This window comes from Rhea americana, unplaced genomic scaffold, assembly GCF_003343005.1.
Source record: "Rhea americana isolate MKP2758 unplaced genomic scaffold, rheAme1 scaffold_79, whole genome shotgun sequence".
NCBI lineage: Eukaryota > Metazoa > Chordata > Aves > Rheiformes > Rheidae > Rhea > Rhea americana.
The window spans coordinates 1,163,819-1,235,339 of record NW_028186967.1 but is presented as its reverse complement, the minus strand read 5'-3'; the positions used below and the strand labels follow the sequence as shown (position 1 = coordinate 1,235,339).

Sequence of the window (71,521 nt, the reverse complement as noted above, 5' to 3'; positions counted from 1 at the left end):
GAATCACAGGAGTATTCTGATAATTGTAATGACCGCTGTGACATGGGGAGGTTTTGGCCYGCTCACTATGGTCTGTATGACTAGTTTCAGTCACATATAATCAGCGTGTAAATCAGAGTGAAACCAGGCAATCTGTTAGTRTTAATCAGTAAAAATCTGCCAAGAATTCCATCATTTTAAATAAGTTAAGAATTAAAACATTGTTTTCATTGACACTACTGTATCATCCATGTGAAAGTGTGTTGTGCGTGTTCCACRCTATGTTGAACATAGTTTCACTCTGGTCCAATTTGCTGTATGTTATATATTCATGTTTCAGAAATTTTTCTCTTACAGAGTGGAACACTCAGTTCCCTTCATGAGATATTTTCTTATCTTCAAAATGTAGGAATTAATTATTAATGCAACTATTTTTAATCAGTTTTTACTAAACCTAATCTAGCACTGGAACCCCCTGAACAGCTTTCATCYTGAAAAATAGATAATTTTAAGAATTTCACTGTTAGCTGTATATGCAGTCAAGTGGCTATAATGTGGATTTCTGTGGTTTCCCCTCTGCATTCAAACAAGAGCGTGATGATTTTAATGTCATACTGTAGCAGAATGAATTATCATCTGAAGCTATTTAATTAAGACTTGTCGCACAGCAAGCTCAGCCCCTTTGGCATCTGTGGAGAGACAGTACTCAGAATTCTAAGTTCCTGATGAAGCAGAGGCTTCTGCATCTTGACAACCGATTTTGCAGTCTGCATGCAGTGGCAAGAATGAGCTTTGATAATTGCTCTGCTGCTGCAAAGCCGGTTTAATTTCCTGTTGCTGATGAATAGTAAGCCCATGTGGCTAGAACCCAGGTAGTAATTGTGATGCATGCCTCAGGTGCTGCTGCTATGAAGTACTTAGTGAATCCCATTCAGGTGATGCACCCCGGTTCAAGTTCCATGCAGCTAAGTACTTAGCTGTTTAACAGCTCCCTTTGTGTGGTTTTCTGGAAAGCAGTAATTGCTTAATATTATTGTGGTCAGTTATAACCTAATGACTGAATTCATTTCTTGATATTGCAAAGACTGCAGAGAATTCAGAGATGTACACAGAGCAGATTGTCTTTTTCTGGGTGAAGTAAATGCTCACTGCATGACTTCATGTACATTTGCAAACTATGCTATTTCTGTTATAGCTGTGTAACCACTGATAGCGCTGCTGTCTTATCTAGTATTACAGTGTTTCAGGTTACACTGAGGGAAGCATTGGAGCAGTTGGTGTTATGTATGTACATGCATAAGTGGGGAGGGTAAGGAGCAAGTTTTGTCCAGTGCTGGCACTTGTGCCACTTACCCTATTCTAGTTTGGCAAAGAGGGTGTTACTCCGAATTAAGGCCTGCTGCATCTTGGAGGTTGCCTAGTTAGATCTATCTGGCTGCCCTTYGCCTTCTTTCTACTTTTCCAGTCTGATCCAGACTTGCCTCCTGAACCTCAGACWTCATCTTCAGCTGACCTTGGGAAGTTTCCTGCCTTGCCTTCCCACCCAGTCTCCCAGTACATCCCACCACAGCCATCCATCGAAGAAGCACGGCAGACGATGCACTCTCTGCTGGATGATGCTTTTGCCTTGGTGGCTCCGAGTAGCCAAGCAGCCAATTCCACTGCTGTCACAGCACCTGGGGTCTCTGCAGGACAGCCGGTAAACAACACTCCTGCTCAAGCAGGGAGGGGAACCACATGCACCCAGTGGGGGTCAGCTTATRATGCAGCTCAGGCAGTAAACAATCCATTTAATGTGAGTGATGCATTTTGAAAGGCTTTTCTGGGCAGGAAGTCAGCACCAGTTGAGCCACGGTTAGTGTTATTGTACCTTTGCTGTCAGTACCTATCACAAGCACCAAGCAAATTCTGGAACCAGGAGCGTTTGTAAATTATCTGTCACAAAATGGTGAACTTGCTTTTAAGTCACTTGAATTCTTTTTCCCTTTTACCCTCCCTGCCAAGAAACAAAACAGGAGTTCTCCTCCTTTAGGATGACTTTTCTGCTCTTAGTTGTGACAGTTCAGATATCAGTCTTGGCGTGTCTAAGAGGGAAAGTTATTTTGTTAACATATGTGCTAATTAATAATTTATTTTGAAAAGCAAAAAGAATGTATTGTTTTTAGGTCATGTTTTTCACCAGGGTATCCAAATGCTTTGGAAGCTGTGAGATAAGAAAGCAATATTTCTGTGTATGCTGTTTGCATTTTATGGAGCACTGAGGCACATGGATAGTCAGATCAGCTCGACTTCCACAGCGATTAGCAGAAGTTGATGAGTTTGCAGCATGTAAGAGAAAGGAAAAGTTCAGTTCCCAGAAAATTTTAAGCTAAATAGACATTGGGGCAGTCTATCATCTTCAAGTGAAAGAGAAAGTTTTGAAAGGTCTCTAAGTTATATAAAGGCAWTGGAACATGTTCCCAGAGAGGTTGTGGTGTCTCCTTCTCTGGAGATATTCAAGGCCCACCTGGATGCAACCCTGTCTAATACGCTGTAGGTGACCCTACTGAGCAGGGAGGTTGGACTAGATGATCTCCAGAGGTTCCTTCCAACCTTACAGATTCTAGGCAGAGACTGCTGTCTTGGTTTGGTGATGCTTCCCAGACCTTTTTGTGCAACTCAGTTTGTAAAACTAAGCTGTGAAGTTGCAAATCAGTTGTGCATACAGGCCTAGTGATYTCTGCCATTCATTGCTTAACGGGCTGACAGTGAACTCCCAGTGCACAGATTTTGTTTTTAATTCATTTATTTCATTCTTTCAACAGAGATATGTGGAATTTGGAATGACGCCTCCAACAGCACCAGGCCTCCTACCAAGGTAGTTTTTCACTGACAGAATTATCATTTATTATTTTCTTTGCAGTTTTCCAGAGTTCTTACTGGCTTTGGTATCTTATTATGCAAAGAACTGCATAGAGTCCAGATCTAGCCTATGTCGTTTATTTATAGAGCATGAATGACATACTGAGACTGTGTGGGATCCAAGCCTCCATTTAAGAGAAATGTGTTTCTAGCCCCTTGGCTGTAGAGATAGCCTTCCAAATACTGGGGAAATCATTGAGTTTCAGTTTTCAGAGAGCCTGAAACAGTAACTCAGGTGCATGCACTTCTCCCAGTACTCTTGCTTTCATCTCATTTCTGTAGCCTCAGTGCAACACTCACTTGCAAAAGCTTCCARGTGACTAACTGGCTTGTTCTAGTCTACTTTTAGACAAATTAAGAACAAATACTGCATACAGCATACTGATCCTCACAGAGAAAGGCTGTGTTACAGGCCTATTGCTGTAAAATCAGTGGGGAACAACCTTTCCCTCTTCCCCTGACCTTACTGTGGGACAATCAGGTAAAGAGAGGAGATGGTTGCCCAAGTGATGGTTCATTTCTYGTTTGGTGTCTGTGTGCACATGAAACGAGCTGCTTCTCAGTCACAGTACCCCCTTGGGTCATGGGGTCTTGCTCACACACTCCAAACTGCTGCAGCTAAAGTAGTAAAAAGGTGTCCTGAAACTACTCATCCATTACCTTCTTCAGGTTTGAGGAGGAAACCCACTGGTATCTGTATTATTCATTTGATTTCATCTAAAGTGTTCACTACTTYGGAAGCTTGGTGGTTCTTTAGCTGCAAAGTGGATATGGATATGGAGAGCTTTCGTTTGTCCGTTGTTCTGCAACCCTATTTTGAAAGTACCAGCTAGAAAAAGAGAGGGGGGCATCTGAGTCTGCAAACATATTTGCTCACTTAGGTTGTGGCTGAAACAGACAATTTCAGCATGAAGCATGGAGCATATGTGAAATGGTACAAAGTAAGACATGCAGTCATCTTTGTCATGGATTCATTTTCTTGTAAGCTAGATACCTTATGGGTACCTTATGAACTAGTACCAACATTTCATGTACAATGCATAGTCAAATGTACTGACATTTGAGGTAACTGTTGGATTTTTTTCTTTCTTGTAAGCTAGATACCTTGTGAATTATGAGCTTTGAGACTGCCAACATTTTATGTACAGTGCATGATCAAATGTACTGACATCTGAGGTAACTGTTGGGGATTTTTTCTTTCTTGGTCTGGTGCAGATTCAGGGAAAAGCTCATAAACTAATTAGAAAAGTGATGTAACCCATGTTAAAACACCTGATCAAGATATGGTCTTTGCAACATATTCTTTGTTCAAAAGCTCATCAAAAGTTCAAAATACCTTGGCATAGGTATTTTGGATTTATGTAAGTTACAAATTGATTGTGTCATTATTAGTAGTTCAAACACTTAACTCTACCAGTACCAGCAGATTAAGTTAACAATGTGCAAAGTCTTTGACCTTACCAGGAAGAATTCCTTAAAAAATTCATTAAAATAGAATGTTTCCTAAAACTTGGTTGAAAGAAAACCAGCAAAGAGCTKTCATGGTTGTAGAATAGAAGTTATGCTCAAAATCAGAAGATGGTAATAAATAAATTGATAGAAACAGCACATAAACTGGAGAAAGGAAAATAACTTGAGGTCAGTTTGATTAGGTGGCATGTATCAATGTCATAGCTCATTTACTTAATTTAAATACCCAAATGCATGGAATAGTAGTTGAGTAACCAGGCTGTTCCCTTCTCTGTACAAATGTAGTCAGCATCTCTAATGGGCTGGAACAAACCTGACTAAAAAAATTTAAATGTTAAAGAGCTAGGTCATATAACAGCTGTGCAAATATAAAGGCACAATGAACAGCTTTTACCGGAGAATGAATATTGCATAATGCAACAGAGATACCTCACATTTAAGCCACAGTGACCYAGTGCTGCAAAATTGATTTCTGGGGCAGTCTCTGGAGGTGAAACCTCCAGATATATGTATTTTTTTGAGCCTGAGAAGATAAACTGAAGGCGAGGTGTCAGTCTGGCAATAGAAAGCAGCACTGCAAAGACTGTATAATATAGATTCTGAAATGTATCTAGCTTCCATCCTCTTTTGTTGATCTCTGAACTTTGAAGAATAGCAAAATCTATCTGTTATAAAGAAGGTTGGGTAGAGAAGGGGTTGGTTATTAAACTTGCTCCTTTCAACTACAAACCCATCATCAATAAAGTACAGACCTCCTCTCCTCTCAGAAAAATTAACACAAAAATAATACGTTCAGCAGTAATGTTAAGAAGATATTTCTTTAAAGGCCACAGCAAAAATCATAATAATTTATCCGTTTATTAGATTCCAGTTCTGTGCTATAGGCATAAAATGCYGGATGATCACATCTTTCTTTTACTAGTTACAGTGATTAAAATAACAAAAGGCATTGTTAAACATTACCTACCCTTTCAAACATTTATTTTAACTAGCCCATAAATCTAGTTCAAAATTGTTTCCTTGGGAGCTGCTCAGTGGACAATTGGGAATGTATGCAAAGAGCTAGGGAAATTCTGACAGTTCAACAATAGAATTGTTACAGCTTGAACTCCTTACACCTCTTGCATGTAATGTTGTATGCCAARTAGTTACTACTTTATTTTACAATTACTTGTTTTGGCTTTACTCAGATCTATATACATATGTGGGGTTTTCTATCAACCTTCTTGGTATCTGTTCACACATAGGTTGCTAGTTTTCCAGATAAAGCCCAGATCAAGAATAGGTTGAATTAGATGCAGTCACATGATTTCCCTGTAGAATAGAAAAGTGTAAAAACGTAAATGTTAAAAGGTGGCATAGGTTTCAATCCAAATCCTAGAACTGCTTAGATGCCGTTGTGGTCGAAGTGTATAAAACGAGGCTTCGGTTCTCACTTTGTGCAATTTCATGTGCCTTACTTAGGAGGTTTTTCTCCCTTGCTTCCTTTATAATCGTTTGTGAGATACAGGTTCTTTCAGAAAAAGATTTAGTGCACTAAGTCCTTTGCTATGAATGCCTCTCAAGGAGCCTGTCTCTCTTTTCTGATTTAATTCTTTAATCATACATGGAGTCTAAGAAAGACTAGCTTCATAACCCAGACACCTGAAGTTTAGGTGTTCACCCTCTGCCATGTTGACAGAGAAGCTTAGAAATCAATAAGCCATGAAAACTCAACTTCTATCATTCTCTTAAAATATAATCTGTCCATATCAGGGTTAAGGTATGTTAAGAGGAAGTGCAGGAAAAGCAGCATTTCCACCTTCTTYTCTGTTCCTGTGAATGACTCATAGGGTTTCTTCAAAAGTTGTGTTGCCTTGGCACAATTAATGAAGATAAATTTATGACGGTTGCTGTATTTAACTCTTCATATAACAATAATTATTACTGTGTGCAGAGACTAACAGTGCCAGCCTRAAATAGGAAATATTAATTTTAGTATACACAACATCTTTCACTTGTGCTATGACACCATTTTGTGTTGTTCGATGCATCTTGAAGAACWACATGATTTTGAAAATATCCAGAAAAATGAACAGAACACTTGATGAAATATTAATTGTTTGTGAAATACACATGAGGTTGTTTGTTCTGTTTGATTTAGACCAAAACCATGGCCCAGAAACTCTTCTCTTCTTTTCKTTCACTGAAGACACTATTTCTGCCATGCAAAAGCAATATCTGTGGGTTTTTTTTCTCTGCATTGAAGAAGCTGCAACATGTGAAAAACACTTATTCGAAATTTTTGTTAGACTTTCTAACTTCTATTGCTGTGCAGTGCACGTTATAAAGGAGGAATGTATTCTTTGGATGTAATCATTTTGTAGCATTTTAAGGTTAAAATGTACATCAGAGGGATCATAAAGAGCTGAGGTATGAGGTATATGTACATACAGAACACATATATATGTCTTAATTGGGCAATTCACTTACTGTAATCTTGAGTTCTTACTTTTCCGCAGACAGAACTTTGGGCCAGGTTTTCTTCAACCTGCAGAGTTAATGCACCCAGACCAGCAGCTGCCTGAGGCTCAGTATTCCTCCAGAGGGATGTACTCAGAAGAGGTGCCATCAGTGGCACGACCACGACCAGTTGGAAGCACTGCAGGTACATTTCACTTAAACTGAGCAAGCACTGAAATAACTGGTCCTTTTCCAGGTCTACTCTTAAACTGAGATCACCTTTAACACGCCATTCCTCTTCAGCTCCCACACTTGAAATGTGACCTTTTCCTTCAACTGCCAAAAAAAGTGATCACAAAGTGACAGTGAGGCCAAAGCTAGGCCCTGGCCCAGGTTAGTTTTACATACATAGAGCCTTGTGGAAAAAGGCAGTGCTTTGCCAGTTTTTGTTAGTGTCTTGAAAGCAATGGTTATCCCACAGTGTATTTCAAAAAAAAATATTCTGTGAGAATGGAAAATAACTTAATTGTTTTAGACTACACAGTGTATACTGATTTTCCACTGCAAATCTTCCTTTCTTTTATGCTAAATGAACTAATTGATCCATCCTAAATCAACCTGAGAGAGAAACAATTTTTTGTGCTACTCTACATCTTTATTTTTCATTTCCCCTCCTAGAAATGTATGCATAAAAGCAAGGTCTTTTACTGTCTGAAGATTCTGTCTGTTACTGCTGTCCCCTATGAAATCATCTTCCCTGATGTGGTTGTGATAGCACTGATCATTGCTGTGGAAATTGTCATGAGCAGGATTCTAATATCACATGGCAATTAAGCAGCACACACTGGGACATTTATACAAATGAAAGATTCTATTATGTAAATGGCACAGTTTCTTGCAGAGAATGTGTTCTTCCGAGAGAATTGAAAAGTGCTGAAAATATGATCAGACACTTGTGTCATAGTCCTGATTTTGATGGCTACTGACTTCTCCCTGTAACTGAGAATGACAGGGATGTAGTGAGTGTTATCATTTAATGCTGATTATTTTGTTCTCTGATTCACACTATTTTATATGCGTTCATGCATCTTCTGCTTTTAAATTTGGGGGAAATTCAGATTAGTTTCTGTCATTCAGCGTAAGTAAGTGCAGATACCAAACTTCTGAAATATCAGTTGGGTTTTTTTGCATGGAAAACATGGAAGTGAACTGACATCAAGTAAATCACACTGTGTTGATTTTGTCTTTTCCTCYTTTTTTGTGCGCGTGCACACACACGCGCACACACACATTTTTCTGTTATGTATCTGTGGGTTTATTAAATGTTTCATTTCTGGTGTATTTATAAAATAAATTTTGTATCCCAGTGGGAGGAAATTTGGACAGTAAAAAGGAAAGCTGACATGTTGCTACATGTCTCTTGCAATTAATAATGGTGGCTATTCTTATATGTGTTTGAAAGCAGTGGGGAGGAAAGGGAGGGAGAAAGGAGGGGATTATCCTTCAGGCTGAATTAATAAAGGAGATACAGTGTGTTCTGACCTTCTCTTAGTCAGCGGCAGCGTCATTTAATATTTAACCACAAAGCAAAGCTGAAAGAACTGTATTCTTACATAGTCAGGTGTTTTATTCTTCTGAGAGATGAAACAGGGAGCAGCCTAGAGAGTTAGGGTCTTGCCAGTGTGATGCAAATAAGGTCTACCACAGTAGCAAATGTCTTCTCTTTGCTAAGTCGTTTACATGAAAGCATTACCAGGGCTTTCAGTAAACACTGTTGTGGAAAGAGCTGACATATTTGTGGAATGAAGTGCAGTCCATGTCTGAGATACAAGTGTCTCAACCTCTTCCTTCAGTGCAGTGGCAATGAAAGCATCACACTCAAATGAATTGCACGAAATGCACATAACTTTTCCCTCTTTATTCTACACTGGTAGCCTTCTTTCTGTTGTGTTTTTTATTTATTTTTATTTATTTATTTACACAGAAACAGAGCTCCACTTTCTTCTTGTCTTCTGCTTCCAACAAAGTTTTATGTTGTCATTTGTCTGCCCTTCAAACTTAACTGTATATAAAGATGAAAAAACAATATTTGCTTTTAAGGTTCTCAGATACAGCACCTCACTCAGGTGGGAATTGCTAGCAGGATCGGAGCTCAACAAGTGGAGATCCCCTCAGGCAGAGCAGGGCATGGCCAGCCGGGGGGGCCAGGGTGGCCCCAGTACCGTGGAGAGGATGAATATGCTAGGCGAGATGCAGTGAGTACTGTGTTACACATTTGCATAGTTTCCGAAGTAGTGATATGTTCGGGTATTTTTTTTTCTTGCATTACTGTTTGGAACTTTTTTCCCTTGGAATACTTTCAGTTGCTTCTTTGACATTCTTTGCTTTGCTCTTCAAACCTTCGTTAGCTCTTCTAACTTTTGCTTGCTGCTCTTTCACCTTTGCTTCTTTCTAACTGCTTTCTGTCACTCTACTCTAACCTTTTTTTTAATCAGTTGAGGCCTTCACTCATTAATTGCAGTTCACCACGTTCTGCTTCTGAACTCCAGCAGAGGTGGAGACTGCTTTCCATTTTCTTCTTTGAAACATGCCTCTTTATTTTAAGATCATTATAGGTAGAAAGAAACTGAATTAAATTATCCCTGACTAACCTCCGATTTTGGATTAGTATAGTTCTTTTTTCTTCCATATCAGTGCACAACAACCATAGAATAAGGTGTATGTTTATACATAGCAATGAAGGTGATTCCAAACGAGTTGTTTTCCTAGCTTCAAACAGCAGGATGTGGTAAATTGATACATACCAGTTTACAATGTTGCCTAGGCAGCCATCATGTTTTCACATTCTTGGCAGTGCTGCTTATGGAGAATGACATTTCTGATTCAATCAGCTGTGTGATGGAGACTGAAAATAGTATATGGTCTTTCTAGGAAAGATATGGGTGTCTGTGACTGGTCACTGTTTGATATCCTTGCATCTTGAAGCAGACTGACCTGTGACTGCTTCATTACAGTAGTTTTGAGAGTGACACCTCTGTGCCCTTTCTTTTGATGGGCATTACTAAAATTATCATTTTTCTGGTTCCTCGCTTAAGGAAGGAATAAGGATCCGCTTCTTCTGCGTATTTACAGCAGTGTGTCTTCCCATGAAGAGCAGTATTTTACAGTTTCTTACAGTTTCATATTGTGTGATGCTGAAATGGCTCTACAGAAGAAAAATGCRGTGGGCCTCATCTTTAGTTTTTTGTTGACCTGAGCTTCCACAACTCCAACTGAAGTTGAGAGGAGCAATGTAAAGAGAACTGGGCACAACAGAGATAAACTTACTGATTCTATTCAAAAGCGTTGACTGTCAAAGCCAAAAGATGCATTTGCCTAATTGAACTCACTATTTATGCTTAGAAATGTGGTATTTGYGTGCATGAACACTACAATTTTAGTTTACATCTAGAAGAACACTCACATGAGAGATCTTAGTGTCTCTCCTGATCTATTTTCAGAGGCTTCTCTAGGTTGCTGTTCCTTGGCAGCTCTTGTCATTTGTCTTTCACTCCTGAAAGTGGCTCTACTTTTATGGACCTGTGAGCCTCTCSCCCAGCCCTCCCCCAAGTGCATGTTGAATCATTACATTGTTAATATTAATTACTTGCATTGTTAAAGTACTACTAAAAGTTCAGTCAGAATCAGGGCCCCGTTAGCTGAGGCACTATGTAAACAGTTGTTTTTGACAAGAGTTAGCCATACAACTTCACACCTTTGGTTACCAACACATATGAATATTTGTCACTTCACTCTGAGTTCACTTTCTTTTAATTAATGGGAGTTTAAACACTTTGGCTTTGACAGAGCTTTTTGKTTGCTGCAGATTATTTGTTACTGCATTGTGATTTTTTTCAGTTTGCTCAAAAAAATAAAAAAGGTGGAGATTGTRACAGGATTAAAACTATATGGAGAATAGTGTTAGTTACTTGTAACAGGTSTCACCTAGTGCCTGCACTCTGCCTTTCCCGTAAGGAATTCTTTCTTTCTTGCAAAAGATAATTTCTTTAATATGATAATTTCCTTACAAAGAGTAGTAGGAAAAAAAAAAAAAGGTTGTTAGATGAGTCCTAACCTCATAGTTTCCTGTAATAAACTGAAGTACTGTCAGAGTTTGATATTCTTCACTACAGCAGAACTCTAACTCCTTTTGGAAAGGAGGATTGCTTAATGAAAGTCAGGTTCCTTGTGGTACTGTATTCARCTGATCTTTTACCAGCAGTCTTCCTGTATTGTTTYGCTGATTCTGTTGAAGTTTCTAGTRTTAACCTCTTACAGGTAGGAAAATCAGAGCTAGAGTGCTCTTTTCACTCACAAACTCAAATAGGATCTGCATTTGTGTTCCYGCAGTGGCCTTTCTCCTCACAGTAATCTCACCTGTAATTCCTACAGTTGGCACCCTCTGATTTTCCACTGGAATTTGATCTCTCACTTGTGCTTCCTGACCCAAAGTCAGCCTGCAGATTACTGTCAGTTCGCCATAAATCTCTATCTAGAAGGCCTCAGCAGCCAGGGTAAATTGCAGCATTTCCTTACCTGACAGACACTACAATATTGAGCAAGCRGTCACTTGAGCAGCACAGCTAATGAAGAATTGATTTCTTAGTCTTAYAGATATGTGTTCTGTCTTGCATATCTCTACCTTTCTGCCACCACCTGGCATCACCTTCAATMCATCCACAATCCCTGTAGCTCTCCACTGCAGTACTTCAAGTCTTCTTCAGGTTGCCCAACTCACCGAGACCCTCCTATTTTACTTTTATTCCAGTGCTTCCCCKCCACCCAACCCCAAACCTATCTCAACCTACTGCCAGTTGTCTCTCAAGTTCCCTAACTATTGCACATGAAATAAATSCTGTCTGGCTCTGCGCTCTGACAGGCGTAGCTGAGTGCATCCTGACCTGTCTTTTCTGCTGCTCAGAGGCAGATTCAATGGCAGCATCAATCTGGCTATATCTAATCATCTGCCTGTTTTTTGTGAAGCATATAATATATGTGTATGTTTATATATACATATGTTTTTTCTATTTATACATATATATATATATAGTGTGTGTGTGTGTATATACACATAAGTGTATATATACACTCTTACGTGCATACAGACACATATATATACATTTGTACACATACAAATACACACATATATGTATATAAAAGCAGTCTTTGATATCTCTCCCTACATCAAGTTCGCTTGAAATTGTCCAGAGAATTCAGCAATTAAGTGGAAATGAACAAATAGACCATACGATCTCATAAATCTTGTTTCCRAAAGAAACAATGCTAAATGAACGAGTATTATTTTTACTCACTACCAAAATAGAATTTATTAAGAAGTAGCAAGSATCTTCTAACTGGAAGAAGACTCAGTAAGGTATTTTTGTCAATTATTTTATATTACCATTAATCATATAGAGGTTTTTGTGTATAAAAATATAATTTAAATATATAAAACTATACTGTTATATGTGTAAATATACATATTATGTATAAGTATATATTTCTTTTCAAAAAGAAATGCAAAAGAAAGAAGCAAAAATTCTTCCRTCCTTTTTACTGATGGACTGTCTTTATTTTGCTGTTGTAGTGCTGTGCAGGTGACGTTTCTAAACTAATCTGTGTTTTTGAAAATCCTCAGGCTTATTTAATTCTGGTATTATATATTAAATTACAAAAATACACATTCTTATTTTTATGAGCTATTTAAGAAAGTTCAGATATCCTTAATGTTAAAAAGTAGCTACTGTAGTCGGCAGATGTTCTTTCTAACTTCCCTTAGGAAACAGTTCTTATGGTACTCAGTGCTGTATGAGACAGGAGCTGAATCATATAGTGTATTTTAATGTGAAAGTAACCTGAGCACGATTTAATTTGCTTTTAAAGCTCACGTGTCAAGGAATTACTGTTTTTAATTTTTTTATATCATCTCTTTTTTATAAACCCACAGAGTACTTGTCAGGTTTGCTAACTCAAGACTGCATGTGAGCAGCAGTTTCAGGTTTCAGTGCCAGCTACAATAATTTGGAACAATCAAGAGAGCTATTCATTCCTTTCTCATACTAAAATCACCTCTCTCTTATAAGAAGTAAGATTGGATGTGACTTGGAAAACCTTCTTTACCTACCATTCTTCTATTAAAGCCTCTTTTCCTCTTTACCTCTCTTCTCAAATTAAATGTGTAAATGATCYATGCTCTGCATGAGCTACACAAGGGAGTCAGAGTGTGATTAGTTCAATTGTGAACTTAGATTTTTTTCATTCATATTATGAGAGACATAAAGCAGCATACTCTCCTGCTTTTTTCTTTCCTGCATGCTGCTGTCGCAGTAGCTCTAGGTCTCCCAGATTTTACCCAGGCTCTCCTAATACCTTCATTCCCCTCTCCCCTTCTCCAGAAATCTTCTTTTAGCTGACCTTGTTTGCATTTCTTCTCTCACAATGTTGCCCTCTCTTCTGTTGCTTAATGCTTATCCACAGAGGAAGTTAGTGCTCACTAAACTCTGATAACTGTGATCTGAACTCTACTGGAACTAGTTGTTCTTCATCCTCCAACACGGACCCTTTGAAAGGAAATTGTGCCACTTTGCGCAGAGCTGTAATTTCAGTAGGGTGCGTGCAGGCAGCCTTATGTTGTCTGTGTCCAGTGTTTCCTCCTGGCAATAGCTCAGCCTTCACAGAAACTAGCCAGGAAGAAACACTTGCTTTTGGAACCTCAACTGGAATTTAGGATTTCAAAAGGTACACTGGTTTGTGTCTACACCGGGAGTCAATACAGTCACTTAGTTTATTGTAACTTCATTCACTTAGTGTACTGTAAAGTCATGCTTCGTTTTAGTGTAAATGTTTTCTGCCATATGTATGAGCCCATAAATTCAGGCTTCCATTTTGTTCCTCTTTTGTTTCATGAGAGAATATACGTGACTGAACAAAAGTAGAAGTAATCCCTTTTTTCTTTGAAGTAATGATTGTCCCTATATTGGGATAGTTTTTCTCCAATGTGTAGAAGTCAGCTGTAGATTATGGGAAATTTAATCTTTCTGATTTGAATCATTTTCTCCTGCTGCTTCTTCTGTTGACCAAATTTTCCTGTGCACTGGTCAGCCATGGGGTCCTCTCAAGTGTATGGTCTGATCAGGCAAGCCAGACAGAGAATGRGTGGGGGAAAATAGTAGTCTCTCTATTCCATAGAGTGTAGGGAGAAGTGACTCCTCGGAAGATAGTGTTTTGCCTGCTGTCTTTTAGGAAGTTCATGGCAAGGCAAAGGAAGTGAAGCCAACTCCCTTGAATAATTCCAGTGCTGTGTTTTTTCTCCCCATCTCTTTCCAGTGAAAGTATCAGACAATAGGAGAGGGCCAGACTTCCTGTGGATGTTCAAAGAGATTTTGAAAATCCTTGAACTTGAGGCAGTCCAGCAATTTTATGTATGCTTGTTGTTTTGTGCTCCATAGAGGAATCACTCATCCATGCAAAAGAACAGCGGCAGCAAATAGAAACATCTCCATGCTGCTTTCCCTCTGTTCTTTGCCTTTTTGCTTTTTTCTCTTTTCTGGGGTAATCATATTTGCTCAGAGTACAATAATGTTTTCTACCTTTTTCCAGACGCATACGCATGGACACCAAGAATATTCCTCCTCACCAGTATTCCAGATGCCGAGGACTTCAGCCAGGCAGCCTTCGGCACCCCCTGCTCAGCTTCCACACAACAGCCTTCAGGGCCAGGGGCTTTGCTACACCACCAGTTCCACTGAGGATCTCCAACCGAGTCATTCTTCAGCCTCTCTTATAAAAGCAATTAGAGAAGAACTTCTACGACTCTCTCAGAAACAGACAACAGTACAGAACTTCCATAGTTGATTTAGCATTCTCTTGCAAATCTGCCAGGTATCTGCTTCCTATGGAAGTAAAGAGTTAAAGGAAATCAGCAATGTTATTCTCTCAAAAGAATGAACTCTCACAGCTCTGTTGACAGCACTCTGGAAAAAGGAAAAAGGCAGCAAAATGAAGACAGTAAAGGGAGATTGGAGACAAACAGGGGAAGTCATCAGTGTCATCGCAAGCAATGTTGTTCAATCAGCTAATATTACGGTGCTTCTCCTCTCTCCCTACCCTCGTTCAGTCTAACAAATAAATAAAACACTTTAGGTCAAGAAGTCAACACTCCAACAACAAAACATCACAGGAACAAAATCGCAGTATAGTAGACTCCTTTTTCTAAGGAAAAAGGCAAAGGTTTGCATGAACTAAGATGATGTTTTGCAAGAGGTTACAAGTATTCTGATCTCTCCAGTGTTTATGGGGAACTGTTCTGTGTTGCTGTTCTTCAAGATGACAAACTGTGTCAAGTCTAGGGTGTTAAAGGTGTGATCTCATGTAAGAATCACTTTGATTGACAATAACAATAGGACTACTTAGAATAAAAGGATTTTTGAGCTACTTGTAACAAACTGGAACAGTAATTGTTATAGGTCTGTGCTTCCAAATGGAGCTACCCTCTGCACTCTTCCTTGTTTTCCTTCTGGTGCTGAAGCTTCAAGTGTTCCTTCATCTTTAATGTTTGCAAAGTGAAACATTGGCCTTGTATAACTAAGAAAATATCTGTAGACTCATTCAGGCTGGAAAAACAAAGCAAAGCATCCAAACAGAAAAGGCTTGGTATTTATTTTGTTTAAAATTACTGAAATCTAGGTGAGAAATATTTAGCCACAGCTGAATTTGGGGAATTGTATATGTATATCTTTAAAAAATATATTTACATGCTCTTGTATGACCAGTGATAAAATATTGCCACTCTATAGTTTGCTTTGTGGACAGAAAGCAAGCCAGCCTGACTGGTACAGGGTCACCAGCATTAAGTTATAAATTGATGTCCTAAATCATTGCTTATGTTTGGATCTGAATAATTTAGTGAAAGTCAGTGACAGTTTTAGAGCAGTAACATAGGCTTAGATTTGCAGTTTTGAGACATTTTCTATATTTATACTTGTTTCCACTGCCCCTCTGTACAAAGGGTAAGCATTATCCCCATGGTAGGAATGGTACATGCCATGGAGCTGTTTGTCACTGTTTTTTTCCAGAGTTTTAATTTAATATTAGCTATGAATTTACTAATATTTGGCCATTGCATAACTGTAACTGACATAATACATATGAGAATTTTAATTAAGTTGTGATTCATTTGAGTGTTTTTATTTTCAGATCRAACTGAACTAAAAGCTAACAAGGTGGCAGAGAATAGAGGGTAAGCTTAGTGTTTCTAAGGAGGCTTAGGAGCCTTATGCTATGAAAACTATCAGCAAAAATACTTGGTGCTATAATTTGGGTATGTCAAACACTGAAGTGGATAATAGTCATAAAAGGTCTAAGGAACAGTTATCTGCCAAGAAGATCATGTGGCAACTACTAGAGTAGAGCTGGGTTTGCCCCACTTGGGTAGAAATGACATTAGTAAAATACAGGTATGTAACACTGGTAGTGTACGGTGTTCTTTGGCTTCCAACCCTGTTTCCTGGTTCCAGTGCATGGTTCAGTAGCTGTGATGGGACAAATTCAGAATGAAATGAAAACAGGTAGAAGGATGCCACGGAAGAACCCTATATATCTTGTTTGTGGAATATGTATGTAATGTCATTTGTTGCCAAAGCTAAGAAGCAACTGGCTGCTTGCCTATGTGGAAAGGAGATGGCATGTTCTTTCCTGTCTTTATTAGGAAGTTAAGTTATTCTTTGATTTCCCCAAGTTCATCAAATTGTTTGAGGGACTTACTGTAGGAAAGCAGTTGGAATTCGTTTACAGTTCTCCGGMCGGTACTTTAAGCCCTAGTGGGCACTGGTTGAAATTTGAATTGAGTCAGAACACCTGGATGGTTGTGACCACCAGTACCTATGGGTCATTCATTTTCTGAAAGATTTTTAAGCTTTTTTGTGATAGTCAGTTCTACCATAAAAATAAAGAAGCATTAGTTTTCTGCCAAGTTTATAAACAGGAATGCTACTGATGTTTTGAAAAAAGACTTTCAAAGCAGATTTGCAAGATGAGAGGTTTTTCAGAATGAAGAGTATATCAGACAATGTTCATTGGGTCTTTTTGAAAATGCTGAAGACTGTTCATAAGTGTTCCTGTAAAAACTCTCTCCTTCACCRCCTAGATCCTTCTCCAGCTTAATTCTGCAGTGAAGTCAGAGTCCTGTGCTTATAACAACAGCCTGTAATTATGGAAATTATCATGGAGTAATTAGCATGTTACTGTGACTTCATTTCAAGAAAATGTGGGATTCTAGAATGCTATTTCACTATCTCTGTGCTGGTTCCAGCTGCTTAAGTTTAATAAGGAATATGGAATAAGAACTTTGAAATTTATAGATGCTGATGTCATTTGTCATTTGCTTTTGTTAGTGATGGCAATGCTATTAGCATACTCAGTCTTTTTATGTTGGAAGAATATCTTTTCTGTTTCTTTCCAGTACTAAATATTACAAAGAACGTGTAAAAGACAAATAGTTTTAGGCTTTTTTTTTCTTTTTTTTTTTTAAAAAAAGCCTTTTTCTCATTAAAAAAAAATCCCTCTTCAAATCCTAACATGTTCACAAGTAAGGATGGTAAAGTAAGAAGTTGCAAAGCTGTGTTTGGAGTTCCGTTCTCAGTCTGATTAGAGATCACATTTATTGTTCACAAAAAGCAGCATGGCAAACTCTGTATATTCATACATATAGTAACATAAAAACACATAAGGCACTAAATGTTTCAGTTCTAAAGCTGGTCTTAACAAGGAGGAACTAAACTTTACTTTCTGCAGCTATGAGAAAGCTGGGTTTTTCATGTGTTACAAAAGGACTCTGTGATATGTGCCAAAATATGTCTTTCTGCTTGGAAATTCAGGGAGAAAATCCATATGCTTCTGTATTCCCGTGTGTGTGAGCTCTTTTGCTAATTAATTTTATTGCCCTATTAAAAAAAAAAAAAATTTTTTTTCTTAATGTTAAAATATCCTGAATTCAAAACTTCTATTGGTGAATCTACCACTTACCAAAACTGATCTGAGGAGAAGTTGGTACAGGCACAGAAAACTGTTACAGGCACTTTTATCTATTTCCCTGACTAAATCRTCTGATTCATGGAATCCTCAGGCTCTTGTGTTTTTTCACAGTTTTCCTTGACATTTTTGTTTAGTCTGTGTTGGTTTGGCATACAGAAGAAACTGGTGAAATGAGAGCTAGGTATTTGGGGTTGGTTGGTTTGCTTTACCTCTCCTTTCCTAGAGACCAAAATGTTGACCTTGAGTATAGCTTGAATGTAGCCTGCTTCTTAGTTATCTTTGGAACTAAGTGAAATTTTGTAGTTCTCTCTCTTACATTCGATTTGAAAAGTGAGTCACACTTCTTTACTATGAAATACGTCCTATTGCCATGTAACACACATGGTCCTGTCAGTGACTGTGGGCATGTGTTTCAGGAGAGAGAACTTTGGTTTTAGGGGGATTCGRTTGCATAGATACTGGACTCAGGAGGCTAAATTTGTGCACTTTTGAGCAGTAAGAGGAATTTCACTGRCCCTTTGTAATGTATTATTACTTACCAGGGTTTGGGACCTACATTGTATATAGTGTTTGGAGAGTAGCCATGYTTCACAAGATGTATATATTAGCCCTACACCTTTCAGAGGAGGACTTTCAGAAAGGGTACCCCACATCATACATCTTTATGCACATTCATAAACACATAAATTAATAGATTGATTACCTAAAAATGCATGCCCCTACCAACTATTGAAATCAATGCCTTTGAAATCAGGCCACTGACACCAGGGTTACACAATTATCTTAGAAAGAGACCATTTATTCAGGTCATATCTTTCCCAAGTACCAAAACAGCTGGGGCTCTGTTGTGTGTTAATTCATAGCTTGAAAGCACATCAGATGGATTGCACAAAGAAGGCRGTGTATATTCAAGCCCAAATGAAGTCACCAGTTGTGTGACGTGGATGGCGTTAGGCAGCTGAACTCATTTTTAACTATCTTATCATCACCACATCTTCCTCTTTTCCAACTTAACAAGACCCTCTCACTTTACAACTCCATGAAGATATGGGCATTTTCCACTCCCTGCCTTATCTAAGCAATTCTTCTCTATTAACAGGTGCCAGTCTTTGAAAAAAAAGCATTATCTTGGCTACAAGCTTTGAAGTYGCAGGATGAAGACCACTTGTGACTTTGAGGTGGGAACATGTTGTGAGCCATATTTTTGCACCAGCAAAGAAATAAACATCTTCAAAAAAAAATTTTTCCAAAAGTAGCACCTGTAGGTGTTTTCTGAATACGGACACAAAGTTGAGAACTGGTTAAAAGAAAAGCAGTGACATCTGATTGCCAGAAGACAAAGGCCAGCAACCAGACCTTCAGGACTACCTGTAACAGTGCACTAAAAAGAGATGTGTAAAATCTTGGGGAACTCCTGCTGCACCCTCCGAGCTCATTGCAGAACATAACCTCTGTTTTGCACAGTCCTTCACTACTAACAGTGCTGGTCTGTAGAACTGAGGAACATATCTCAGCAGTGGGACTCCAAAAGCAGTTCACCAAGATTGTAGAGCTTATCCAGAACTGTTTAGAGATGTCTAGAGAAAAATAGCAGATTTAAAGTGCTTGAACGTAGAAATAAAAATTCAGTTCGCTGTGTAGTGGGGCATGTTTTCTCTCTTTCTGTTATATTTTCATTTAAAAAATAAGGGGGAAAAAGAARAGCCCTGGGACATATGCTACTGTCATCACTGTGCTGCTGTTCATATATTTGTAGATTCTGAAAGCTGAGGAATGGGAAATTAGAGAAGAAATTTTTTGGCAATGCTGGCAAAGACTACAGTTTTCCAATATTTTGGCATGAGTTTGACTGCTTGAAGAGTCTGTTATCTCTATGGAGAGCGTCATATGAAATGAAGCTTATGTCAGAAGTAGTACTGTAAAAATGCTTTTCCAACCTATATGCTCCTTGTGTGTACTCAGATCTCCTGTCTTTGAATGAAGCGAAAATGAATGAAGGATGCTGAAAAAGYGCACCTTGAGAATAAGAAGCTTGAGCAGCGAAAGTCGTGTGGAGTTGCATTGCCTTTTTTTAAGGAGTCTCTCCCAGAGTAGAACTGGAGCCTGTAAATCCTGTTGAAGACTGATAGATAAAAAAGTTACATTAGTGCTATAAAAATATGCATTTCTCTGCCCTTTGTAGTTTGTAGAGCTGGTATATTTTGTCTTGCTGTTGTGGTTTTTTGATACCTTTTTCACATTGAAAATGTTTTCCTGTTTTTTTTATTTTCTTTTGTAATGGCCACTCTTTTGTCTAGTTTTGAGTAGTTCTTACTCCATAACTTGAGGTTTATGTTTAGGCTGTTACATCTTATTGCCTTAATCAGAATAAAATGTTGGCACATTTGAACAAATACTCTGAAGATTCTTTTGAAATGAATGTTCAACCCCTACGGACCTTTGACATGGTGGCTTTCAGTTTCGCTTACAGTAGTCCTGTTATTATCCCACGTAAAGTAGGCAAAGTGAAACGGGAATTAAGAGAGCAGAAGAAAGATTAARGGATGAGAATTACATCTTTGCACTTCCAGTTACATTCTAATGCATACAGTTCCCATGAAGTGCTGTCATGTTCCTGTAAACACTTCAAGATTTCCTTCCTAACATTTCTCAGAGTTGGTTTTCTCATCCAGTCTGTTTATTTGACTGCTTAAGTGCTGCGTATGATTTAAAAGCAGTAGCTGGAGATTGCTTTGTGTTTCAGGAAAAGCCTCTTCATATTCAATAGAAAATTAATACAGTGTTACATTCAGCAATGCCATACGCTGTTTTGGTCCTGAAATGCAGAACTGAATGAAGCTTGACAGAAGAAACTAGAATTTAAAAATTGCAATAATAATAAATCAGGAAGCTTTTATCCTTGGATCTGAGGAAATAGGAGATGCAGCTGTGAATTAGCCACTGTCAGTAGTACTTCAGCATAGTTGCCAAATATGAAATTGATGAAATCCTATGAAATGCAGGTGATTCAGGCGTACGTAAACTCATGAACTACCATACAAACTTGCATATAATTGTCTCAGTTAAGTAGCCTTACATTTTGCATGTAACACTTATCAAGCATTTCTGTGGATGGATGAGTTTAGTCCTCATGACAGTTTCTTTCTTTGGGCTTGATGGATGGTTTTAATAGAAGCACCCCAGAAATTTGAGATTAAAAGTGAGGAATCTCCCATTCAGAGGATTTCTAGATGCACAGTCAAGTATTTACATTGCTGCTGCATTCTGCTATACTCTATAGTGATGTGTAAGAAATTTGTTAGGAGGCCAGAAACCACATTCTTGCTTTTGCAGATRGTAGGGTAGAACTGCAAAAATTCAAGAAACGTTTGTTTCTTCCAGCAGACCGCRTCACTAACACAGCATTGCCTCATGGCAATCACATTTCTGCCTGGGAGCAAAGCATACTGTTCCGCGTAGCGTTGTACCTAAGAAGCTCTTAACACTAGTGCCAGTGAGCATTATTTAGTCCTCTTTATTTAAAGACGAACAACTCTCAGCTATTACTGTCACACAACATCTGTACAAGACCATTTAGTATAGATCAGCTGAAACATGGTAACTTCATATAACAGAGTGCAAAGGGTTGCCGCACTAGAACTGAATGTTTTTGAACTGGTCTGGTGTAAATACATGGTATGTAGAAATACCGTGAAGAGGGGACGGCCTTGCAAAGAGATTGCTGTGTAGATATAGCCCGTCTCTTTAGTCGTTCAGACAAAGCAGTCAGAGCTGTAGGGGAGTGAGGAAGTACTGTTACTCCTGCTCCAGAAAGTCACAGTTAAAAAAAAGAATTTAGTTGCATGTTTAATAACATGATCTGGAAACTCCAAACTAGGAAAGGTTGCAGTSCCTGTGACTCACCAACCAGTTTGTTCAGAGCGCTTGTTTTATAATTAAATAAACCAAAGAAACTAGAAAAGCCACTTATGAAGTGTATTAATATAAAAATTCATCAGAAAAGAGGCAGAGTTTATAGAACTATGAACATTTGGGGAGTGGTGTGATTTAAAATGCCGTTTGTGTCTGGAAAGGGAAGAGAAAAAAAGGAGAGGACAGAACTTTTGAGTTGTTGCAATGAGTRTTGGGTACAGCTATGGGCAGGAAATGAAGGGAAGAAATGTAGCGTACTGTTCAAATAGAGAATGCTAAAGATAAAGCTGAAATGGGTAGATGAGCTGGAAGATACAGCTGCCAAAGAGCATAGAGACAGCAGAAAGTTTAATGGGGACCCAGGGATTAGGGAAACATTTGCTATATGTTTGTCTTAGAAATAAAAGCACTCATATAGAATAGTTGCCATGTGCCACACTATGTTTGAGTGGTGCACAAACTTTCAGTAGTAAATATGTGAACTTTATTGAAAATAAGATTATTGGAGGGAGAGGAGCGAGGAGAACAGGAGTGATTATCATGGGAAAAGTGGAAGCAGAAAAGGCACTGAAAAATACTATTACGTGAAACTATCAATAATCCTCAAAGGATTTATTTCAAAATGCCTAGAGGAAGAGCTGCTGCAAGAGAGCCTTACCCGGTTTCTGAAGGGTACTGTATTTTATTTGAAGGCTCAGGAGGGGATGGAAAGATTGCTCTGTGCGCTGTGCTTTTTTCTTCCCCAAGTATCTGCCATTGCGAGACAGAACCRGACTAGAGGGGCCTTTGATGCCACCTTGTTGCAACAGCATGAGAGAGATCTATATGGCCTGTGGCATCTTCATCCAAGTTAGGTTATAAACTGCCCCAGGCATTTTTGGTTCCCTGAAGTGGAAAACTAAGTTGTGCGTGGGAACTTTGGAGAGACATAAGTGGAGGGATTTGGGACGGACACAATTTGAAGGATGTTTAGTTAACACGCTCCTCAAAATACCGACRTCTTACAATTTCATATAGAGAAGACATGACTTTTTTACTGACAGTTTTAGAGGGAGACAATGAAAGTTTCACAGTYGGTTTAGCTCCTTAGCTTTTAGAGCTAAAAGCACCATAAAGAGCAGTATGAGGGATTTGGAACAGAGCTTTACTTTAGTGATCAYGGAGGCTGGAGAAGCATCTCTTTCCTTCCCCTCAATGCTCTGAATGCAGAGGCTGCGGAAGAGGCTTTTTGGAAGAAGAAGCCAAATTGGGAGGTTGGAGGAGGAGTATCAGCAACTTATAGCAGCCCTTTAGATGATTATTCTTGGTGGGTGAGCTGCAAGATAGATACCTCAGCTAACTATAAATTTCATACCCATAAAGTGCACAGCGAAAGTTCACCTGTCTGTTAGAGCTGTATTTTTTCCAAGTTTTTTTGAGATATGAGAGATAATACTGCATTGTTTACCCTGTGTTTATTTCTGGAAGGTTATTACAGAACAGGAGTTGGAAGTTCCTTGAAAAATGTAGGTTTGATCTCACACAGAAATCTGCAATGAGCTTTTGCTACAGCAGATCCTAATACCACTGGTCCCACAAAATATGATCCTGAGCATAAGGATCAGAGAGGATTATTGCTTACCATGAATATCTATATTTCATTCCTTGACTGTAATTAATTACAGTAATTTCCTGAAATCCTAGTATTTGTAATGACTTTAACAAACCTAGGAAGTCCCAGTTCAGAGCACCTTTCTTTATGAAGTTATGCTGTGTCTTTTCTCTGAATATTTCATGTGAGTAGGAAGCTCTGATGCTTGCCAGGTTTTGTCCCTCTGGTGATTTTGTAAAGTGTAATCATTGTAAAGTGCAATTGCTTGATATGTAGCTCATTCACTAAAACCCCAAGGATAGAGGCAGTGAGTAATGTGAGTCATTACTAGAGCAATGGTATCTAAAAAGATGGAGAGTCATGCATTTAGTACCAATCAATTTAGTTGTGAGTTAAGAATTAAAAAAAAAAAAAAATACTAGTTAAATGTGATTGATATAATTTCAGGGCAAATTAAAGTAGTTGCCCTGGAATCCTGTGCTGCTCCTAATGTTCTTCTATCCTGGCATCAGTTACGTGTTCCCTGCAGCTTTGTCTGATGAGACACTAGCAGCTTTCCTGGTTGCCTTCTCGGTCTCCCTTCCCATGCACTACATACTTTCTTGCCTGAAATTCAGAAATTTCTTGCAGAAAATATGAAGATTGATCAGCAATATTAAGATTCAAACTGATGTCTTCTGGTCATGTTTATTTTTCTTCAGCCATCTAGGTTTCAAGCATTTTTGCCTTTCTTTGTACTAAATCCTTTTAACTGCAGCAGATTTCTTTTGCATCTTCTTGCCAATGAAGAACCTTTTGGTGCAAGTACATGTAGTACATTACCCGGTCAAATTTTGGATGACTGGAGTGTTAAGGTTTCCATCATCATTCCAGGGGAGGTGTTTCGCAGCTTAGTAGGTGATAACGATCSGTCCTCTTCATTCTTGCGTGCTTTCTTTGAGAGCCTAAACCCACTGAATGCTGCAGCAGGACACAACAATGTGTGGCAGCCTGAGGGGGCAGTAAGGTGTAACACAGGTGAAATAATATATGCACACTGGTAAATCAGGAGTTACATTTTGCTTCCAGGCTTTTCTGGGGGAGTGAAATTAGCTGGCTTCCTGAATTACAATGGGGGAAAAAAAAAAAAAAAAAAGGAAAAAAGAAAAACTTTTTTTTTTTTTGCTGAATGGGCTGAATATATTTTTATTAGCATAGCTCCCCTGAAGTCAACAGAACTGGGCAGCGTTACACCAGTTAGGGATCTTCTATTAGGTGTATTTTAATAACTGTCATTGATAATACTAGGAACATGGGAAAATAATACACAATAAACCAACACACCAATAATAATCTGATAGGCTTTGATCRTGGACTTCATTACAAGATATTGTCTATAGAGTCCTCTTTAAGTTGTGCATGAAAACCAGATCACAGCCTTCTGAAGCGACTTGATTTGTCTTAAAATATGAGTTATAAACTACAGACTGTACTACTGTATGTTCCCCATCTAATAATATTCCAGGAAATGTAACAGCAGACCACAGATAACAGATTATATTTGGGTATGCTGATTTCTATTGTACAGGGTATATGAATAATCCAGTTCTGCATATTAATTTTCATCTGTCTTTATACTCATTTCTCATGTCTTTTGGATATAACTTTTTAATTCTGTATTTTCTGTGGCTGTTACCCCTGAAATACTGAAAAGGCCAGTTGGCTATTTCTCCTCCTTTTGCACTGTGCATTGTTTTGCACCGTACTTGTGATTGCTCACCATGCCTAGAATCAGTATAAGACACAGCATGTACCTCAGAGACTCTATGTTTTTAAAATAAGATTTTATTATTTTGTGCTATATTGCATAGAAATAGCTAAGATGTTTACATTGGTAGCCTRTGACCTTCTGGGATGCTGCTGCTTACAGATCCCAGAACATGCTGACAGTAGTAGTATGTTTGTGAAATTCATGAGAGGCTACATTTTATCAGTGACCTGATCCACTGTGTTGTAGGTCAAATAACTTGAATGGAAAATGCTATAGATCAAACTTGGCAATGTCAAGTATCAAAGGGGTTGGTGTCATAAGCAACCAAAACTGTTATACCAGTTTACAAGTTTACAGATCAGTGGTCTAGAAAAAGTATGCATTTCATAGCAGCAATGRTCTGTAAGATATTCCTTTTCTATACCTGACTTTGTTGAAGCTTGATTGTCACCCTTAAAAAGAGGTACTACACCCCCAAAACTGTGGGGGTGTTGCACTATATCAAAAGCCATGATTCGCCCGGTTGGCTTGAGCTGAGAATACCCGAAGTAAACTGTGAGAAGTAAAACTTGAGGATTAAACTACATTCCTTGGAAATAGCTGCACACAAGCAGACTATTTTGGGAAGTATGATAAACAAACTGTGCTATTAAAGGCAGATTTTAGGAAGCCAAAAGAAGTTGCTCACTTATTATGAGGTAAGTTTGCAGGTGTTGTGCTGGGCTATAGGACATCTACAGCTTGGGTCATGTGTTTACAAGTCTTTAGTCTGGAATAGATTTAGCTTCTATGACTTCATTCATCTGCTCATGGCCTTAACCACGGAAATAAGAATACCATAAAACATATCCCCTCAAAAATCAAAACCAATGCCATATCCAGCACTCTGTGTTCCCAACCAGGAGAACAATTTTTATAAAACTGGAGAACTGTAGGAAGAGAACTGCATCAGGTAGGCACTAAGGCAATATGTGGAGATTTTTCACAGTATCTATCATATTGCTGTCAGACCAATGCACATTTTCCACTATTAAAAATAATAAATCAGGAAAAAAAAGATGTATGTAGCTATAAGATTTGTTGTCCATCAATAATTGCAGCAGTTAATTGTCAACTTACTATTCTGTCAGTCAACACCAAAAATATTATGTAGAATACTTTGTTCCTGTAAGTTTGTACAYGAGGAAGTTTGTCTATTTTTTGTGGAAAGTAGTAGTTGGCTGGTCCAACACTGACATTTGTCTTGTGAATGTTACTTTTGTTTTAATCATTCTAAGTTGAAAAGTTAAGATTTTTTTCTCATTGGAGCAATGTTTTGTGATTGTTTCCTAGTAGCATTATGGCACATGTGAAAACAAAACCAAAAAACACCCACACAATAAAAATGCCGCAGAAGAGTTAAGCCCTTCCCTTTCAAAATGTTCTTTCCTGCTGCTAGCATCTCAGCTCAGCATTTTCACTCCATAAGGGTTTCTGTGTGAGGTGATATTAATGATTGGGAAAGGTGTCATCCTCTGTGTCCAACTCTACCCATTCCTACAGTTAGAATCATTCCTGCTCTAGGTGATAACGGGCAACTGTCCATCAATTTGAGATGGCACTTTGAGACTGGCCTTTCGGCCCTGATCAAAGTGCCTCGTTGTGCCAGGATTAATTTGAAGAGTTTAGGTTGATTTGTGTACTTCCTAAAAGGGAGAGTTGTATATTAATAAGCAGAGAYGAGCCTTTAACAATATTTAATAAATACAAATCTGTAATAGAGCTCTCTTTTTTGGCTTAAGAATGACTTTTTATGGCTCATTTCAGTTGGTYTCTATCAGGTTGGCTAATCTAATATATGTCTAGCTGGATTAATATTGATATATTGTTTTAATAATGGATAGAAGTCAAACTGGTGCAACTTCCCTGTATCAGACAATTTCACTGCAGTGGGATAAACTTCTCACAGAAATATAAGCTTTATCAATAGAAACTAGGATTAAACTAGTCAGTTTGAATCTTTCCATCAGTGCAAATACATGTCTATCAGCATCTTACACAAATAGGAGCTGCTTTGTGCACGAATTGGATACACTGGTTTAAACGGGCTTGCTGCAGCTCAGCATGGCTTAGGTAAATGGGCAGGTACAAGCTGAATCAATACAACCAATGTTAAATTCCTACAAAAAACTCCACTTAAAAATTACACTGGAATAACTAGATTACATTTCAAACCAGCCCAAACAAGGCTCCTTCTTAAGCCTCCATAGCAGAGTTTCACTGATATCAGCAAATAGGCTTTAAAAAACAATTTAATGAGTGAAAACAGCTCAGTGTAATCAATGACTTAGATCAGTTTACTCATCTAACCTGGCTCATAGCTTAAGTTAAGTTCACCTGCTTAGGTAGGTATCTCCGTAACACTGATCCTGCAGAAATYAGGTCTGTTTTCCTACTTTCCCTATTTCAACACCAAAAGTCATGCACTGGGTCACATTATGGCAGTCTAATGTAGACTGGTAACTGGTGATTCGAAGTCCAGTTGCCGATGGCCTGCTCGCAGCAAGCACAYGCAATTACACATTGAATGAGGGCTATGTTATACCATCTTATTATGAGGACTTAGGGAAAAGAAGGTTTTCCCTGTACAGGGGCATGCACTGCAGTGGCTTACAAGGGCTGAAGTCTGCTCCACAGCCACTGACACTTGTGGCCTGTTGGGAAGGATGAAGTCTCACTTAGATCTGGTCTTTCTTAGTTAAAGGTGTGTGACTGTTCTTTTTGGTCCCTGGTGGTTGAAATGCTTTGTTGGTCTGTCTGCACCGTGATGCTCCAGGGTGATGCCACATGCTGGCTTGCCCTRCTTCAAGCTACCAAATACTTGGGCTCGTCAGGCCGGAGTTTTATGAGCTTGTCCACACAGAGCAGGATGAGAGTCAGAAACCAAAGGCTCCAGCCAACCGCAGCTGCAATCCATCCRTAATCGTCCACCCCTGTCGGGCAGCATACGGCAGCTTGCGTACAGAAGTTCACTCCTGGTGGCAAAGAAATGGCAGTGAGCTGATACAATGCTAGATACCTAACAGGCTTTTCTTTGCTGGAAGACAGATGAGACAGTAACTTTGCTATCATCTGCCCTGTGGTCTGTCTTCCAGATTGGTCATATCTGTCATCCCTGGCTGGCCAAACACCTGAGCTGGTCTGCTCATCACTGCCTACCATTACTGAAATCTTTTGAAACACCTACTCAGGCAATTTTAGGAGTGGAATGTGATGAAAGAGGCTAGTTACAATTAAAAATAAACTTATGGTAGACACAGAGGATTTCATGTGAGAGATTAAGAGGATCTTGAAGAGAAACAGCCTCAGCAGGATTTCTAATGTTTTAGGCATTCAGTACCACTGTTGACAGTGGAAGCAATGGCTGCTCCATGCTGGGCTGTGAACTGTTTCTAAAGTGAGTTAAGAAATTAGATCATTAGYCATGCCTGTTGCCCAGACACTGTAAAGAGCAGTTCTTTCCATAGCAGAAGATAAATGTCTTGCATGTGCCTAGAGAAGAGAGAGAGGATGCTTGTCTCCTCTATCTATGTCATGCTTTGATATGGCATACTTCTCTTGGTACCCGTACTCTGGGAAGTGCTGGCCCTTGTGGGTGTTTAGAGTTTGAGAYGGAGGGCAACTCTGGGAGGGCTGGTAGGATCTCAGATTACTTAATGTTGGCTGTTTGGGGAAGGCCTAGTGGGTGGGGGACAACGGCAGTCCTCGAGTCCCCATTGTGCGTACAGATGTCTGGTCTGGCAGGGAGTGTTAGGGGACACAAATTTACTGAGCTACGAATTAGTCTATTCAAAACTATAAGATCACAAGAATGTACCTTGGATATACTGGGCATACCAGTGGAGGAGTTTTAAAAATGCATGTTAGTGTTTCACCTRCAACTGAAACTTTCAGTTAAGTGCATGATAATGGGTAAATCTTTTCCAGAGCAGCCTCTCAGTGACCTATGTAGTCTCATTACCTGGCTTTATCATGGTTGTAATGACTTCAGAAGACTTACTAAGGCACTGTGGTTCATACTCGGTCGTAGACTTGGAGTTTGTTGAAACATTGGAGCCTTCTTCAGCTCAGAAAAAAAGCACAGGAGAAAAGGCAAATTGTATTAGAAAGGCAAAAGCAGGTATTGACATGAAAAGTTAAAAGCTGTGGGCTTGCAGGAATCAGTGTGGCAGCCTGATGGAAAATAGCTTGGAGAAAAACAAGCTCCTACTCCCAAATGTTGTGGCATCAAGGCAAGCTTCCCTCATCCCACTACTGTCAACAGGGGCTTRAAGAGAACTGCGCTGGCATCAGCCATAACGAGTGGTTAAATTGTTGTGGCTTTGCTTGAGTATGACCCTAGCACGAGCCATTCACTCAGAGCCCCCATTGGCCACCCTCCTTTCCAAGGGAGCTTGCAGTCTACATGGGTAGAATCAGCAAGGACTGAAATGAGAGGAAGCATCCAGTGGCACAGGGAGGTCCATGACCAGTGAGCTGTACATCTACCTCTTTTTGTTCTTAGAAAAATCCCCATGGCTTCCAAGGTGCAAAGGAAGCCRGCAGAGCTGAGAACTGAGCCTATCAGTGCTGAATCTCAGCAAATTCACCACAGTATCTTTGTGAATCCTAACCTCACAGGTAGGAGGTTAAACCARTCTTGGCCTTGCTGAAGTTCAGGCTCAGTTGTATCTAACACTGACTGGTTTGGTTCAATGAACCTGATCATGTTGGAAATGCAACCTATAAAAATAGCTAAGCTTATTGGAGAGGTAATTCAACAAAGCTGGGGGGCTTCATCGAAGGAGACTGTTCTACTTCCTAGCCAGAACTGGAGCACGCTTGCATCCTGCATGGCACTGCAGCTGGGCTCCAGCCATCTGGCTCGGCAGGTAGCGTCACAGGCCAAAGCCTGCTAAAGACTGCCACTCCCACCGGCTTCAGCGTGTACCTCGGAGCTGTGGGATCGCTCAGTGGGAAAAGTGCAGGCTGCGGAGGTCCCAGGGGGCATGCAGAGGGCATTAACACCAACCTTGTTCTCTGCTGCARAGTCAAAGAAATCACTAGTCCTGTGCCACTAAGAGCACTTAAGTTCGAGTTCAGCCAGGTAGAAATCCATATGCTGAAACTGTCCCCTGCAGGGACATCAGAATAACACGGCCTGGAGGGACTACAGAAGTCAGGGCTCCTGCTGCATGCAAACAGAGAGGCTCTGACGGGCTCTTGTTCCAGACACCAAGCTGGGGCTTTGAGAAAAAGCCGTTTCCAAACTAATCATCACTCTCAGCTGCAACCTGGGAGTGTAATAGAGTTCCAACTTGACTTTACTGAAGTCCTCAAATCGTTCAGGTTTAGTTTCAGCTCAGGATAACAAAACAGTGTAAGACCTTTGAACAACCTTTTGATTTGAGTAATAACAAATAAACTGATGTTGTCCRTGGAGGGATGTTCCCCTTGGGTTACCTGCTGCTGTTCAGATTTCCATTTTGAGCTGGTTGAGTGTCAGCAAGATGTGATCTTTTCTTACTGTTGTTGTCGTGCTGGGAGTGGGTTGCAATGCAGCCTGCTTTAGGGAAGGTTATGAATACTTCTCATKCCTCTTTCCATCTCAGCTAGGATTTGCTGTATGACCTTGGCCAAGTCCATTCACTCTGACCTTATATTTCTTTTCTGGGTTAATAAATATCTCACAGGAGCACTAGGAAGAATCATTAAAAACCATGCAAAATTGTGCATGACCTGTGGAGGAAAGTGCTATGGAACAGAGTTTTAGTTCATATTTATAGACTTTGCAGCCCAAAGGACAGGCTGTCAAAGCAAACCCAGCTTGAAAAGTCTGGCAGTTCTCAAYTGTTGCCAATATACAAGTGCAGGCAGAGTCCTGATGGGAAAAGAGGAGCTGATGGATCTCATTTACATTTTGTTTTTAGGCAGCTTCTCTAATTAAGAGGATAGTAAAGCCAGGTTTCTGCAAAAAGTGCCTAACAGGAGCTAAATCAGATTACATGGAGCCTCTTGGGTGGTATTTCAAAATGTTCAGCTAACATGTGGAAACCAAGAAACTCATCTGTGACTGTGATCTCCTGTCTCCTTGCAATCACATTTCTAGTTGATTAGTAAATCCCAGGCAAAACCAAGTCTCTTCAGAAAGATGCTGTGATTGATCATATTAAGTAATTCTCATTAACATCAGTCAATTCCAGCTCTTTTTACAGCATCTTTCTTAGATGAGACAAAGGAGCACACCTTGTTTTTAAAGAACAAATTACTGTCAGCAGACAATGTATTTAGGTAGAAGGAAGAGCAGGGGAAAAGGCAGGGTACAGAGATATAAGAGAAGAGAAATACCTGCTGAAGAAGAATACAGGAGAGCGGTGGTGAACAAGATCATGGTGAAGGCTGCCCAGGGCTCGCTGGTCAAATGCTTCATGCCAGTGGCGCAGGTCCCACCTGAGAGGCTGTGCAGATCAGTTCGTTGCTGTGGCAGCTCTGGTTCAACGGATCCTCGATAAACTTGGAAGCTGGGTGTTCGGGGCGGAGGGTGGAGCAAAGGAGCTTCCTGCTGCCAGGACACCTTGAACTTTTCTGTCACAACAGGGTGATGAAAGAGCAGGGCTACGACTACAACAGCCCGGCTGCCTGGCAGGCTCCAGAGAGAGGTGGATACCAACACCCTGAAGGGCAGGTGGAGGTCCCCTGAAGGGCAGCCCTGAAGATTTCTGCCCGGGATCTACTGCGGCCTGAGAGAGGAAAAGCCTCCTGGAGCCAGTGTTGCCTGGCAGGGCCCCGGGTGGCTGCTCTCCATTGCATTCCTGTTTGATCTTGCGTGGACAGTCTGAAAGGGCTGGACAAGAAGCGGAGGATGGGGGTAGAGAATTTGTCTGCCAGTTTTGCTCTGATTTTGCATGATTGCTGGCTTTGCCCCCACGGCAGGGATGCCGTACGCTTTTTTGGAAGTGCAGTCAGGGGACAAAGAAGCAGCCTTTGATTACGCTGGTCTAGCAGCTGCTGAGCTAACGTGGGGTATGGGAACTTGTCCACCGAGAAATGGGCTAAAACCAGTTGCTTCATGTAGAAAACCGGCAGCTATTACATAGCAATGACTGCCTTTCCCTAATGATCTGCGTTCGGTTACGGATCGGGATCCATTAAAGCCACAGGCCTTCCCACGTAGGAGAAGCTGTGGCTGTTGTTATCATGCCGGCGCAGCTGTGTCAGTGCTGCCGCCGAACGGCTCGCRGAGTCGGCCCGGGCTGAAGGGTGCTGCGCAGCGCTGCAGCTCCCTAAGCAGTCGGTGCTGCTCGTCTCTGCCTTTTACCTGCTGTGATGTCCTTGTTACAGAAAACTTCAGAAGGGAARGCGGGCAGGAAACTCCTGGGAGAGCTGGTTTCAGCAAGGAGCGGACTGCTGGTGCGCTCAGCTGTGATCRCACGTGACTTCGGGTGCTCGAGTGAAACGAAGCTGCCTGGAGCTCGGTCCTGCAGACGCCCCTCTGAGGGTGCCATGCGTCGGGGGCAAGCGGGAAGGCTTCTGGAGCAGAAGACACAAATACCAYGTGCGCTGGCTTAATATTTTCGTTGTCCCAGGCCACTCGGTTTGTTGGGGAGTGTGAGGACATGCTGAGAGAGGGGACTGTGTCTCTGAAGAAGGGACCATCATCACCAACCTCACATCCACCACTGAAAACTCTTGGTCTTTTACAAGCTGAAATATTTCCATGACACAAAATATATAAGCAGCCTGAGATGTCCCTTGGAGAAAGGACATACCAAGTTACCGATAAGGACAGACCAGTTGAGACAGGAATGTTTATAGACCTTGTCTCTCTGTTTGCATGTCAACACGCCCATTGCAGCTGGTGAAGTTCGGGCTGCTGCCAGCCAGCCCGCGACAGCCAGCTCCTGCGGCAGCCTTTCCTCGGCACTTGCTGCCCTGTCCTCCTGGAGCTGTCRAAGGTGCATCTCACTTGACCGCCAGTAAAACCAGATGTGCTGCCCAAGTGGTGATCACTTAGTAGCCTTGATGATAGAGATGAATCACTGCAGAAGATCGGCTTAAAAAATACTCTGAGTGCTCAGGGTTAATTGCATTTAGCCTATAGACYAATCTTCATATCTGCTTAATTTCAGTGTCTAAATCCTCCCATGTTAATTTTATTTTAATCTGTTTTTATCTGAGCACTCTGTTACATCAAAACAGAAACTAAATTATTTACTAGAGAAGAGCGTCATGCTCTCTTTCAGCTTCACCTTTCCCTTCTGAATTTCTCACCTGTGATTCCTGCTGRAAGTTGATCTGGCAATTAATACTGCAAGAATGATGCAAAAGTGTTTTGKGCAAAAGCTAAATGTCTGAAGGGAAATAAAATAAGAAACTGCACTGCTGTTACATAAATGATTCAATTTGTAATGAAACATCTTTTGAATGTTGACTATTACCCAAATGCTCTTTGTCAGCTTACAGTTAAATAAGCCTGTTTCTGAGGGAGGCTGAAAATGCTTTGCACAATTAGCRTTATGTATTTCTTTGCCTTTCCATTTTTTTCCCCTGCATAGTTCAGAAAGGGCCTATTCCAAAGTCTCTTGAAGCAGTGAAAAGGCTGTCCTCAGCTTCAGTGATTTTTAGATAGGATTGAAAATGAAGGCTTTGTTTAATAAATTCAGACACAATAGCAGCTCTATAAATTTATAACCTGACATAGATTTGGATTTATTTCATTCTTTACATGTAAGAAGTTCACATTTTGGTGCTGAGACTCTCCAAAGTCCATGCAGTCATCAAGAGTGATTAAGACTCTCCAAAGTTTTCCCTAGTTTGGTTTTTACGCATCACGTGAACTCCTGTCTCCRTAGGGGTGTCCTGGCATGCAAAGCACAGACCTCAGCAACAGCAGGGACTTGGGTCTTCCTTTGCTTTGACTTTTGCTTCCATGTATTTCTCAATGCATGGCTCAGTTCACTTTTTAAAATTATATACTCTTCTCCTTGGAGACTATTCCCCAGTGTGGAGAGCTGCTGCTCAGCTTTTTCTGATGATTATTAGGAACCAGTACCTATCATTTGATAGAGTTTGTGCCACAGTGAGAGCTTCAAACATAAGTTTCTCTACTGAACTAAGTATTTTCCTTGAAACACCACCATCAGCTGTGGCTCTCAGAGGATCATTGCCTTTGTCACATACACACACACTCTCACTTTGCCTATATATGTGTATTTTCTCTTCACATATGTTCTTTATTTATATTTTATATTCTAAATAAATCTGAATGCTGCAGCCATCTGTTGCTTTCCTGCAGTGAACAGCATGATGCTAACTGAATGGTAGCACCATACGTAACTTGGTGCAAAACACATGACCCCTGAGAGCACAGCAAGCCACATGTACCGGTAAGAGGACAAATATGATWAGAGGACAAATCCCTTTCTAGCAAAAGACACCTGAGGTCAGTTTAACTACACTCCTAATCTGCTTTCTGTGTGCCTGAGGTGTTACTCCATTTAAATATTGCAATGAAACGCAGCTTTGAAAGAACATTCACCAAATCATGTTCAATGTAGCCATGCAAAACCTTCCAGATGGTGGAGCTAAGCATGGCGCGCAGCTCAGACACTGCTCCGGGAAGCACCTACAGGTTCATGAAGCTTTCCTATGCTGCTGAAAAATAAGATACCCCAGGCTGAAGGATTTGTGCATTTGGGACCGCCTTTAGTTTTGCATTGACACTTGCTAGCTACTCACTAGGGCTCTGCATGGAAGAGATCTTACAAGAGAGATCTTAGTAATAAAAGACCAAGAAAATGCTAGGTGCTGTGAGCTATTGGTGATATCACAGGAGCGGCTCTATCTTTTTACACTTGTTTTGCAGACAACAAAATCGCCCAGTGCAGCTCCGGACAAGGCATCTACCGGGAGGGCAGAGCCTGCTTGTTAGCAACCAGATTTCTCAGTCCACTTCATGGGGTGATCTCCCTCCTGTAGCGACCTTTATTTATAAATAAAAGAACAAGGTGCTTAGAGAAATGCCCAACTTCAAGCAGGTAAATCCAGTACCAATTATGTTGTGTGCCCAGCAGGCTGGGCATCATTTTGATTGAATCTTTACTGAAAAYGAAGAGTGTCCATCTAAATAACATTTGTCCAGCTAACTATGAACCAGGAATTTGACTTTTAAAACTAGAAAGATGRGAGATGATAAAAACCCCACAAACGCAAAGATTTTATTACTGAAAGGAAAGAAGAGGAGAAGGGATGTGCTTTCACGCAGTTCAGAGGAAAACCGACCCGGCGTTTTGAAAAACTGTGCGAACAGCTTTGTGTTTTCCAGCCCCAGGCCGCGTTTGTTGCTCGAGAAACGTGGCTCTGCCGGCGCTGCCGTGACCCCCGCGGTCCCCCCCGCAGCGGTTCCCGAGTGGAGAGGCCGAGGCGAGCTCCCCGCGGCGAGGAAGGCTCCCTTCGGCCGAGCCGCGGGCGCACCCGGGGAACCTCGGCCGCGCGCCGCCGGAGCGGAGCCGGCAATGCTCCCGCTCCCCCGTGCCGGGGGAGGTGAAACAGGATATACTTGCCTGGGAAGAGGGGGAGAAAAGGGCTTTATTACCGTGCTTCGCTGCTGCCCTGCCCCGCTCGCCTGCCAGGGAGCGGCTGAGCGTGACCGTGGCCCCGAACCGAGGGAGCTGCACCGAGCAAAACCAGGTATCGCCAACGAGTACGACAACCTCGGCGGGAGGAGGAACAACCTGCGGCTCGGGCGGGCGGGGGGGGGAGTAGCCTGGAAAACCAGTTTACTTCATCATGCCAGCATGCCTCCGTCAAGAAGTGAAGGATGACGCCTGTCATTTAGCAGTAGAGCCGGGGCTGCCAGGCGATGCCCTTCCTCACCCGTACCAGCTTCTCCTCGGCACTACGTCGCGGACGTATGTGACGCTTTTACATCTGACAAGAGGCTGACGGCACTGACCTCACTTCCACCTTACTGCGAGATAAGCTCCCAATTTCTAATGCACAGTCCAAAATTTTCTCAGCTTTCTTCGGTTCYGTCAATAAAAAGAGAAGAGCCGAGCGCAGGTGGGCAGCCGGAGAGCACCACGCGGCGCTCCGTGTCGCGGCCCCGTCGCCAGCTCCCGCGGTACGGGGCAGCCCGGCTCTAGGCCCCCTGCCAGGATTGCCTCCTAACTTTGAGTGCCTCTGCCTGGGGTTGCACAGCTGAGGCAGCTGGCTTTCAGAGGCAGCGAGGACCCTCTCTCACTAGCCGACCCMCGGCAATGGGGCTGCTTTGCAGTAGGAAACTCACGCTTGTTCTTAACCTTTCTGCACTGTTTCCATGGACAAGCTCTATCCTACTGCATGTCAGGTCAGGGTTACTGGGTATCTACAAAAGCCTGGGTCGAAGAAAGCATTTCTTCAGTTGATAATCTACATATACCCGTGCATTACTGTGAGCTCTTCTTTTGAGATGAAACTTCTCCTAAAACGGATGCTACCCTTAATAGTAACCCAGCAACTCCTATTTAATGGAACGAAGCCTTATGTGCACTGACCTCTGTTGGAGTTATGCCATTGATTTAAGCAGGGGTAGGATTTCTCTCATGAGCCTTTCCTTCTGCAGCTGGAGTGGAGGGAAGAGTAGAGAGAATCTTTTTTCTACCATGCAACATTTGTTATTTAGAGCAATAGGAATCAAGTTCCCAGCTCTTATCATTGCCCCGTGCCAGCATTACTGTCCTGACAGACCCACTTTCCCACAGAGTTCGCCATATAGCTCCACCAATCCCTYGGTCGGATGAAATCAATAATCTCCTACTGTTCTTCTGTCCTTCACTGTGTGTCTTCAGTGAGGAAAAAACAGTGAGAAACAGCATAGAAGTTTTCCACCTTCCTGATGACTGACACTCCATGCAGTGCTTGCAAATTTTTATTGGATTATAGATCTCGGAGTGCAGCAGGTTTAAAGGCTCTTGCTTGTTTCCAGATCGCCTGGGCTGTGCGAGCAGGCACGCCTGATTTGTTATTAATCCCAACAAGCCGCATGCTGCCACAACACAGCTTGTTCTTGTCACGGACGGGACCCGAGAGGTTGCCACCGAGCCAGAAAGCTCTGGGTCCAGGCCACTCTGGGACTGTTTCAGGGCAGAAAGTGTTTCCCTTCTCTGGTCTAAACCAGCTCAAACCTTAAAAGAAAAGATTTTCCGTGTCCTGGGTGAGCCAGGGAGGTTTAACCTCCGTGCTTCGCTTGCTTGCAGCCGGCAGCCGAAGCGGCAGCTCCGGGAGGGCTGGAGCCACGCAGGTGAGCAAGGTAAGCTCGGCCGCCCTCAGCGCTGAGCACCAGGTTTCCGGCGGTGCCAAAAAAGCAATAGCGATACGGGCGTGTGATGGGATTGCTGAGGGGCGAGCTCGCCGCTGCCGCTGCCCAGGGAAGGGCCGGCAGAGGGGACGCAGGGGCTGAGCGGCCGGTGCAAGGAAGGCGCTTGTCCCAGGCAGTTAGGAGCGCTTACAGCACCGGGCTCTGCCAGCCCCGAAACCTGGTGGGTTTTTGCTGTGGTCTAATGCTGCTGCAAAACAACAAATGGAGAAAGTGTGAATATATGTGTTTTTTTTTTAATTAGTATTATTATCATTTTTAATTAATTGTTTTTTTGCCAAAAAAGAAAAACCTGGAGGTGGGCGAGGGTGAGTGATACCCGACAGCCACCCCGTTTGGGACTGTCTACCTYCACAAGGAGGAAGAGGGTGAAGTGAGAACAGTCTGCATCCCTCAGCACCGGGGTGGAAAGGGTTTCCTCATTTAAAAGAGGTTTTGAATTAATTTTTTTTTTTTTTCCTCATTCCGAATCAAGATGAAAGCCAGCCTGAGGTTAGTTTCCCTGACTGATTGCAAAGGAAAAACAGAGCCCTTGAACTGGATGGATTAAAGCATTTTAGCTAAAATATTTCCAAAGATTTTGTTTGAGTTTTAATCTTTTAACTTTAAGACTTCGACGGTTTTTCATGTAAGTTAACCATAAGTGTAAAAGTACAACCTACCTTGAATGAAGCTGTCCTCACCCTTTAGTGTGAGTTAAAGAAGTTAAGATGGGACATGCTGATGATTTTTAACTCTTTGACAACAGAGGTGGGGAATTCTTGATGTGGACTGTTTTACATGACCAGTTTGGGTCTCTTGTAGCTTTCGTGTCTTCTTATGGAAAAAATATATTTTGTTGAAAAACTCCCAGCCAACCTCGGTGGTTATATCCTTATTCAACCCAGTGGAGCTGGCACATGATATTTTTATTTTAGCAAGGGATTAGTTATCGTAGATGATTGTATTATTTTCTGCATCTTAAATCATTTAGTGAACAACTAGAGAGAATAAAGCAAGGAAAACTCACAACACAACTGAGCAGACACAAGGCAGTGACTGCAGTGCTTTCTGTTAAGCAGATCTTTAATTCCCTGCATAGTGTTTCTATCACATTTGAGAGAATTTCTTCACGCTTTATAAAGGACATGATTAGAATTTACATAAAGCTGTAGGGGAGAAGTGTTGCAAGACAAGGTTGATGTTGAATGAACGGATTAAGGACAATTTCCTTCCCACGTCTACCGGTAGGTAGAAGTAAGGTCATAAAGGGATTTAGTTTTACTGGTTAAAACTGTATGTTTACCATAGAATTCTCAAAATTATATGCATGCAAGAAATACTTACATGTTTTCTCTGGGCAATAATAATTGTTATGTTTGCACATGCAAATTAGTTAATTTTGTGCAAGCAAGACTACAGGCAATTTATATGTTCATTACCCAAAATAAATAATGATAAGCAAATAGACAAAAGGGACTTTAATGAAATGCATAGTACTTTTTATATATCTCAGTTTAAAAAAGCTCTTTGTGGGGAGAAAGTTTTTTTAAAAAATAAACATTTGATTTAATTGTATAAAATAGTCCTTTTCTCCCTATTCTCATACAAACATACTTCAGGTGAGTTTCCAATGTGCTCTCACTGTTGATGAAACTGATAAAAAATAGTCTTGGCTTCTCTCCCCTGTCTAATTTCAAGGGTGAGATTAATAGGTTATCATCTCTATTTTGTGTAAGACAAGTATTGAGTCCTTCACAGGCTTAGCATCCAAAAACCAAATAAAAGCCCCCCAATCCAATGGTCTGGGGTATCCTTGGCCCAGCAGAAGTCAGGACATGGCATTCCCTTGTTGTCTGAGCCATGAGACCAGTGGCTCCCTTCTCTCTCCCCGTCACACTCACTCATTACCACCCATCACTAGGCTGTTGGGGTGCACCTTCATCAGGGTCAGAGGGGCTCCTGCTTTCAGGAGGTGAGGACATGCTTTTGAAGGATGAGCTGGGTAGCCTTGCATGGTGACTGGTAGCTTGCATGGTGACTTACTGAGCCTGATGTTCCTGCAGTGCTTGGCACCTCACGGTACTTCCCAGGACAACGACAGTGCTGCCGGCCAAGGCCTCCACAGACACCCCAGCAGGAGGAGAGCGGGTAAAATGGCCTCGATCTTCCGGAGTGAGGAGATGAGCTTGATGCAGCTCTTCCTCCAAGTGGAGGCTGCCTACTGCTGYGTTGCTGAGCTCGGGGAGCTGGGCCTGGTTCAGTTCAGAGATGTAAGTAGTGCCTGGCTCTGCCAGTTAACGGGTTTTCCATCTGCTGAAGCCCCAGGAGACTTGCTCCTTGGGGTGCTTGTCCTCCCCCCCCCCACCACCAGCATTTCATGGGGAGGCTGTGATCCTCACCCTGACAGGGTGGGTGAGAGCCTATGAGGGTGAAGGAGACCTCAAAGCCATTTAGAAAGCCAGGTACTAAACTGAGACCCAACCTCTCCCTGAGCCTCGCTCCAGCTCCGCTTGCTGGACATCCCTGCATGACCTCTGGATGGTTCCCACTAACAAATGGGGGCTCTCCTCAGTTGTGACTTCTGCTATCCAGRAAAGGTTAGTGGAAATGGGCCTGGTACGGCTAGGATGTCCTTGAGCATGAGGAGATCCACAGCACAGCTCTGCCATCAGGAGCCAGTAGGATACAGCRATGTAAATGGTGACTGTTTGCACAAAAGGTGTTCTCCACTGAGATAAACAATATCTGTGGTGGTGAGCAGCACCCAGCTCAAGGCTTACTTTCCCTCCYGTTTCTAGCTGAATGTGAATGTCAACAGCTTCCAGAGAAAGTTTGTGAATGAAGTGAGAAGGTGCGAATCCTTAGAGAGGATCCTGCGTAAGTAAACACTTGTGAAATGCAGTCGGCTTTCCACCAACTAGYTGTCTGGGATTTATTTCTTTGTTAAGTGCTTTCACACTGAGAAACAGAATTAGTGGTAAAAACTGTGGTATTTTCATCTGAGTTCCTGAAAATGCTTTGTATGTGTCAGCTAATTRCCACTTCAAGACCCCCTCCTCCATATGGGCAAGAAATTATTACCCCTATCTTCAAATAGTTAACTGAACTGAAAGGAGGTTAATTAGCTTATATAAAATCATAAAATAAATCTGAATCTGGGCAGGAGACTCAGTCCAGATAAGCTTACTCTCACCTCAATACTCTAGCCTTTGCTATATGCCKCCTGTGGCCAAGTACTTCAGCCTGGGGACAGATCCTTAAAATACAAGCAGTAGAACTAGTCAAGCCTCGTTTCCTATGGACTTGCRTCCTGTGAACTCTGTACTCCCCATTGCAATWATGCCAATGATGTCCACTATATTCATGACGACAAGGACAGCAYATGCTGTTGCTAGAGCAGACCTATGTAGGTGTTGGTTGATCTACATCTGTCCTGGAAGGACTTAGTGTCTCGGGGGGAATTTGCTATGGCAAGATCATATTCAGGAGCCAAATCCCTAACACCTGATGAAGCAGGACTGGTCCGGCTGCTTGCAGTCTGTTGCTTACACATGCAGGAACACCTATGAACCCCTTCACATCCAGTGCTCCATCTGCTGAAGGTCTGAACAGGGAAGAGGGTAGATTAATAACTCTGACAAATGGGRCAGGAAGGCAGGGGCCAGGGTACTTTAGTTAAGTACTCACTAGAGGGCATTAGGTAAACCTAAAGGCTAGGACTGAGATTTACCACTGCTCTAGGAGAACTGGCCTTCTCACTGAGCAGGGAAGCTGCCAGGAGTTAGATTGTTGATRGTTGCATATATTCACTGGGATGATGGACCTTAAATATCAGCTGACCCTCGTCACACTTCACACAGCAAGTGCGATGCCTTGACCTGATGGGGTTTAGCAGTACCCAGTGACCAGTTTAATGTAGCAGAGATGAGAGCCCTTATCAAGACTCTTGTGTTCATTCCTTGCAGGTTTTCTGGAAAATGAGATGGAAGACAATGTTGAGATGGTCAGACTAGAAAAGTACCCAGAGACCCCTCTGCCTCGGGAAATGATTGATATGGAGGTACAGAATTTGGAGCGGGCCAGGGAGAGAGGAAAAGGGACGTGCACCTGAGCGTGCACATAATGTCCTTGATGCAGATCCTGTGCCAGGAGCGATGCAGGAATTCAGGCTGGAACAGCTCTTCCTGCCTGAGGAGATGCTTCCTAATTTACTGTTTCAGCAGTTAGATTAAGGCTGGTGTAGACCTGTAGGTCAAGCAGACCAGTCTTTTCACCTTCCCYCTTGAAAACCCTGCTCCAACTTATTAATAGGAAAGGCATCATTGTCACAGAAACCCCTCCATCATCGTTTAGGAAAGAATAAGAAAATTTTTGGTGATTAGTYGGGAGAACTAATGTTAGAACCTGCTTTGCTGCATATGGACTCAAAGACGGTCTGCTCTGATGGCAGCATGGCTATGGTATAGCAAGACTARCACCTAACATAAGCATTTAGTAAATCTGGATCAAGGACTATTGAGTACTGAGAGCTCTCTGCGCTTCCTTAAAACTGCTAACAACCAGTGGGAGCTGCAGGCATTTAGACCTTGGTGATTTGGACTGTGATATGCCACGACAGTGTGTGTTTTCAGATGTGCAGGGATTACTTTCTTCTAGATCAGCTGAAAGCTATGTTTACAGACTGGATCATTTTTAATGCTGCATACCTAGGTGATCAGGAAGGAAAATTATACTTCCTGAGGGCTTAGGCTTCACAGAGAAAGGTGATTGCCTGGTGTGTTCCTAGGCTTCCATCCTCACTGCTTTTTGCCCTGTAACTAAAGTACCTAAGCTAATAGTCCTGCTGTAGCTGCTTTTGCAATCAGTGGATTTAAAGTCACCCTACCTGGGGTCTGAGCTGTCCTGTGGGGAACCTCAGAGGTGCAGAGACTCAGGCACTTAACTCAGGCACCAGGTACCCATCTGCAGTTAGGTCAGGTGAATTCTAACTCTAATTCCTAAATAGGACAAAGCACCCAACAGAGAACATGGCAGTGGGATAATGAAGTGTTGACATTAATAAATATCTTTCTACAAACTCAATGGCTACTAAAAGTGCTTATTGAATAGTTCTATATCTCCCGCCAACACACCTTAAAAACAATTTCTTGTTTGAGATTTGATATCAGCTTGATAGAGGGTCAATGGCCTGCTTCTGAGTTTTCCTGGATGTACTTGGATCCTAAACAGATGGTGCTGGAGAAACTTGAGGCCGAGCTGCTGGAAGCCAATCAGAACCAGCAAGCTCTGAAGCAGAACTTCCTTGAGCTGACAGAGCTCAAACATCTGCTGAAGAAAACACAGGACTTTTTTGAGGTAAGAGGCCTCTCTGCTCTTCCAGTAGAGATGTTGAAGGTTCCTAAAAATGTTCACATTTTTGTTTGTTGTATGTTGCTGTCACTGATTTTTAAGCAGAACCCAGCTCTCTTGACACAAATCTGCAAGGTCATGTTTCAAGTGTACATCAGTCACTTGGGAGGTACCTCTTTTTGATTCAATGGGATGCAAGAACTTGATGCTCAAATTTCTTTTGAAAACAAGATWTATACTTTTAAGTTGCTCGAATAGAATCATAGAATCAGTAAGGTTGGAAGGGACCTCTGGAGATCATCTAGCCCAACCTCCCTGCTCAGCAGGGTCACCTAGAACATGTTAGACAGGGTTGCATCCAGGTGGGCTTTGAAGATCTCCAGAGAAGGAGACTCCACAACCTCTCTGGGAAACCTGTTCCAGTGCTCCGTCACTCTCACAGTGAAGAAATTCCCCCTCACGTTCAGGCGGAACTTCTTGTGCTGCAATTTCTGTCCATTGCCTCTTGTTTTGTCACATGGGACAACTGAAAAGAGTTTGTCCCCGTCCCCTTGACATCCTCCCTTTGGGTACTTATACACATTGATAAGATCCCCCCTCAGTCTTCTCTTCCCCAGGCTAAAGAGGCCCAGCTCTCGCAGCTGTTCCTCATAGGGCAGGTGCTCCAGCCCTCTGATCATCCTCATAGCCCTCTGCTGGACTCTCTCCAGTAGCTCCATGTCTCTCTTGTCCTGGGGAGCCCAGAACTGGACACAGTGYTCGAGATGAGGCCTCACCAGGGCTGAGTAGAGGGGCAGGATCACCTCCCTCAACCTGCTGGCAACACTCTTCCTAATGCGCTGCAGGAGACCATTGGCCTTCTTGGCCACAAGGGCACATTGCTGGCTCATGGTCAACCTGTCATCCACCAGCACTCCCAGGTCCTTCTCTGCAGAGCTGCTCTCCAGCAGGTCAACCCCCAGCTTGTACTGGTGCCTAGGGTTATTTTKTCCTAGGTGCAGGACTCCACACTTGCCCTTGTTGAACCTCATGAGGTTCCTCTCTGCCCAACTCTCCAGCCTGTCCAGGTGTCTCTGAATGGCAGCACAGCCCTCAGGTGTGTCAGCCACTCCTCCCAGCTTGGTATCATCAGCAAACTTGCTGAGGAGGCACTCCGTCCCCTCATCCAGGTCATTGATGAATAAGTTGAACAGGATGGGACCCAGTACTGATCCCTGGGGAACTCCGCTAGCCACAGGCCTCCAACTAGACTCCACGCCACTGATGACAACCCTCTGAGCTCTGCCTTTCAGCCAGTTCTCAATCCACCTCACTGTCCACTCGTCTAACCGATGCTTCCTGAGCTTATCTAGGAGGATGTTATGGGAGACAGTGAATAAATTTTATGCTTCCCCCACCCCTTGCTTTTTTGGCCTAGCACTCTATGGAAAGCTACCTTTGGGGGAAATAGTGTCAGGAGAAAGACGTGAAAATAGTTTTCAAACCGGGAGTATTGAATTGTTTTTAAAATTAATCTTTTCCAGACAGAAACCAATCTGCCAGATGATTTCTTCAGTGAAGACACATCTGGCTTACTGGAGCTGAGAAGCACTCCTGCTGCTGCAGCTGCCAAGCTGGGGTCTGTATTAGTAAAGGCTCAGAGCTTGTCCAGATTTCCCATTTGGACACACATTACTATGACACTGATACTCTTCCTTCAGCTTTTTAGCACAGGTTGCTCGCCAGCCTGTTAATGTAGCTGACTAATCAAGGTGAAGGAGTGACTGTACTCTGAAAGAGAGAAGTCATCATCAAAGCTATGGTCAGGATACGGGCTAATGAGACAAATAGACTTTTACTTCCAAGCCAGCAATTCCAGTCAGCCCCTTTGGAGGTATTGACTGAAAATCATTGACTTACAACATCTCATGTGTAGCTTCTTGGTTTGGGCTGCGGGTACCAGCCCGGTCACCATGGATGATGGGTGTGTAGCCACAGCAAGAAGCCAGGTGTTTTCTTGTATTTGGGATTTCTCTATAACAGAAAGCAGCACCACATTTGAGAGTCAGTGGACCAGCAATGCCACAGAACCTAATGCTGATGGTAACTTGGCAGCCAGCATAGACTCGAGCAGTTTTCCCTTACGTCTAAACGAGATAAGTGTGGTTAAACTTGCTGACAGTTTTCTCCCAGGCTGGTACTTTCATCACGTTGTGCTGCTTTTCCTGAAGTCCTATTYAGTCCTTAAATGATTAACGCAAATGTTCATTGAGGGCTTGCCTTGGCGAACGTATGTACTCGTATGCCATGGTGCACTTCAAAAGTGCTGTTTGGTGTTTCTGGGAAAGGGAACACAGGAGGGAGTAGATCTATACCACCACTTCAAAAATGCTAGCCACTCCCTCCATCATTCAATCTCTTTCTGTATGTGTGACTTTAGACACTTCTCCATTCCTTCATTTTTAATCAGAATCATCTCTCCTTCTTTTTTGTTGGTCTGAGGAGGAGTGCAATGTCTTAAAAGATGAACGACAGGATAAAGTCAGAAGTTTAAGAGATAAGAGCCATGCTTGAACTTTTCAGCAACAACGCCTTTCCTAGAGCATCTAGAGTGGCAGCAKAGCCCTGGCTATCGCAGATTATAAAGCTCAAGATTGTGAACTTGCATGTGCTGAAGGTCCCAAAAGACTTAGAACTGGCTCATAATTTATTTATCTTATAACACTGCTCAGATTCACAGCAGGGGTAATAAAGAGGGAAAGGATGATACCCTTCGAGCGTTTACTGTGGCGAGCCTGCAGGGGAAACATCTATCTGCGGTACACTGAAATGGATACTCCCTTGGAGGACCCTGTCACGGTAAGCACYGACCGGTTTTTCTTTTGCTCTGCTCCACATGCATATGACTTGCAAAAACTAGACTACCGTCCTCGCCACCCAGCAGCACTGGCTGCCTAACTCAGAGTTGGGTGGCTGAAGCATTTGGTTCTTTGTTCTGGGTGCTAAATTCTGCTGGGATTGCATTGCAGAGAGAAGAGATGAAAAAGAATGTGTTCATTATCTTCTATCAAGGAGAACAACTTAAACAAAAAATCAAGAAGATTTGTGACGGGTAAGGCAGGCCCGTGAACAGGTCRCAGTGACTCTTGCTGAGGCATTTACTTGTCAGCGTGAGCTGCCTGAATTTGGAGCGGGAGATGAGAGCTCTGTGCTCCCTTTCTACTCTTCCACTGTATTCCCTTCTGCTTTTCAGCTCTGCTGCTCCTAATTGTAAAAATATATGCATCACCTTGGCATCTGGAAATTCAAGTCCTAAATTTTCCGAAGTGACTTAGAGATGTTGGGAGCTTCAGTTGCTAGGTTTTTAACTTGAGACATCTAAAAGGAGATTATTTTTAAAAAATTCTTAACTTCCTTCCTCTGAAAATCAGGGGCCTTAGCAGATGTTATGACTTGGGCATTCAGAATATGGTAATCCTCAAACTTGTTTCCAGCCTTATTGTGTTTCAGCAGGAAAAGATGATACTGTAGTTTATTAAACCCTTTCACGAGGCCTCTGGGCAATATCTATGTAATCAGAGACAGAACCCAGAAGAGAAATGGCYTCAGGCTTCATACAGCCTGTCTTGCTTCCAGCCTGTTAAGCATCTTAGAAAGATAATTCAGTTTGAATAGTTTGTTACTGTTTCATAATACTGATGACTGACAGGCTTTGTTAAGGAGTAAGTCAGTCAGTCAGATTTGGTGAAAGGATCTGTATGCTGTCACCGAATCCATTTTAGATACCATCCTTTGGCCAGGCAAGGAGCCCTTCCAGCCTGCAGAGYTTTGCAGGGAGGGAAGGTGAGAACGAACGATTACTGTCTCCTGACATGTGCACTCTGGGCAGGTCTTCCCTTATGTCTTGAGTTTAATCAGATCAAAACCAAGTCAATTCATCTGGCTGAAAGAACTGACTTCAAATTGTCCAAATCAATCCTATGAACCCAAAGACTCCCGAGGACTATTAGGAATTTGTGCAGTGGGAACATGGCCATCCTCCATGTCATCTGTTAACRGCAGAGGGCAGTGGTCATCCAGAAAGCAATTCAGCCCACCCATGGTGTAAGATGTGCATTTCTGTCAGTGGGGTGTAGGCACCACTGGAAACGGAAGTAGATTCCCACAGTTTGGACTGTGATACTCAATGACATCAGGAGGTGGTCATGTGGATGTGGTGGTAGGTTCATAGCAAAGAACTTAGATTAATTTCTYTCAATCTTTTATAAGTAAAGTAAAACATACTCACATGAGACAAATCCCCAGGATGCCCTTTGCAGTGATAGCACACTGGTTTTCATTTAGTGCCAACTAGTCAGTTTAGACTTGAAAGTGTCCTTTATCTCTTTTCTTCCTTTTCTGATATTTRTTGTTTGCTAACATGCATGTATACCTGGAAGTCTTGTTGAATGGCCCTTTTTTTGTTAATGTATTAATATAGCAACTCTCCTTTTATGCTCTGTGAGCCATCAGCCATCCCTGGTACACAGGTCAAGACATTTTGACCTGGTCTATCTTTAAGGCAGGATTAACTATGCCTAAAGMAGATGGCAATGCCATTCCAGCTGCAGCAGGACATTTCTGCTTAGCACTAAGTCATTGTTCACAACAAGTAAATATCCTGCAAAACATATGGGCCTGATATAAGCCCATCTCCTGCAAGGCAGAGTAAGATTTGTTTTCAGAGCAGTGCACTTCAGGTTCTCCTTGTAGTCCCTGCTTGTCTCTAATTGGTAATATTAGTCTGCCAATTTCATGAGCATTAAGTCCAGGCACAAATTTATTAGTGAAAGGTGTAGAGGGAGCAGGCAGGAGGAAAATGTAAGAATTTTTTCTCTTTCTTTTCTTGTGGTTGCCTGAATGCTAATGTGAATACTAAACTGGGTTTATCAGTGTAAGGATTCCCTGCTGAATTCTTCCGGAGCTCTCAGAGATGTCTGTGCCATTAGGGCAAAGCTGATACTCAGTATGCAAAATGGCTGTTAAAAGATCAAAGCAACATTCCTGCAATAACCTTATTGGAAATGTGCAGCATGGAGGAAGAAGCTTTCAAGTTTGATTAAAAATCCTTATTAAAGATGAACTAAGAGCTATGAAGAGTAGGAAGCTGGAGATAATTATGTAGAGTGAATAACCTTTGGAAACGAACACCAGGTGCTGAGTGAGGAGAGATTCAATTCTGGAAAGCGAAGTTTAGCTGAAGAGAGCGTGCTGGCATTGCACTGAGCTCAGGGCTGATCTCTAGGAAACTGCTGTGTGTTTTGTTCAATCTGCAACTGTCCTCACTTGTGTCTGTGCTGGAACTGATTTGGGAGAGAGCGTGCTGGTACATTCTGTGCTCGGGTGAAGCCAGCACATGATGTCCATTTGTACACAGGGTGGGCATGTTTTTGTCTTCTAAGCAGGGATATAACTCTGGGGCCCTGTTACACAGTTTATCTTCTTTTAATTTCATTCCAAGTGCACAAAGGTAGACCTTCAGCTCCACTGAAGGATGGTAGAAGAGTGTTGCTTTGTGTGGGTAGAAGGCCTGATGCTCTCTCCTGTGCTACTCACCTCCCCTGTAAACAAGAATGTTCTTCTGCAGAACAGCAATGTGGAAGAACAACACTTCTGATGCCCTCGAAGTGGCAGGGATGGCACAAGTACTAGGTATCACTGAATAGGAAAAGACAGAGTAGTCTCTGCTGTGCTAGCTCCTACAGCACCTTAGCTCAGTTAGTGTCTGTATGTGCTGAGAGCTTTGCAGCAGCAAGGTCCCAACAGGACATCTGGGTACCTACTCTTTATGAATGAGACTCACACTAGCAGGGTAGTTGGCCTTACACCTTTCTGATAGACATGTAATTTATTTATTCCTAGTTGGTGTCATATAGCCCAAGACTTAGAGTACATACAGTGGCCTTACAATGCTGCGATATATTATATTGATATAAGCATTGTTATGCTAGTAGCAATACTAGAGAAGGCCATACATTGTATAGTATAGATAAAGCAACGTGCAACACCTGCAAGGGGACAAGACCTTCAGTCATGTATTAAAAGCCTACATTGCCCTTTTACTACCATGCTAAACAAACCAACCACACCTCCCATATATAGCCTTGAGGGTTTGTGAAAGGGTTTGTACTGGCCTGGCCACTCGTATGCTGATATGACAGATACCACGCTCAAGGTGCTTAAAGGAATTCACTGGTCCTTCCTCTGCTCCCAAGCTGTTTAGCCAAAGAGATGGACCAGAAGTCAAGAGCCAGCTGTATGGGCATTCTCCATCTGTTCTATCCTAGAAATACTGGCAATTTTTACAGATTTATTTATTTATACATGCTGCACACTCTGAAGGCATTTGATTGCTGTGCAGCAGTAGCTCAGCTGATGCCTTCCCCCAGTGACTGTGTAAGGGTAGTGCAGAGACAGTGGCACGGTATTTTTCCAGACTCAGTACAAGAGGGACATCTGTTGGCTGCTGTGTTAACAAGGCAGTCTCTGCCAAGGTTATTTTCTCGCCACTCTTTGCAGTCCTTGCATTAAAGAAGTCAATGTCCTGCCACAACAGAAAACGAGGAGAGGGATTGTCCGAGTAGCTYCCCAAGATGTTAGCAGGGCTTCTTTACTGTGTGTGGGAATARCAGGCTCCTGTGTATTAGTGCAGATCAGTTCATAACATCGTGCGTCTCACTTGGTGCACCTATGATAGGGAGTGCTTTTTCAGCTAGAACAGCCAAGGGGATCCTTTTTCTCATAAGGGAATAAATAGGCCTTTTGGACACATCTAGTAGGCCACACACAACTTTGTTCTGCAATAGTATGCAAGAAGTATATAGCATCAGGCTTGGAATAAAGTCTAGTTTCCCTACCTCTGAGCTCAGAAGAGTCCCAATGAAGTAGCAGTCAATTAAATAAATGATGTTTTTCATCTCTCTCTTACTGAGGCTAGATTTCGTGCCACAGTCTATCCCTGTCCAGAGTCTGCAACCGAGCGTCGAGAAATGCTTGATGGAGTGAACACAAGGATAGAAGATTTAAACACAGTAAGYGGTAACACCTTTCCTGGGGTCCTAACCTGCAGGGCTGCCTCCAGGGTCCAGAGCCACCTGCCCAGGAGCAGCCTCCCCGCTGCTGCGTAGCACTGTATCTGTGCTGASCTCTGCCCATTTACCCTCCCAGGAGCTGCTAAGAAGGTGATTTGTGGAGGCAAAGTACAACTTGCTGCTGTTGGCTGTGCAGTTGGAGGTCAGAGGTTTAGGTCATATAATGTGGGGCTGTGGGATGGGCTCTAAGGTCATCATAGGGCTGAAGGAGTCATAACCAAACTGCTYATTGTGCAGGTTGGCCAAAGTGGTTACATCTAGCTCTTACAGCATGATTTTGCTCATCAGCTCTCAAAGGACCCCAGTCACATCCTGCTGGGGGGGAAGTGGTTTGGCTGCAGTCTTTCAGGAGGAGACTTCTGGCAGGCCCAGGCCCATAACCTTTGATTATCATAATGAAGTACCGCCATATTCCTTGTACTGCCCTGCCTCACCTCAGAATCTATTAAAAGTCTTTTTAAAACTTCTCCAGGAACACTTAGTGGAAGAACTGGGCTCTTTTGTATAGGGTGTAGCAACCACGCTGGGCTCAGAGAGGACTCAATTTTTTATATATTTAAACTGGGTTTTCTTTACTAAGGAAGCTTATCTTGGGGCTATTGTCACATAAGCAATGGAAATCGAAGTCTCCTTTCCTAGAGGTACAYGTCTCCTATCTCCATACCCCAGCATTTAATGTAGGCCTGAAAATTACTGAACTAAGTGGGCTGCGGATGCTCACTAGCTTGTAAACCCGTATAACATATCAGGACTACGTGTGTTTCAGAAAGACTCCTGCATGTGACCTTTGCATTGTCACACATTAAAGTCAATGAGTCCTGAAGCAGGAGTGAATAAACACTCTTGTTTGCCTGAGGCTGCCCAGTCCTACTGCCATCCCCTTYGTGCATGCCCATGACAACCCAGCCAGCAAGAAAACCTGCTCCAGAACTGACTTTTGGTCCTGAATACTGTGGGCAGCCAGGCCTCTTCAGCCACGTAAACCCACAGATTATCTTCCTAACACAAGTATCCCTGTTGCTAATTGTGCAGTGGCACTGTGGTGGCCGCATGATGTGTTGGGGTTCAGCAGGGCAGTAAGCTATAGTTATAGTAGGACTGATCTGCCCTTTGGACCACAGACCCTGGTGACAGGCTCTGCAATGTGCTCTAAGTCTRCCACATAGAGCTACCCACTGAAGACGTGACAAGCTGGTAAACAACTGAGTAAGGCACCAACACTGCACCCACAGCTGAGCAGCTGCTGAAGTTCTCCTGTACACTTACGGGGGCTCAGTGCCRCAAAGGGCAGCCCTCAGCATCATGTGCCCCATGTCATGTACTCTCTTGATGAGAGATAAATGAATTGCACTGCACGATATCYGGCTCATTCCAATGAACGCTCCCTTTCCACAATCCCCTTCCACCTGCCCTCCCAGAACAACAGCTGAGTAGATCATGCTACCTCCCTCTTGCTCTGTTGAGCACTGCTTGTGGTGTGCTTACAGGTGATAACCCAAACTGAGTCCCACCGCCAGAGATTGCTGCATCAGGCAGCAGCCAACTTGTGGTCCTGGGGGATCAAGGTGAAGAAAATCAAGGCCATCTACCACATTCTGAATTGCTGTAACATTGATGTCACCCAGCAGTGTGTCATTGCAGAGATCTGGTTCCCAGTGGCTGACGCTGGCCGGATAAAAAGAGCTCTCCATCAGGGAATGGTAAGAGGCTAACACTTTGGGTCCTCGAAGCCCTTACCCAAACAACATTGCTCGTATGTTGAGCATATGTTCAGGCTTCTCTATGTTACCATAATGCTGGACTTCCTTTTCTGTTTTAATTAAAGTTGAGGTTGTTGTGTGATCACTTGGCCTCAGGTGGTTTATGGCCAGCACTAAATCTTGGCAAGTTTGTGATCAATCCATAGGAGTCAGCAGTGCTGACAACTTGCCCTGTACAGGAATCAATGCACAGGGAATGGGAAAGTCTGGATATTAGCAAAGGGTTGAGACCTAACACTCTTGAGCATGACTTTCACGCCACTCTCTTCACATGTTTGGCACAGGTGTTGCCTCTGACGGATTCCTCTTTACTAACCACCCTAATTGTGCCTTTCCTTGTCACCTGGTTTGCAGGAGCGAAGCGACTCTACCATTGCTCCTATCCTGACTGCTGTGCACACCAGGATGGCACCTCCCACCTTCAACAGGACCAACAAGTTCACGGCTGGCTTTCAGAACATCGTGGATGCATATGGTGTGGGCAACTACAGGGAGATAAACCCAGGTGAGAAAATACTTGGCTTTTGCACCTGGCTTGCCAGAGCCAAAGCAAAGCCTCTCAACTCCATCATTATCCTAAAACTCATTTTTGATTGAAAAGTCTGAGCCATGTTTTCTGGTGGCTAAAATTAGTACTGTTCTGGTGCATAGCATGGATTTTCTCAGGCACAGAATTTGGACATCTGTCTTCAGTGATTTAGGCAGGAATAACAAACTACACAAATACAGGATGAGTAGCAAATGGCAGGATAGAAACTCTGCAAGAAAYGACCCAAGATGACAAGGTAAATATCAACTGACCTTGTAATACYGAGGCAAAAAAAAGCCACCATCAAAAGGGAATGTGTAAGCAAGAGTTTGGTCTGCAAAATGTGTGAAGAAATGCATCTGCTTTACTCAGCACTGACAAGGCCTCAGCTATTGAGGACAGTTTTGGCAAAGTGCCTGAGAACAAGTGTGGAGCAATTGTGGAGAATCCTAAGGAGACYGCTGAGAACAAACAGAAGCCTAGAAGTGGGGGCTGATGGGAAAGGATTGAATGAACTCGGGTTGTTCAGGCTGAGAAGTCTGAGAAATGTAATAGTAATCTTCAAATACTTTTCTCCACTTCAAAAGAGAATGCAATTATCTATTCATCACGTTTGTAATGGTAGGACAAGAAAGGATGGCAACGAAGATGCAGGTCTGGCAGCAGGAGGATCTTGCTAGTGGTGAAGGTAGTTAGTTCAGCACCAAATTTGGTTGCCTGGTTATCTGAGGAGACATCAGTGRAGGCCTTTAAGAACAGGTCAGGAATGGCTTGGTGGAGTGAACTGCTCTTCTGCTGAGGTCCTTTTGTTTAGGAGAAGCTGAGCTTCCTGCTRTTTCTTTCCCACAGCTCCTTACACCATCATCACCTTCCCCTTCCTGTTTGCGGTGATGTTTGGAGATTGTGGCCATGGTGCTGTCATGCTGGGCTTTGCACTCTGGATGGTCACTAACGAGAAGAGCCTTTTGGCCCAGAAGAGCACTAATGAGGTGAGTACCAGGGAGCTGATACATCCTAATGCAGCCTGTTAATCTAGTAAAATGTTCCTCATCCTCATTTGTTAAAGGGAGCATCTAGCGTCTCAAAGGCTGAATGTTGTTCCTTCCAAGACGTTCATGAAGGGCTAAGGTAGATATTTGGCAAGTAATTCTGCCTACTTCTGCACAGGGAGATGGACAGGCCCAGAGGACCTGGAGTTCCTATGTCTGGTTTTAGATGTTTATTTGTACTGTCACATCACCGGTATCTGCTTTTGCATGTGTGTGCCAGGGCTTTCRGAAATCAGACCTTCCCGCCCATGGCTCTCTCTCTGGTTAACCTGGCCACACTCTCAGAAAGCAGCTCCTGTCAAAACCACTGGCAGCTCCTGAGGGCACTGCACTCTGGTGAATTAGGCTGTCTGCCTGAGAGCTGAAGTATGCTTTAGGAACTAAACATCATGGGGTTTTTAGTGCTGTATTTATGTGCATATAGATTAGAGTCCAATAGCCAGGTGCTGATGATGCTATGAGCACTGGGTCACTGGTACAGGAGAGCAGGCGTGCCTAGATGAGTCTGATTTAGCCTTCTGTGATAAAATCTGAAGAGCAGAGCTGGGCTGGAGGGTGGGCACTGGGTGTAGCAATTGTAGGAACAAATATTTGCTGTGGATCAGGTAGCTGGATATTTTTAGCAGAATGAGAAGCTGGATTGCAGATGGAGAGTGATTTATATTGCCATGATTATCCAAAAAAAAAAAAAAAAAAAAAAAGAAGAAGAAGAAGAAGAAGAAGAAGCAGAGAATGTCAGAGAGTGTGTGAAATGATTGCTGCAAGAGAATCATTCCCCTTCACTGAGGCCCATCATTTGATGGGACTGGAGGTATCTTGGTCACCTCTCTGGGCCTACCTTTCCCCCCTGCAGATCTGGAACACCTTTTTCAGTGGGCGCTACCTGATCCTGCTCATGGGCATATTTTCCATGTATACTGGCTTCATCTACAATGACTGCTTCTCCAAATCGTTCAACATCTTTGGCTCTTCCTGGCATATCATCCCCATGTTTAAAAATAACACTTGGACGTAAGTGGCTAAATTTGGGAAACAAGTCAAAACATGTGAAATGGAGGGTGTAGGCTTTAAAAGAAAGACACACTGAGTATCTGTGTGGGGAGGGCAAGAATTCCCTGCTGTGCTTTCGGTTATGAACAAATCAGAGATTTTGTCTGACGCACACAGACAAAAACACTATTGAAATGGAAATGCAGAATCTCTGGGACCAAGCCTATTTGTCCAGTCACTACCCTTCCTAAAACCTCCAAGTGTCCAGGACTGATGTATAGAGAATTATCAGTGTGATGGAGAACCACCATTGTGTAGGACCCATTTCCACAGAAGCCTACTTGTGGACACAAGCACAGGGAGTCAGTAACAAGTGGCATAATGGTGGTAGTCCTTAGCACTTCTCACATAAATATACTTCAGGCTTACCTGGTGACATTAAGTTGCAAAGACCACTTCACTTTTCTCTTGTAGTAATGATGTGCTTCTGGACAATATGGTGCTGCAGCTGGATCCAGCAGTCCCAGGAGTCTACTCTGGAAATCCATATCCATTTGGAATAGATCCGGTAATTAAATTAAATTGGTCTAGGATAATTTCTATTTCTACGTATCAGGTATACTAGTAGCTTTCAAATATCTCTCCTGAAGCCAGGCTGTTCAATTCTTGCTCTTTGCCTGTTCTTTACATTGCAGTTGTGATACTTCTCTTTAGCAGTTAAGGATGTAGATACAGTCATCCTTTTCTTTTTCTTTTTTCTTTTTCTTTCTTTTTTTGGTAATTTTGCACAGGCAGCAGCAAAATGGTAAATAGGAAGGAACTTAATTTTTGCCAGAGGGTGGTCTGTGCTCTGATTTCTGCTTTCTTGTAGGACTGCTGGACCCAGCTTCCTTACACGAATATTTAATCCGTTCCACAGCTACCTCACAAGTCTGAGGGTTAAGTCCTGATTTCCATGCAGTGTATTTAACATACAGACTATGAAGGAAATGTCAGTATTATTTAGCTGATCCACGTTTGCTGTTCTGTGGTCTATTTCCCCTTTTTTGCTGTTCTCTGTCATATATTTAAATGCTATCATTAACATCAAACTTTCCTGTTTCAATCTTACAATCAGCCAATTAGCATCCACTTTGCTGGATGTTACCTCATTTCAGTGGGACACAAAAAGAAACACTGGTTTCTCTTGAAAAGGCTGAAGCAAAGTCATTACGCTATTTTAAACATCTGTTATTTCCTCTATTAATTGAGGATAATACTTTCTATCTTTAAGACAAGAAGCCTGTCAGAGTGAAATGTATTACAAAGAGCATGTAGATGTTTGTCACTTGGTGTCCTCTTGCTGCAACTGATAGGAGTAAACTGATGGCATCAAAGTAGACTTCCACGGATCTGTTATTGAGCAAACACCTGAAAGTCTTGTTCTTTTGTCTCTCTGCTCCGCAGATCTGGAATGTTGCATCAAACAAGCTGACTTTCCTGAATTCCTACAAAATGAAGATGTCGATTGTCATAGGGATTGTGCACATGGTTTTTGGTGTGGTACTCAGTCTCTTCAACCACATGTAAGCCTGTTTCACTAGGCGTCTTGCTGTAGCATGCAGGTCCCCATCTCTAAAATCCCAGAACCTCTAAGTGTTCCCCCCACCCCTTTTTTTTCCCCAGTCTTTCATTTTGCGAACGTTTTTGCATGGACTTGGCCTTCTAGAGCATTTTCCTAAGCTTAAAATTCCCAGAGTGATTCACTTCTGCACTTCAGAGCATCAGACTCAGCAGTCCCTGTTATAAGCTGGTTGTTCCTCAAGGCGGTGCCACTTACTTTAGCCTATAGCTCTGGCATTGCGAACGGGCAAAACATTTAGGCTGTTCTTACTATAACAATTTCTACTCACCACAGAAAACGCTGGCAGTCAAGTCATCTGTATTGCCTGGACTAGATGCTTTTTTCTTCAGTGAAATCATGATCTTTGCTAATTGTCAAAGCTTAATTGTAATAATTTACATAATTTTAAGGCAATTAAATATAATCATAATTGCTTATTAGCAGTGACATAAAGTCCATTGAGCAAGACAGATTAATATTTACCCCATCCTTATACAAGCATAGCCTCTTCCACTTGTTGCCAGGTCAGTAGTAGTACTTCCCTTCTGAGGGCCCTGTCTTACTCCACCTGCAATGACCACCTTCTTTTTATGCTCTTTTGTGCTCAGGTGTTACCTCACCTTCACAGCTGGTTACATTCCTCTGAAGTTCGTGAGGTTTTCTTCCAAGTGGAAGATAAGAGTTTGTGACCCCATACCCTGGCACACATAATGGCTTGTACTGAAATGGCCAGCCAAGCTCTTCTGACTGTATTTCAGTGTTGTGTCATATATCACCAGCCAGCACGGTTTGGTTATTCTTCCCAGGGACGAGCAATGCCCTCCAAACAGAGTTAGTCTTTCGTTTTGTTTTTTTTTTTCCCTTTCACTTTTTTCATGCTCACAGCAATTTCCCAACCTCTGCCCCCGTTTTATCTAGGTTGTAGCTCTACTCCATGACACGTCTATCAGCGATCTCAGTTTGCACGGTGTTGTTGACCAGTTGCTGCTGCCTGGTGCTCTGCTTAGCACGACAGTGCTGAAATCAGAAGGCTCAGTTACAATACTCAGTTGTGGGCCTGGGAATTGAGCTGCTGCTCTGATAAACTAGTGAGCCAGGGTATAAAAAAACCTGAGAAGGCAGAATGGGGAATTGGCTCTGCCAGTGTCCTTCGTTCTGAGTGAGCTTGATGTCTCAGACTAGTAGTTCAAACTGTGCCCTTCCCCAGTGCAAGTCGAAGTGCCCCATGCACTGCCTTGCGCCGCTGTGGGCACAGACCGCTGAATCCGAAGGCTGGGAGGAAGGCCATCTCGTTGCAGGTTTTCTCTTGGGCAAATTCCCTGTTGCTTCCTCTCTTCATGTACATGATTTGTAGATGTACCAGAGTATATTAAATTTAAAATATGTAGCATCACCCACGATTGATAACTTTCATCCTGAAAGACAAATTGTTCGAGTCCAGAGACTGCTGGAATTATGTACAGTGTGTGTGCATGTCTTTCTCCTGACCTAGAGGGGCTTTGGTCAGGATCTCTGTCTGTGTATCTATACTTTTGCCTTTGCGCTCTCTTTCTATGTATATATTTTGCTGCATACGCACACACCCACACAAACAGTTGGCTATATGGTGGAGGGGCTGACGGCACTGTCTCGCAAGGCTCTCCGAAGCTGGGAGGTATGTAGTGATCTGCAGATGGGAAGTTCTGCAGCTGACGAAGAGGAAGGCTGCCTCGTATCAGGACTGAATCTACTCCTGATTCTGGCCTCCCCCAGCTTATGATGTTTAACTTTGTAAATTTGCCATGCTTTAAAAATAGGCATTTATTTCGAAGTATTAATTTTCTGAGATGTGATACTGATGGATCAAGTACAGGAACCTGAACAGAATCAGTATGAGAAAACTTTTGTACTTAAGCAATGATTTTCATTTGTAAAGAATGCAACTACAGATTTCTCTCTTGGCCAGTGATATTTGTTATGCTTTTTATGCTGTTTCACAAAGACTAAATAGTATGTAGTACTGTCATACTTCGGGGCAACCTTGTCCTGTATTAATTGTACCTCTCTCTTCTAATTCTTTCCAGCTACTTCAAGAGATATATAAACATTATCCTGCAATTCATTCCAGAGATGATCTTTATCATCTCTCTTTTTGGCTACCTGGTCTTCATGATTATTTTCAAATGGTGCCATTTTGATGTCCACTCATCTCAGAGCGCGCCAAGCATTCTCATCCACTTCATCAATATGTTCCTGTTTAATTACAGTGATACTGCAAATGCTCCGTTGTATCTGCATCAGGTATGGACAAAGCAACTTGAGCAATTACAGTGGAGGTTGTGGAGGGTGAGCATGAGGATGAGGAACAGACTCAGAAACTTATCTACACGTGACAGTCACATAAAGGAAGTTTGTTCTTCCGGTATTTGTGATGGCCTTGTAGACATGGAGGAGAGAGAAGCTGCTTGAGCAGCAAGGGAAACCTCTCTCTACCCCAGTGTCATCCTGGCAAGAGTGATGGTGCAATCTGAGATATTTCAGAATTAAAAAATAAAGAAAAGAAGGATGATTTGAGAAGCAAAAATGTATAATGCAGATGTACCATCCTGACTCAGATCGTGGCGTTATGTTAGAGACAAAGCAAGAGTCTCCTCTCTTTGATGACTTCTTCTTTATTTTTTCTTCAGAAAACCTGAACACTTAGTATTTTTCAGCTAAAAATAAAAAAATAGACAATTTTATGTCATCTTTTGATCAAAAACACATTGTTTGGGAAGTTGTTTAAAGAAATAAATGCAAGAAATCTCCACTGAAGGAAAACTTCTTTAAAAATTAGCTCCATCTATTTGCTCAGAACAGGGAATTATTTTTTTTTCTTGCCTTTTTGTGCTTGCCAACATCAGTGAACAATCTGAGAGCAAATGCTGCCTCCAGTTACATTTACTTGTCTACGTTACTGACTTCCACACTTCGGCACATTGCCCTGCACTTTGTTTTAGTGAGTCAGAGTTGAAAGAGAGCCTGATCGTTTCCAATTAACCGCATTAGGGCTGAAGGGGAGTTCAGGAAGAAGCAGTTTTCCCACCCTCCAAAAAGTAATTAAATAATCTTTTACATTATAACAACCCAAAGCCTTTCAAAAATAAACATTTTTTCTTGCAGAAAACACCTTCTCTCTATCCCTTTAGCTCACTCCATGCCATCCAACTGGTTAGTCTCAGTGCAAAGACTGTATGAGACCAACCCTAAAGTAATCAGTCAGTCTAAAAAAAAACCTGTTTTTTTGGTTTGTTTGTTTGTTTGTTTTTTTGATTGTATTAGTTCCCCAATCCTGTTGGCAGCATGACAGTACTAGCAGTTAGGTTAGCATAGCAATGTGGTGGCACACCACAACAGAAAAAATTCATATTGCCGGTGTGGGTAATGTATTATCAAACCTAAGCTACTGGGGTTCGGTTCCTTTCTGGAACTCAAGATGGACAACTAATCCTGGATCCCCTACTTTCCAGGGAAGAACTGGAACAACTTGGCTCTTCCTGCAGCATTTCTACTTTGATCAAAGTAAGGAAGAGTGACTAGCTCAAGCAAGTGGTTGTGACATTCTCATGGGATACAGGAAAGCCAGGTTCAAGTCAGTAACATTGGATTTTGTCAAATGAACACTTTCCAGCATGAAAGTGTTTCATCACCAAGTCTCCAACCGTCTCTAGCTGGCAGTGCTTTCTGGAGCCTTCAGCAATACACATCTATTTTCCTGACCTTACAAACAGAGGACACTCAATCTACAAGGAAAATACAACTATTGAATTCAAAAATATTATTTTATAGAATTAGATTTCTTATAAGTGTAGTTGGCTAAAGAAAGAAAAAGTGACTTTTTGCTTTTCTTGTCATCTCTTTTACAGAAGGAAGTACAGAGCTTTTTGGTCATATTTGCCCTGATTGCTGTTCCCTGGATGCTTCTAATTAAACCTTTCATTCTCCGAGCTAACCACCAGAAAGTACAACGCATGGTAAGGGATGTGGATCTATTACTCTTTCAGGCATGGGGCTTCAGTACAGCAAAGGCAAAGTGGAGTAGTCAAACCTCGGAAGTGTTTGTAATGGTCTAACTCTGCTTTCCTCTGATGTTAGAATTTCATCAGTGGTTTCAAACCAGGTTTCACTGCACATGCACTGAGAGACATTCGGCTGAGCCACCTAAAGAGGAAGCAAGTGCTTTTGCTCACATGGCCATACTCTTTCTGTTAGGAGAGCAGTTAGGCTGACACTGAGCTCTTTCAAAAGTAGTATCCAAAACCAGAAATGGTTAAAAGAGACTGACTTGCTGGTAAAGCCAAAACAGGGCCCTGGCAAAGGCCTCCATTGCCTGTTCACAGCTGTTATTAACAGCAGGTTGGCTGCTCTCCGTGAACAGGGAATCTGGATTACTCCCATCCTTGGAGGTATCACCACAGTGGGAAGAGGGTGCTAGCTTTAAAAGCTCTTTTTTTGCTTTCCAGCGTGCTTTCTTCCCTAAGTGATTGCCTTCATGTTGGCAGAGTCCTCCTTCTCTTGGGTTCTGCAATTTGCCCAGCTCTTCAGTGTGTAACTGCTGCAGCTGCAGCAGCAGTTTCTCAGTTGCTCATTAATTCTCTCCTTTACTGCCTCAACAGGTCTTTACTCGTCTGTCATGAGTTACTCCTCTTTATAGTTGGAGGTAATGCCTGCAGTACTTTTTAAAAGGCACAGATGTTCCCATCTGAAGAAAGAGATGCTGACTGTGCTGTGTGACCTTTTCCCACCCCATCACTTCTGACCTATAACTGAAAGCCGGGTCCCATGGGGACCTTTGCAACCCTGCCTCTGTGCTGTCGTTTTTTATTTTGTCAGTCTTCTGGGATTTGGAGGAAAGCTTGTCACGGATGACTCCATCTCCTGCTTTTATGCTGGCAACACCTGACAGCTTTTCCTCACCTCCTAGTCTGCCCCTGTTTTTCTGTACCTGATTTACATATGTTAGCTATCTGATCACATCTCAGATTTACCCACGTTTATATATTTGCAGTGAAGCGTATTCTCTGTGCTGACATTTTCATAAACCAGAAATGTAGCAGATGTGACAAAGATTACTGGTGCAATAGGAAACAATACATTGCTGTGAGGCTTTGCCCATGAAACCTTTTGGAAACTACAAAGAATGACAGGACAGAACTCAAAGGAAGCCGCGAAGTCACTGTTGTTATACAATGTAATAGGACTGTTCTCAGCGTATGATATAGGGCTGTTCTTAAGCTATACTGTGCTATTATTTCTGGAGTGAGGCTCACATCAGATTGCTCAGGTCTTTGGCAATGCTCCATAAAAAATGATTATAGAGAGAAGATGGGTGGTCATGAGGTTTTTGTCAACTGAAAACAAATCAGGAGATCTCTGTCTGTATCTCAGCTACTGTTTGACCTTCATCAAGTCACCTGATCCTTCTAGGATCCCTTTCCATTTCATTTGCGTTGATGCTAATGCCTTTGATATCGGCTGCTATTGGTTTATACCCATGGATCATCAGCCTTACCATGCCTCAGTTTTCTCATTTGCCAAATCTTCACAGAACTGTTGAGGTTGGAAGAGACCTTTAGAGGTCACCCAGTCCAACCCCCCTGCTCAAGTAGGGTCACCTAGAGCATGTTAGACAGAACTCTGTCCAGATGGCTTTTGAATATCTCTGGGGATGGAGACTCCACTACCTCTCTGGTTAACCTGTTCCAGTGCTCTGTCACCCTCACAGTAAAGAATTTTTTTCTCATGCTCAGACAGAACTTCCTGTGTTTCATTTTGTGCCCATTGTCTCTTTTCCTGTCACTGGGTACCACTGAAAATAGTCTGGCCCCATCTTCTTGACACTCTCCCTTTAGACATTTGTATACGTTGATAAGATCCCCTCTCAATCTTTTCTTCTCCAGACTAAACAGGCCCAGCTCTCGCAGCCTTTCCTCATAGGAGAGATGTGCAGTCCTCTAATCATCTTGTAGCCCTCTGTTGGACTCTTTTTAGTAGTTCCATGTCTTTCTTGTACTGGGGAGACCAGAACTGGACACGGTGCCCCAGATGTGGCCTCCCTGCGCTGCGTAGATGGGCAGGATTACCTCCTTCGACCTGCTAATGACACTGTTCCTAACGCACCCCAGGATACCATTGGCCTTCTTGGCCACAAGGGCACATTACTTGCTCATGGCAACTTGCTGTCCTAGTAGACAGCAAGACCTCTAGGTCTTTCTCTGTAGAGCTGCTTTCTGGTAGTTTGGCCCTCAGCCTGTATGAATGCATAGGGTTATTATTCTCCGGGTGAAGGACTTCCCTGTGTTGAACTTCATGGGGTTCCTCTCTGCCCATCTCTCCAGCCTATCAAGGGCTCTTTGAAAGACAGCACAGCGCCTTGGTGTATTAGCCACTCCTCCCAGTTTTGTATCATCATCAAACTTGCTAAGGGCACACTTCCCTTCATCCAGGTCATTGATGAACAGGTTGAACAGCATTGAACCCAGTATTGGACCCAGTATTGACTCCTGGGGGACACCACGAGCTACAGGCCTCCAATATATTTTTCATCTCTGAGGTTTGCTCTTGAGCCAGTTTTAAATTTACTTTGCAGTCTGCTCATCTAGCCTGTACTTCCTCAACTTACCCATGAAGATGTCATGAGAGACAATGTCAAAAGTCTCACTGAAGTCAAGGTAGACAGGATCCTCTGCTCACTGTCTAACGATGTTTCTCATGGTACTAAGGGCTCATTGGGAAGATGAAGAAACTAGCTCCAAATTCTGTTGGAATCATTGGGAAATGCTCTAGAAAGGAAAATCTCTAAGTATTACTAGTCTTTTGGTAGAAATACTCAATTTCTCTAGTCTTTGTTGAATGACTATTGTTGAAATTGTCCTCATATTCATGATACAGTTCTTATATGTGATGTATCATGAGGTTATGAATGAAGTCCTGTGTCACAATCTGCTTCTTTTTGGTACCAGCCCATAGGACGATGCAAAAAAACACATTATATTTTCTTTTTGAAAGATTCAATCTGAAGCCAACTCAGCAAACCCTGCAGATGAAAGCGAAGCAGATGTCCCAGAGGCCAATCACTCCAAGAAAGCTGCCCAGGGAGACCACAGTGGTGGCCATGGAGGACATGAGGATGATGATGAAGAGGTAAGAAAACCTGAACAGACTGAAGAAGGGAAAGAATCATTCACAAACACAACAATACAAAACACAGAGCTTCTGCAGAGCTCTCCCTTTTAATAAGATACCATGACATATTGAGCCAGCAATTTGTGTTTCCAAGTACAGTGCAGTTTAGATTTTAGTAGGATAAATTTCTCTAACTTGTTCCTGAAGTTTTGCCTGATGTGGTCAGGCATTCTTGCAAATCTCAAACTTTTTTTTCCTCAAGGGCATTGTTTAACTTCCATATTGCACCCAGAGAAGGTCAAGACTTCCCCAAGAGTCAGCAGGCTTTTCTTGCTTTAATTTGCAAAGACATATTTAGAAATTGGCAGGCTATAGAGTTAGCTGAAGAGAAAAGTCTCCCTTTGGCAGATATTATCAAGTGCCTTTGTGGCATGCAGCAACATACAGAAAAAAATGAAAAGGAGGTCTCTAGTAGTTTGAGGTACCAACAATATTGTGTGTAGATGTGGCAGACTGCGAAGGAAACAACACTCAGATGCTCAGAAGATATGCATATTCATTGATATCTCCCAAAAGACATATGCCAGTATGCAGATAGTCTGAAAATCCCAACTGTAAATAAGAATTTCTATCTCTAGAAGAAATCAAATCAATTAATGGCATTTGGACTGCCATTTTATCCCGAATTTGAAATTGTGAGACTGGAATATGAGCTGATTCTTTAGCATTTGCTTTTTTCTGGAATTGATAATGTATGTGAAGATCATAGAGGATAATGCGTGCGAAGATCGTAGAGGAGGGACATTTTCCAAAGCAGTCTTTTAGATCTGGGAAAAATCTTTCTGTTGCTCAGCACATAACAAAGAAAAGGGAGGAGTATGAGAAGTCTTTCGTAGTGTTACTCTGTCACTGAACTAACACTCTGCCCTGAACTAATTGTGCTTGGTTTTTATGTTGTTTCAGTTCAACTTTGGAGACACATTTGTCCACCAAGCTATTCATACTATCGAATATTGCCTGGGCTGCATCTCCAACACAGCATCCTACCTGCGGCTCTGGGCATTGAGCTTAGCTCATGCACGTGAGTGAGTGATTGACTATACGTTAGTTACCTCACTGGCAAATCCATACTGACCACTGCTTCTGCCAGTGATTATTGCTGTGATTTCTCCACATGAAATCAAAGTTCTTGTGGAAAAGAGTGTCTGGAAATGGTTTGCTTCGGATCAGATCAATCCAAGCATTGTGCAGTGGTCCTCTTAGTTTTTGGTGGTGCTTCCTGGAAGCTATATGTCATGGAGCTCCTGACCACATTTCCTCCCTAAAACTCATTTCCCACTGTCTACTGCCTCCCCTGTGGAAGAATCCTCAAGGTGTATGGCATGGTAGGAGGTGCATTTCACATGTGTAGTCCAGTCCATAGAGGTAAATGTAATATGGGAACCTAGACTTAATTTCCCAGGAGGCGCTTGCTGTAGATTTAGTGGATGATAATGAATGACTAAATGATTCAAAGTAGATAATTTGATTTGTTTCGACAAACCAGAAACAGAAGCTTAATTTCGAGAACTCTTGAAACTTAATTTTCACTGGAATTTTTCACATCATTATTTTCAATGTTTCATGGAAAATGTGCAGTATTTCAGTGTCTTTTGTCCTGATTCAAGATAAAAAGAAATCCTCAAATACTAGAAATTCTGCCAGGCTGTAACTTCTAATTTTCTGTTATGTTTTTTTAGTAGTATTGCACTACTGTCTTTGGCTAAAAGTTGTGCCTGCCCTAAAGAAATGGACACAGAGGAAGAAAATCAGTTGGGGTGGGGGGGCAGCTGGGTGCCATGGACTGGCAAGGGTAAGCTGTGCTTCTGGACACAGAAATGAGCTTAGTATAAACTGACTGGAAGACCGCACAGTAGTTTTATATGGAAGACAGCTATTTAAAGAGAATAAAATAAACCAAATAAAGAGCTTAGCTAAGGGTATGTTATGTGTTGGGAAGTGCTGGGCTAAATCTTTACTTTCCCTCTATCTCAAGAGGAAAATTGCTCAGTCCTGAATCTATCCTATGTAACTAAGGTAGTTAAGTTAGGAAAATGGTCTTATACTGACAGGATACCTCAGATGTAACAGTGCTGTGAATGTTGATATAAACCAATACAGGAAGAAAAATGCTTTAAGAACTAACAGGTATGCAATCTAGGCTGACATACAGCCTGTATTTTGTTATTTTTTTCCACCACACCTTCTCAATGACATCCTAAGAGAAGTGGTTTGAACAACAAGTGGGAAGTCCATGTCTTCTGTGGGTCTTAGTTGCCATAAATTAGTACGGTTTTTAACCCAGTCTTCATTTATACTGATTATATCAATTGATCTTGCTCACCGAGATTTAGCAGCAATAGTCTTCAAAGGCTCAGCGTACTGACTAGCTGCCACATTAAAGAGATTCAGATTAAACTGATGACCATATCATGCCAGGGTACCATCAGTCCTAGCAGCATGATCAATGTGGACTTGTGATGCAAAGCAAAACAGCACCATGAGCTTCCAACAGAGTGAAGAAAAGCAATGGAAAATCATCAGCATCTGCTTTTCCTAACCCATTCTTCATGGGGAGACCGGGTGACCGTACATGATTACTATCACAGGCACTGGCACTTTTTATTAGGCTAGCTCATCTAACTGGAAGAAATAGGTGAGCTGTGAGGCTAAATGCTGTGGTCTGTGGTGCATTTGTGGAGATTGCTCAGCATTGTTTTCCTTTTATTTCATTTTGCAGAACTGTCAGAGGTTCTCTGGACCATGGTGATGCACAATGGGCTCAACAACAGCAGTTGGTCAGGCCTCATTATCATCTTTATCATCTTTGCAGCATTTGCAGTGCTGACTGTAGCCATCCTGCTCATCATGGAAGGGCTCTCAGCCTTTCTGCATGCTTTGCGTCTTCACTGGTAGGTGTATTGGTCCATGGGAATTTTTTCTGGAGCACTCCCTGGGAGGAATAGGGCTGTAGAAATGGAGGTGGCCATACCAGCTGATGTTAGGCACACAGCATGAGTACCTACAAATTAGGACATCAGCCTCCTAGGCAAAGGAATGAGAGAGACACCTCGGAGGGAGGGGAGCTCAGAGCCCTCCACTCTGAGCTGTTTTCTGCAGGAACCTGTCCGTCCTCATGAGCCTAGGGAGACTAGCCTCTAAACATAAGCCTCTAACTCAGAAGTGTGCAAAATCTTTCAGGCACCCAACACACGCAGCTTTAGGTCCAACTTTTGTTTGACTTTTGTTAATCACTAATGGCACATATGCAGTTAACATCAGATATTAGTAATGGTGCCATATCTGCAGTCACAGTGCCATTGGGATACTGTAGCTGGTGTCATCCAGTCTGCTGTTAGAAACTTTGGGGTCTCCTATATTGGGGCTACCAGACCAGCAAAGATATACAGTGCCTATGTGACATGGACATACGTGGCAAACAGCAACCTGTAGCCCTCTGCCCAGGTCAATGTGCTGAGCCACCGAGGCCATCTTGATGTGAACAATAAAGACTGAAGGCACAGTCACATCATGGTCCTGCATACCCCAGTCAGAGTTACTGTCAAACAAGCCAGCTGGAGATTAGCTACCACAGCAGGAGTTCAGCTGGGGCTGCAAAACCTGCTGAAAATCTGGGTCAATGCTCATGCCATCAGCCCAGGTTTTGTTCCTGGCTATTTTAGCTCTGTGGCAGACCAAATTCAACTTAGCTCATCCTTGTCTTAACTGGACCACAGTCCAGGCAAAGAAGGCCATTTAGACATATCTTCCGGCTAAGAAATACAGCAAGAATAACTAATTCCATCCTCACCACCATCAGTATTGACCTTCTCCTTGAAGAGCTGGAAGAGCTGTGGCCTTTTTCACCATGTAGTGTCCCACCACTAATGACAAATGCTGCCAATGAAAATCAATGTGGAGCTGCTTGTTATTGTACTGGGATGGGGAGAAGTCTGCTAGCTGGCGTTGTGCACAACAGGGTGATGGATGTTGGCTCCAGCACTCAGTTATCCAGGCGCTCAGAGTGGTTAGAGCAAGATAGGATCAGAGTTTACCAGGCACTCAAGGTCCTACTGGCTGACCTCACCAAGCATTTCCAGACTGAGTTATGGAGTCAGAGCAGACATGTGCTGTTGCTCTCTGGAGCTGCCTGTGTCTCTGCTGATTCTGGAATCAGCTGATGCTCCCAGCGCAGAGGCCACAAACTCTCAGAGTCTCTCTCTTTTCCCCTGTGGACACCACATTTCAGCCTCTGCACTGGATTTCCGTACCCTTCCCTTTCCCCTTTGCCACAGCTGGCAATGGATACAGGCGTGATGCCCCTCTCTGCTCTGTCCCACAGGGTGGAGTTCCAGAACAAGTTCTACATTGGGGCAGGCTACAAATTTTCTCCGTTCTCCTTCAAGCATATCATAGATGGCACCACAGAAGAATAAAGTCTCTGCATCACTTCCTCACTCCCAAGAACAGGTTTTATTTTCTCATAATCGGTTACCTACAGAGTGGGGTATATAGAGTTAAATAGAGCGGGACATGGCCCTTAAAAGAAGAAGAGCGACGATGAAAATGTTTTAGCTTGGAAAAAATGCACCCCTCAAGGCTAGCCACTTTCACATGTAGCACTATATCAGCTGAGAGCAACAAACAGAGACACTACATCAGCTGGGCTAGCTGGACCCTTGGCTGTACATCTCCGCTGACGTCTACCAAGTACCTGGGCCGCAGCACTTCGTCGGGTCATCTGTCTACTGCTTTTGGTTAGAAGGAGGAAATGCACCTTTTTGAATCAAACTGGTTATCAATAGTCAACTTGCATCTGTTTTGTGCCATTTACTGCCTTATTTTTGTGTTATATTTTTTCCCAGGAAAATAAGTTTTGGCTGTTTCTTCAAGCTGTGGTTGATCATATGACAGCGATTAACTCCCTTAGAAGATTGTAGTCCTTCATTTAGCACACAATACAAGACAGCTTAAAGACAGATCATATTGCAGTCTTGCAATTTTCTATATGCTTTAGTACAACAACCCTCCTTTTATCTGATTTGCTTCAGGGCTTGACAGTGCTAGATTATAGACTTTTGCACACATCATCATTTAAAAAAATGTTAGTTTTGAGCAGTGTAAACAAAAGCATGTACTAGTTTGCATTTTGACAGTCAATTTATTTTTCTCTATTGACTTGTTTCTCATTGGAGATTTAAGATGACTCCTCCTATGCTGTATTTTTCAAGCATTGAAAACGTATTTTTCAAGACGTTGTTAAAGTAGGCTGTATAGCAATGCAAATATCAAATGAATAGAAAGAAGAAATAAAGACTATTTAGATGAATTCAGTGTTGATATACCATGATCTTTCCTAAATATTAGTGCATTACAAATTTTTAACATTGAATAATATTAACCATAATAGGCTATTTTTTCAATGTTAGAACACTATGGAGAATGTAAGATCCTGACGCAACATGCTGATGAATTTGGAGGTGGCAGTGCTCCCGTGGGGAGTGACAAATGGGATCTCTTCAAACCTCACATTCTTGATAACCAGAGCCGCTAAAGAAACCCACCTGGCAGATGTTTCTGACAAGATGAGCAGTGAGAGAGTTAACAGATACAGTGTGATTGCTATGATCAAGCAGGAGTTACCATCCTGCTAAGGTGACCAAGGCGAAAATATAAGCTCATTCAAAACAGTCATTTCACCTTTCGTCTTGTGATGCCAAGGAGCCATACTTGTGCTGGGCATGCTGGTTACCAGCTGAGTTAGGAGCCTTGTTTTATTTTAGCTAGGTTTGTAGCCATGGCTGGAGGTGGGCACTGGACTGTACCTACAACCATGTGCGACCTCACTCCACCAGTTCTTCAAGAGGGGGTATGCTATGGGACAGAGACAAAAAATGCGTGAGCAAAAAAATAATACTTGTGTCACAGTTCCTCTGCACATGCAGATCACCTTTATTTCTTCGTTCCAGTTTAATTTGTTTATTCCTATTCTGCAGAGGTTCAGGAGAAAAACTGTCTTGAAACAAGACAGGTCAAGCTAGTTTGATGCAATAACCAACACAGAGGAATCAATTTGCTTTATGAAACAGTGGGTGGATTTTCTGCACAAGCACATATTTTATCTTTATTGCACCTTTCTACGAGATTGCAGCGTAACTGAGAAGGTGATTACCTGGAACAGAATATCCCTTCCTTTTAGAGTCTCTTGATGTTTTGCTTTTTGCTCAAGGTTTACATTTTAAGCAGGAAAAACAAGTTATCCCATGAATACTGCAGGTGACAAGACAGTCTGTTGTTTACTGTACTGAACAGTGACTCAGATATTTGGCTTAATTTTGTATTCAGCTCTATCTTTCCACATCCAACTGGGTAACCCAGCAGAGCCTGTGGCTCCCTTATGTGGTTATGAGATGGGGACACACTCTGCAAGAAGACTGACCCCCCCCCCTCACCTTGTAATCAGGGAGCATTCACATGAAATATTGCTGACAGCCAGGGTCATTCTTAACCCAGTTTGAGGAGAGCACTGTTTTTTATCTAGGTTGTTTGTCAGACTTACGTAAACTCCCACAAAATGTTCCGGAGAGCCCTATTAAAAAAAAAATCCTGCAGAAGATGAGGGGGATTTTGGAGCAGGAGCATTGCCTGCCTATTTCCCTGCAAAGCCTCATACAGAAAGAGACTGTGTTTTCTAGTTCATGCCATGAATGTGGCTGACAGATGTGGGTAGGTCCAGCAAAGGCCATTGCTGTAGACCTGCACACCTCAGTACAACACCCTGTTGTCTTTACTTGGACTTTTTTTTTTTTTTTTGGACACATTGCTGTAGGAGATACGACTTCTAATTACCTTACTGGGAATTTTTACCAAGTAACGACCTCAGCGTGCAGCTCTGGGGTGAATTCAGGATCCAGACATAGAGAGGAACGGTCACTATGCCACGTGGTACAGGACCTATGGATCTGAATTTTGTCCCACTGCTAGGAAGGTGTCCATTCCTGAGTGCTAATGACGTAAGTTATACCATACTGTAGGAAATTGTGTAAAAAAAATAATACTGTCTATGTGAGCTCATATAGGAGGGCACCGTTATAATGAGTTTAAACAAAATTGGTTTCAGTCACTCACAGTCATTCTCTTCCCAGTTTTTGTACTCGTACCCAGAAGAGCCAGAGCTGTGTGTTCAGGCCCTTTTGCCAGAATTTCTTGCTGTGACTTGGAGGAGAGGGATGCCAGCTACTATGTCCTCCTCTTGTTTCTTGAGTCTTTAGAAGCGATGAGGAACTTCTTTTTGGAGAGATGTTTTTATACCCTTCAGGAGTCAACAATCTTTATGCCTCAGACTTTTGTTCACTTCATCTTTCACAAATCTTAAGCAAGGTTGCGGCCCATCATCTTTGCGTCCTCATTTGGGGTGTATCATGGCTATAGTCTGTCTTCCTGTTGGGATGAAAGGAAGACTAAAGTCCCAGACCATGCACTATAAACTTGCTGCCATCCTTGGATTACCAGCTAGCAAGTTATCATCTGTGCTGTGACCATGCTGGCTCTTGAAGTAAATGTCATTTTCTTCAGGATGGCTGTCCATCATGTCCTTGACTAACAGCACAGACTGCTCTTCTAACCCTTACTCTGTTGTACCCTCTGGAGTTTTCAGGAACAGAGCTTTCTGCTCACACTTTGCTCAGACCAGTCTCTGTATTTTTTTTTTTTTTTTTTTTTTTAACAAAAGACCACATACGAGATACAGATGACACGAGAGCACACACGTGCGCTCCCCAAATCAAAATATCATGGTGTGGTTAAAAAAAAAAATAATAGATGTAACATCCTTTTGTTAAACCCAGGTGTCTTGTTGGCATTTGGGCCAGAAAGCACATGTCTGCAGCTGAGAATTTCATGGTATTTTGGTCCGTTTTTTTTTCTCTTCTGCTCTGGGAAGCTGAAACACTAAAATGTCCATACTGCTCTGTGATCACATGCATAGTTTCTGAGTTTTTTGCAATAAAAGCATAATGGTACAGATCTGGCAGCCTGAATCAGGCATCTATTTCAGCAGCTGTCAATAATGGCTGTTACTGAAAACTAGATATTATTGAAAGGAAGATGTAAAATAAGGCTATGAAATACCATATGTTGGCTGTTAGCAAATGCCTTCCTGATGCATGGAAGTTTGAGGCTCAGTATGAAAGCTCTATGCTTTGAGAAAACTGCTGCGATATTGCTGCCAGCTCTGTGCTCAGCTTTCAGAAAAGAAGGACTTGAGGAACCCTTGGGGGAAAAGAGACTAAAATGACCCCAGTATCTCAGAGAGAGAAACTGAAGCCAGGGCACACATGCTTGAGCAGCAAAGTCAGCATACACCCTCTCAGCCTGCCATAACTCCGGTTTACTGGCCAGTGCAACTTGTCACACTCAGACTTGATGCATGGCAAAGTCAAGATGATCGCGGTGGTTCAAGCCACAGATACTCCCTGCAG

At 42.3% G+C, this 71,521-nt stretch overlaps 3 protein-coding genes across 7 annotated transcripts in view; 2 read left to right on the top strand and 1 right to left on the bottom strand.

The window, feature by feature from the left end:
• KIAA1549 (KIAA1549 ortholog) overlaps positions 1 to 20,255 on the top strand; it is a 161,245-nt gene extending 140,990 nt beyond the window's left edge. The window contains exons 16-21 of one of the 4 annotated variants that reach the window (XR_014897969.1): positions 1,445 to 1,678; positions 2,784 to 2,836; positions 6,852 to 6,997; positions 8,893 to 9,047; positions 14,431 to 16,069; positions 18,962 to 20,255. Coding sequence is in view for 3 of the 4 variants with exons in the window: in XM_085322640.1 (XP_085178766.1) it covers positions 1,445 to 1,678; positions 2,784 to 2,836; positions 6,852 to 6,997; positions 8,893 to 9,047; positions 14,431 to 14,685 (843 nt within the window). In the remaining variant the exon portion in view is untranslated. Of the gene's footprint in view, positions 1 to 1,444; positions 1,679 to 2,783; positions 2,837 to 3,980; positions 4,104 to 6,851; positions 6,998 to 8,892; positions 9,048 to 14,430 lie in introns of those variants that run through there. The other 3 variants (XM_085322640.1, XM_085322639.1, XM_085322641.1) reach the window with 3 other exon arrangements.
• A 7,704-nt stretch (positions 20,256 to 27,959) lies between these two features.
• On the bottom strand, positions 27,960 to 31,563 carry TMEM213 (transmembrane protein 213). 2 transcript variants are annotated; one of them, XM_085322618.1, is made up of 3 exons: positions 31,482 to 31,563; positions 29,155 to 29,220; positions 27,960 to 28,129 (listed from the first exon to the last, which is right to left on the bottom strand). In XM_085322618.1, the coding sequence occupies exons 1-3, from the start codon at positions 31,561 to 31,563 to the stop codon at positions 27,960 to 27,962; spliced, it is 318 nt and encodes a 105-aa protein (XP_085178744.1). The 2 variants fall into 2 exon arrangements, with proteins under 2 accessions (XP_085178744.1, XP_085178745.1); XM_085322619.1 differs by having other exon boundaries at positions 29,155 to 29,214.
• Positions 31,564 to 39,623: 8,060 nt separating this feature from the next.
• On the top strand, positions 39,624 to 67,477 carry ATP6V0A4 (ATPase H+ transporting V0 subunit a4). The gene is made up of 20 exons (XM_085322657.1): positions 39,624 to 39,740; positions 40,269 to 40,347; positions 41,436 to 41,530; positions 42,700 to 42,825; positions 44,343 to 44,437; positions 45,531 to 45,657; positions 45,828 to 45,910; positions 49,775 to 49,868; positions 51,416 to 51,628; positions 52,043 to 52,193; positions 53,067 to 53,206; positions 54,120 to 54,277; positions 54,731 to 54,824; positions 55,703 to 55,821; positions 57,923 to 58,139; positions 59,744 to 59,851; positions 62,886 to 63,020; positions 63,966 to 64,083; positions 65,782 to 65,953; positions 67,384 to 67,477. Exons 1-20 carry the CDS (start codon positions 39,624 to 39,626, stop codon positions 67,475 to 67,477), a joined length of 2,535 nt encoding a protein of 844 aa, XP_085178783.1.
• Positions 67,478 to 71,521: the final 4,044 nt, after the last annotated feature.